Raw genomic sequence first — 72,089 nt, forward strand, 5'->3', positions numbered from 1 at the left:
AGCGTGATTTCAACAGACGGACGGATGGACGGACATGCTCAGATCGACTCAGAATTTCACCACGACCCAGAATATATAAATTAAATTAGTTTATTTTAAAAATTTTAAAAAAATATTTTTTTGTTGATCCAAACTTAAAGTTTGAAACAACCTTCTTTATTAATTGCCAGTTGGAAACTAACTAACTCTACATACTTAAAATTACCTAATCTTATAGCTACACATTATGCTGAGTTGGATATCGTATATCCGCGCGTGTAGCGGTCATTTCCTCGCATTGCCCAATCTGTGGGAACTGTCCACTCAGCATTGTCCCACTTTACCTGTTGTCTGTTGATGTTGTCTGTTGATGTTGTTGTTGCTATATCGTGTGTCTGATGTGCATATGGCTGGTGTTAACTCCTCCCCTCTTAAATACAATTGCCCTCAATTGTCTGTTTTTTCTTCAAAAATATGGGATATCATTCAATCGTAAATTGGATGGAGTTCTATTGGCTAAAATGACTGTGGGTGCATTGGGGAATTGAATTTCTTGTTTGTTCGCAATGGTCCTGTTCATATTGGGTGAGGTCTTGGATGCCCTTAAAATGATGAATCCAATGATAGAAGCCAGGAGTATCAATATAATAGTTGAAGATCCATTTATAACTGTTCCGAGCTTGATCGTCTGTAATTCATGTGTGTTGTTTAGGTGGAGCTCATTCAAGCTTTCTATTGTTAGCAGGTTTTCAAGGTTTTCTTCTTCAGGTGTGGGTTGAAGCATAGCAGAAATGATTTTTACTTTTGGGGCTTCTAGATTACGGTACATTTTCCCTTGTGCGGTGATTGTAGAATTCATGAATTTGATTAAGATCGTGCCAGCCAGATTGCGTTTCGCTTCATTTATTAGAATAGAATCATTGTAATCGTTTAATAAAATTACTCCTTGGTTTAAATTTTCTATTTGTGGGATGTGTTTACTATTGGTGTAGGTGCATGAGGATTTTTGACTATTGATGATGCGAGGGATGCAGGGATCGTTGCTTATATCAATTATATCAATAGTGTTACATATTTTAACTACATTATAATCTAAACATTTATTTTTTATTCCGTACATTTCATTATTGTTTTTAATTATTTCTTTGAAGGGTAATTTTATAATTTTATTATTTTTCTTAACTGGTCGTATTATAAAGTTTTCATATATTTTTTTATTTGTTAAGGGAATTTTAATAAGATACAAAATAGTTGAGTTGTTATACATAATTTTCACTTCGGCGTATTCCACCGCCTCTTCTACTGTTCTGAATGGCATATTTTCTTCCTTTAGTTTTTCCATAGCTAATTTAATTTCAATTTTATTCAAGATTAATGAGTTTATTATTCCACTTTTTGCCCATTGTATGGCGTAATTAATATTAACTAATTCTTCTTTTATCATTCTTACGCGATTCTGTAAATTTATCGTTATTTCATTTATTAAATATTTGTCCTTGCCTATGGCATTCGACATTCTATTAATTACTTCGCTTACATTGTTTAGTCTCTCAATAACATTTTGATTTATTATTATTTGCCTATTATTATTTTCGTTCAAATCATTTATATTAAATTTTAGATCTTCAAAATCATCAAAATCTGGGGTACCAGCTATATATTTCCACGCTGTTCCGATTAAATTTATTGATCTTTTTTTTCTTATACTATTACTATTATTATAATTATTTTTACTACTGGGTAAGGGTATAATATTTTGAATTAGGTCAAAGGTTTGGGATATTTCTTGAGTTAAAACAGGATAAAAAGGATTGGATTTCGGGATACTTTTCTCAACATAGGTTTGGGTTTGGTGTAAGAAACTGTCATAGGAGTCAAGGTCTATTGTGTGGATTATTCGAAATGTTCCGTCTCGTATTTTAGTTTGTCCGTTATTGATCAGTATTAGGTGTGTTGACGGTCATATTTGTTTTCTCTACATATTGCGCAATTTTTTATTAGTTTCACAATTTTACGATTCATCGATGGAAAGTAATATTTTTCGATAATCTGTATTTTGTTTTCTCGAGCATTTCTGTGTGCTCGATTGTGTGTTCTCGAGATTATGTCCTGCTGTTTTTGGTCGTTGGTGACGTCTTCAACCTGTACTTGGGAAAATCTTATCTTATAGCTGCTAAAGTGGAGTGGGTAAATTTCCTGTATTTTTCCCATCGTATTTTCGGTGGTCTTAATACAGTTTATTACGGATGGATTTAAATAACGTTTTAGAATTTTTACCAAATTGTCCGAATTGAAATTTTGTTCTGTAATTATGTGTCTATGGTAAGTTGGAAAAATAATTTTGAACTGATACGAAGATTCAGAATCATTTGTTTCCAGAAGGATTTGATTCTTGAATGCATTAATGGGTACATTGACAGAGTAAATAAGATTTTGTGACGAGCTTTCATCACTATGTACACTAGACGTTAAAGTATTCACAGGAACATTGGGAATACGTGACATAGCATCTGCTACCACATTTGCCTTTCCTGGTTTATAGTGCAACTCGTAGTTGTACTCTTCCAAGATGGCTTTCCATCTTTTCATCTTACTGTTGTTGTTTTTATTGCTCAACGCATAGGTAAGGGGCTGGTGGTCGGTAAAAATATTCACCTTAGCTGTACCGTATAGGTAGTTCCTAAGTGAATTTAAAGCCCATATAATTGCCAGCATTTCTTTTTCATTTGTGGCATAATTCTCTTCTGTTTTGCTTAATGTTCTTGAAATGAACATTATTGGCTTGTCCTCTTGTGAAAGAACTGCACCAATAGCAAAATTCGATGCGTCGGTGGTCAAGTCAAAGTCTTTAGTAAAATCTGGGTATGTCAATATTATGTCTCTTGATACAAGGGTAGATTTTATTTTTTGAAAGGCGGCCAAAGCTTCTGAATCAAGATTTATTCTTATGGATTTTGATTGATTTTTGGACACACGTCCTTCCTCCCCTCTTAAAAGAGATGTCAGGGGTTTCGCAAGTTTCGCATAGTCCTGAATAAATCTTCGATAGTAACCCGACAGACCTAGGAAAGATCTTAATTCTTTCAAAGTTGTGGGTGGCGGAAATTTAGAAATAGCCTCTGTTTTTGCAGGATTCGTGGTGATTCCTTCAGAGGAAATAATGAAGCCTAAGAATTCTACAGATTTTTTGAAAAAATGACATTTGTCCAATTGAACTTTCATATTGGCATCCTCAAGTGTCTGAAAGACTTCTTCCAGATGCTGAATGTGTTCATTTTCAGATTTACTAAATACAATAATATCGTCAATGTAAACGTAACAGAATACACCAATGCATTCGCGTAGAATGTCGTCTAATGCCCTTTGGAAGATTGACGGGGCATTTTTCAAGCCAAAGGCCAATCTAGTGTATTCGTACTTTCCATTATTGATGGAAAAGGCTGTCTTTTCTATATCGGATTCTTTTAGCGGGATCTGATGGAAGCCGCTTTTCAAATCAAGCACCGAAAAAAAAGTGTTACTTCCTAACTGCGCAAGGACTTCAGTGATGTCCGGAATTGGGTATCTGTCCGCTATAGTAACTGAGTTAAGTTTCCTATAATCTGTTACTAGCCTGTACTGTTTGTTACCCTGTGAGTCAGGTTTTTTTGGCACAATCCAGACAGGTGAATTATACGGAGACCGTGATGGTCTAATAATTCCATCCTTAAGCAGTTCTTGGACCTGCTTTTCCACTTCTGATTTTAGGGACATTGGGTATGGGTAATATCGTGTATAAACTGGAGTATCATTCTTTGTACGAATTTCGCCTATTACCTTTGTCGTGAACGTTAACTTCCTATCAGGTTCAGCGAAAAGATTCGGTACTTTCGATATTAACCTACCTAATTTTTCCTTTTGGTCTTTAGTCATATGGTCGTCTTTTACGTCTATCGCGTTTACTGCTTGTGTCGTCTTTTGAAATAATTTTATCCTCGTACCATTACTAATTGTCATATAGTTTTCTTTCAAATGCATAACTGCTCCTAGTTCTTTAAGGCTGTCGTGTCCTAATATCCCATGAAAGGACGTCAACGTGGGTAAAATGTAAAATTTCAGATTAATGTCTCGAACGTTGAATAAATTAATAAAAGTATGGTGGGTTATTTCTATTTGGCCTGCGACTGATTTTGCAAAAAATGATTCCTCATTCGGGATTATTTTAGAAGGTAGTGTTGCCTGAATATAATTTTTTGTCGACCCGGTGTCTATAAGGATGTTAAGAATTTCTCCACTCCTCGATTTGCATTTAACGTAGGGCAACGAGGAGTCGGTTAACCTAAAAAATGTAAATCGCTAAAGTCATCCGGTTGATCCTGTTGATTTGCTAATGTGACGGATTCCTGTGGAATCTGCTGGAAATATTCTTGTACCTCGTATGAATTATTATACACGGGTTGGTAACTAGGTTCAACATTACTCGGCGGATGGCTGTAGTAGCTCATCTCTTCAGGCGTGTTATTGGTTTCCAAATGGAAGTTCCGCTGTACTTTGCTAGTAGGATTTTGGAAACCTAGCGAAGCTGATCTTTTTCCTTGGAAATCATTTGGATTTGGTCTATTCATATAATTTATCCTATTTGAGCGCAAGCTGGGGTCTACTTCCATTGGCTCCGGTCTTGCTTGAGGTTTAGGCGCGAATGGACGCGGGGGTACAAATTGAGGTTGTTGAGGTATATTTTGATATCCATTATAAAAATTTTGAACAGGTCTATGAGAAAAATTAGTGTTTCGGAAAGCAGTTGTTTGGGGTACTGGATTATAAAGCGAAAAATTATTATTTCTATAAACACTCGTTTGTGGCTGCGGAATGTGAGCCAGCTGAGGGAAAAAGGTTCGGTGACCAGGATGGTCCTTGTGCTGAACATTTTTCCTCGGCACGTATCGCGTTTCTTGTGGGATTTTACTCGCATAGTTGGAGCGGAAATCCTGATTCTCCAATTTTAGACATAAATGAAGGGCTTGTGGCAAGTCCGTCGGCTCTTTCATACCTAGAAGACGTGCTAAATCTCCTTTGAGGCCTCTTACAAATGTATCGAGCGCCTTGTCTCGGTAAGTCTGAGTCAAAAGTTGTAATGGTTCATCGGCTAAATCCATTGAACCAATTTTATTCAGAATCAAGGATAAATGAGTGTAGACTTTTTGATAAAAGTCTTGTACAGTTTGATTGCCTTGAACCAAGGAAATCATTTGGTATTCCAATGTTCGAATATCCCGTTTATCCGCGAAATGAAGGGTGAGGCACTTTGAAATTGCCTTCCAATTCAACGGAGTGTTATAAGACTCCAGAGCAGTATCCGCACTGCCTGTAATCTTATTTCGAATCGTGTTTAAAATGCCATAGTATTTAGAGGTGCCCCTAATAGGCTCGTAGATCTGGAGAACCCGATCCACACTTTTCCTCCAGGAATTGAATTCTTCTGGATTTCCAGAGAATTCTCGCAAACAGCGAACCACATCAGGGATTTTGTCTAGTCCAGTGAAATCGTTCACATGCGCGGGATCAATGGCTTGATCCGAAAATTTTGAAAAGTCAGTATTCGCAGTAGTTTGGAATACATTTTGGAACCGAGTTTCCAAAACGTTCTGGACAATTTCCGTAATTGTCGATGTCAACTGTTGAGGAGATAAGGTAGATGGTTGTGAAGGAATCGAAGGAGGTTGGGGAATTGAGGAGCTCAAGACGGGGGGTCTAATAAGGCTACTACTTGGGTTTGACATTTTTATATTTTATTATTTTTTTTTTTCTGAATATAACGCGAGTGAAATAATATATTTTTTAATTGCTCAATATATATATTTTTTTTTAACTATAACTCAATTGTAATTTTCTTTAGTTTACAGATTTTTTTTTTTTTACTTTTCCGATTATAACATAAATAAGACTTTACGTAAATTTTCTTGGATTTTCAAACAATTAGAATAATAATAATAATAAAAAATAAGGCTTACAATAAAAAAATCATGTTCCAGTGTTTGCTGCTTCCTGCTGCTGCTGTTGTTTGATCCAGATTTTGTTGCTTCGTGCTGCTGCTGTTGACCTTTAAGGATTTTATTACTGTAGTCTTGTTGTTTATTATTTTATTTTCTTTAGTTTTTTAAGTTTGATTGTTAATTATTTTCACTATTTCTTAATTAATTTTCACAATTTCAATATTTATGTTCTTGACTGTTAAAGATTTTGATATATATATTTTTTTCACTTAAACGCTTATGTTTGATTTCTTGGTATTTTTTCTTAGTTAATTTTACACTTTTTGTTCTTAGCTCAATTTAAATATTAGAATTTGGTTCTTTACAATTATTATATTTTTTTTATTTATCTTTCACTTAACTTTATTTGTATTTTCCTGTTCTCACTTAATTAATTTTTTTTAGTTTTATATTTAACACTTAGTCTACCGTGAAGCGGCTGGCGTATTATAACAACCGTCCCGTTTACAATGAAGTTACTAGGGGGCCTCTTTCTTCACATAAATTTTTTTTTTTTTTTTTGTGTTTTTTTTTTCGGGTTTGCAGGGCAGTAGGTATTTTTTTTTCACGGACGACCGTTATTTCCTTTTTTTGTCCACTTACATGGGGCTATAGGAGGCCCATTGGGAAACGTCACTTAGAAGATTTATAACTTCGTCGAGTCCTTATTTTTCGAAGGACTTTTTCCGCGAACCTACCGGTCCCTACCCGCTCGGGCGCCAATTAAATTAGTTTATTTTAAAAATTTTAAAAAAATATTTTTTTGTTGATCCAAACTTAAAGTTTGAAACAACCTTCTTTATTAATTGCCAGTTGGAAACTAACTAACTCTACATACTTAAAATTACCTAATCTTATAGCTACACATTATGCTGAGTTGGATATCGTATATCCGCGCGTGTAGCGGTCATTTCCTCGCATTGCCCAATCTGTGGGAACTGTCCACTCAGCATTGTCCCACTTTACCTGTTGTCTGTTGATGTTGTCTGTTGATGTTGTTGTTGCTATATCGTGTGTCTGATGTGCATATGGCTGGTGTTAACTTATATACTTTATGGGGTCTTAGAGCAATATTTCGATGTGTTACAAACGGAATGAAAAAGGTATAAAAATGTTCTTACAGTTGGAAAAATTAATCTAAAGTCAACAAATTTTCATGAACGAAAATAAAGTTTAATCGGATATGTGTAACTGATTTCGTTGATTTTGTTCTAAGTGTACATCTAAGTGTACCGGTACCGGCTGACGACAAAATGTCATAGCTATAATCTTTAATTTAATGAATTTATATAAGAGCATTACCAATTAATGTAATTTTGTTTCCATAAATTAGTAACATGTATGCAAATTCATGTAATAATGAGCAAAAACAAATGAATTAAATAAAAGATACTACTACTACTACTACTACTACATCGGTAAAAATTTAGAGACCTAATTTACCCCCATTTTCATAAAGCTCCGTTAGTGCTACGTTAACTAACGAACTTTTAAACCGCTGCCTATATATTCCATATTCCAGTTAGGAACTTAACTGTTGACAATTGTTCAGTTAAAGTTAACTGGAAAGAAGATATTTGCAATTTACTAAAGCCTAACGGAGCTACATGAAAATAGCCGTTAATATGAATAGATCCGAAAAATGATAAAATCTAAATGGGATTATATCTGATCAGATCTCAATATTGGGCTAGATCTAATATCTTAGATATAATTATATCTATTCTTATATATAGTTCGATGTACGCCGAAAAAACAGTGAACCCACCAGGAAGAAAAATTTTGGTTAATTTTAGAAAATTTAGATTATTTTTAGAAAACTTTAGCTAAAGAGTGTTACAAATGCAGATGTCACGAAGACTTCACAAAAATAAGTAAATATTTTCAAGAAAATTTATTAAATATAATAATTTTTTTCACTTCCCTATGGGAAATTGGTGCAAATTGCCACTGACGGACCTATCACAGAACTGGTACCTGTGCTCCAGTTGGTTGCAATTTTTAAATAGTCGTAATTTATTTATTCCCGTAATTTATTTATCAAGCATTTTCACATTTAGTGAAATAAAATTATCAAAATAATCTATTGTTCGACATAATTCAAAAGTTTTTTTTTCATTTCGGGTTCGATTGGAATGCCCAAATTGAAACAGATTTCTAAAAGTTTGTCCGAGACTGATTCCTGAGGACCAGTCTACACCAAAAAAAAAAAATTTACTATTTTTTATAAAAAAATGAACTAAACCATAGTAAGAATGACCATGATTTGGTGCCAAAGATTTTTTTCATCTAGATAAGTTCATGATTTTCGTATAAATTAGTTCATGTATTGCATCGTATTTTAGTTCATTATTACTATACATATGAAACATATATGTGGCATAAGTTGCTATGCGATTTTGGCTAACTTTTGTGCGGATTGGTCTTATAAGCATCTGAAATTGCAAAGTTATACAAAATATAAGAAAAATATTATCAAATTCTATCGTTCATATTGATTTTTAACTTACGGTTTTCAAGATTATTTCCTAGAGCCAATAAGGATATCAGCTTAGTTAGCATTAAACAGTAAAAATATTCAAAACAAGTATATACGGCCGGAAGTTCGGCCAGGCCGAAGCTTATGTACCCTCCATCATGGATTGCGTAGAAACTTCATCTAAACACTGCCATCCACAATCTAATTACTTAAGTTGCGGTAACGCTTGCCGATGGCAAGGTATCTTAAAACCTCCTAACACCATCTTCTAAATTGTATGTAAGTCCATACGTGGTATATCTTTAATCAAAAAAGGTCGATCCAATACGTATATAATTCAGTTTGACAAAGTAGACATAAAATTTTGACAAAATTATCTACAGAAATAAAATTTTAACAAAATTTTCTATAGAAATAAAATTTTCACAAAATTTTTTATAGAAATACAAATTTTGACAAAATTTTCTATACAAAGAATTTTTTGACAAAAATTTCCACAGAAATAAAATTTTAACAAAATTTTCTATAGAAATAAAATCTTGGTAGATTATTTTTGGCTCGAGTGGCAACCATGATTATGAACCGAATAAAATTTAAACAAAATTTTCTATAGAAATAAAATTTTGACAAAATTTTTTATAGAAATAAAATTTAGACAATGATGAAAATTTTATTATGAACCGAATAAAATTTTAACAAAATTTTCTCTAGAAATAAAATTTTGACAAAATTTTCTCTAGAAATAAAATTTTGACAAAATTGTCTATAGAAATAAAATTTTGACAATTTGAACCGGATCGGATGAATTTTGCTCCCCCAAGAGGCTCCGGAGGTCAAATCTGGAGAATGTTTTATATGGGGGCTATATATAATTATAGACCGATATGGACCAATTCTGGGGCCAAATCACCGCATTCGCCATCGAGTTCTGTTTCGTATAGAGAAACATTTCGATCGCATTAAATTTTTCGATCACCGCATTCGATCGTAATTTATTTTGTCTACTACTTTTTTTTACATTGCTGTAAACATATGGTAATAAGAAATTGAAAGAGAGTAGAATTTCAAAATAATGTTTTGTTATCAAATTATGTTATTTCTGAGATATTTATATTGTTTTTGTGTGTTAAAATATATGTGTAAAAATATATTATGAATCCAAGTGTTTTTTTCCTCGTTTTCGGATTCAGACGATGAGTACAAAGTGGCAATTATAAGGAAAAATATTCGTGACAAAAGCAGTCCTTTAGCATTGCCTGAAGTAGAGTAATAGTAAATTGTGTTTTTAACATCCATAGATTTAAAAGACGTTTTCATATGTCAAAAGAAGCTTTTAAATATGTTCTTCAAAAAATAGGTTTTTTTTGAAGCGGCTACTGAGCATTCCTTTCTTTGATCCGATTCCCTAAATGCAAGTAATATTATATTTTCTTAAATGTATTTTGCCAAAATGGAATAACAATTACATTTTCACCAACTTTTTTCTTTTTGTTTACATTTTTTCTGCTCAAAAATCACTACATACTTCGTTTTCGATAGCATGCTACCTATCGTGCTCAACTTCGAGTAGAAACAATTCGATAACGACTGCGGTGATCCGCGTAAACTACATTACGAAGACGAAGTACTCGATTTCGACTGCGGTGATTTGGCCCCTGGCACGGTTGGTAAAGATCATATACTAACACCAATTACAATTTACAACCGGATTGGATGAAGTTTGCTTCTCTTGGAGACTTCGCAAGCCAAATCTGGGGATCGGTTTATATGGGGGCTATATATAATTATGAACCGATGTGGACCAATTTTTGCACGGTTGTTAGAGACCATATACCAATACCATGTACCAAATTTCAGGCGGATCGGATGCAATTTGCTCCTCTTTGAGGCTTCGCAAGCCAAATCTGGAGATCGGTTCATATGGGGTCTATATATAATTATGGACCGATGTGGACCGCTTTTTGCATGATTGTAAGAGACCATATACCAACACCATATACCAAATTTCAGCCGGATCGGATGAAATAGGCTTCTCTTAGGGGCTCCACAAGCCAAATCTGGGGATCGGGTTATATGGGGGCTATATATAATTAAGGACCGATATGGACCAATTTTTGTATGGTTGTTAGAGACCATATACCAACATCATGTACCAAATTTCAGCCGGATCGGATGAAATTTTCTTCTCTTTGAGGCTCCGCAAACCAAATCTGGGGATCGGTTTATATGGAGGCTATATATAATTATGGACCGATGTGAACCAATTTTTGCATGGTTGTTAGAGACCATATACCAACATCATGTACCAAATTTCAGCCGGATCGGATGAAATTTGCTTCTCTTTTAGGCTCCGCAAGCCAAATCTTGGGATCGGTTTGAAAGGGGGCTATATATAATTATGGACCGATGTGGACCAATTTTTGCACGGTTGTTAGAGACCATATACCAACACCATATACAAAATTTCAGCCCGATCGGATGAAATATGCTTCTGTTAGAGGCTCCACAAGCCAAATCTGAGGGACCCTTTATATGGGGGCTATACGTAAAAGTGGACCGATATGGCCCATTTTCAATACCATCCGACCTACATCGATAACAACTACTTGTGCCAAGTTTCAAGTCGATAGCTTGTTTCGTTCGGAAGTTAGCGTGATTTCAACAAACGGACGGACGGACATGCTTAGATCGACTCAGAATTTCACCACGACCCAGAATATATATACTTTATGGGGTCTTAGAGCAATATTTCGATGTGTTACAAACGGAATGACAAAGTTAATATACCCCCATCCTATGATGGAAGGTATAAAAATACCTGTCTACCTGCAAGTGAAAATAATTATTTTTAATAAATTGAAATTAAATTGAAAATAATTATTTTTAATAAATTGAAATTTTGGTTTTATTAAAAGCGGACAAAATACCGTTTATAGAAAAACTTACCACATTGAAAAATCCATCCAGTAGGTACATTATTGGAATCATATCCATGGACTAATGGGGCGTTTTTGAAATTAGTCTCAGATATATTTGAAATAAAAAATATTACAAAATTAGACATAATTTCCACTTTTTTTAGTATTTAAGGTGGATATTAAGTTCGAGTTTAGCGGCTAAAATCGCAGTTTTCATGATAAGTTTTTTATTTAATAATCCATTATAAAAAATAATCTTAAAAAAAAACTTGGTTTGGGCTATTCTCCATCAAGTTATATTTAAATTTATATCGAAGACGTATAATTTTATAATTTTCTTAGTGATTTATTTTTAATTTTAGCGGCTTAACTCGAACTTAGTACTCACCTGTAGGAATTGCTGTAACATAAAAAAGATAGATTCAAAAAAATGGTTGCATCTCCAACCTGTGATCCAGATGTAGAATAAATATAGATCATCCTATTACCACTCATGTTGTATATCTCTTATGTAAATCAATCGCACTAATTTTAAACTATTAACAGAAATATACAGTTCCTTTATCTGTTATTCGTTTTTTTTATCAATAAAAAGCGTTTTTGATTTCTCTAACATCACATCATTCACTTCTCAGTTTCTAAAATGTTTCGAAATAAATGTATTTTCATTAATAAATACCAATACCGCATGTACAATTTTGCAAAATTAAAAACACGTGTGCACTTCATAAATACATCAACAGAACTGAATACATCAATAAAAGTCGAAGACACAAATAGTCATAAAGTACACATACCTGTCGTAAAGAAAAACCACTCCACACACACACGATCCCTTTCTGATCTCGCTATTGCAAGAAAACAACTCTCACCACAAAAAATACCGCCAACACACAAGGAGCATTCCATTGTCTCTAGAATCAAAACAACCCACAACAGCATAAATGACCCAATAACAAACCCAAATAATCATACGAGATATACACAAAATGTCTCTAAAAACTCCCTCACATGATGCAATGATTTCATTACTCTCTTCTCACTTTATTTTGATTAGTTGGAATTCTATCAATAAGTTAAGGTAAAATATATACCAAATTTATGAGGAAGCTATAAAAAATTATATACACCCGTCAAGGATTATATTAACTACTTTTTATTCTACTTTATCATAAATTTTCAATGTGAGGAAAAACACTCCAACATATAATAAAAAGGGAAATAATCTGCAGGTAGCCATTATACGAATCGGTAATGTCATTAAGTTAATTTTTACTACAATTATTTTTTCCATACAAAATTTTTTCTTAGTAAATTGTCCACATTTCGTAGTAAGATTTTTATATTGCTCATGTATTTTTATAATAGAATCAACGATGCATTAACTACTGTGTTGGAAATTTATTTAAGGAAAAATCCTTCCCATTTCGTAGTTAGTGAACTAAAAAACATATACTGAATTTTTATAAGTTTTCCTTTAGCTAAGTTAATTTTCGTTGTGGTTACAAAAAATGAACTATATTACAGTAAATTTGTTGAACTATGTGAAAGTTAAAATTGTCCTTAAATTTACAAGACACTTTGTTTTCTTTGTAGGGGGTGCTCCTGCTAAATTGTCCCAGGACGTGTCCTTTGGGATGAGTCCAAGAAGCGTCCTAAAATGTAAATTTACCCCATCAATGACAAACCCATGTTAAAGTGAACGGTCCCTTCCATACGTTTTGACCAGAACTGGGACTGGTTAAAACGTTTGAAAAAATTAAATGAAAATTAAATATTAAAACCAACAGTTCCATTTTTTTTTATAATTTATAATTTATATTTAAGGTGTATATTTTTTTAGAAATTATTTTAAATGTCTTCTTAAAATATATTCACATTAGAAAACAAAAGTTAAACATATTAGATTAAATCTAGTGTAAATACTAATCCTCCTGTTGTCTTTTTATATATCGCGGTATCCTCTGCATCGAGGCATTCTGCTCTTGGTGATTATTTAAATTAAGACTTCTTCGATACCTGTGTCGTGGATCGTTTCCACATGGTCATCTATCAAATGTTCTGTGGATTCGGATAATACTGGATTATTGGGCTTATAACGATAGGCCACCCACATGAATACAATCATATCGGCAAACATAAGACCAGCGAATAGGAAAAATCTCTGGCTTGCGATTTGAAAAATTTCGCTTCGGCCACTATGACAACAATGACATTACCAAAGGCGACAGTTAGAAGCCAACAGGCCTGCAGCACTGATTTCATAGTAAGTGGAGCTTGGGAATAGGAAAATTCCAAACCTGTTACGGAGAACATAACCTCACCCAAAGTCATGACCACATACTGTGGCACAAGCCATAGAATATTCATGGAATTTGGTTGTATTACTTCTTCTAGTTTTGTTAGAGTGGAAGCATTATTGGCCATGCCAACAAGTAACACGTAGACACCACCATGCTTCATTGAACTTCTTGCTGCTTCACATCATTAACCAGTATATCATATGTGGTGGCTCTTAGTTCTATGATTTTTCTATCGTCAGCTTTCTTAGTGGATTCTGCTTCCCCGGTTTTATGGGATTTCCATGTGATTTCCGTATCTGCATTCATATTCACCAAATTCCTTACCAATGGATTTGCTTTACTAGATTTTTCCATTTGTTCTTCATAGACATAGGGCACTTGAGTCTTGATTTTATCTTTGAGAAATATACTATAGGATTTCTTTTCATAGAATGTATAAATACCACCTCCAAGTTTCGGACAATCTGAAAGATAGGGGATTATAAGAGATTACAGTAACGTTTTTTTCTTTGGGATTTTTACTTTTTTTCTTCTTGGATGGTATAGAATAATGTTAAAGATTTATTTTCTATGCGCATAAAATGTTGAAAACCTCTTCCAAAGCCCATTGACCGTGACTTCCTCGTATCCGGTTAGGTTACTTTCAATGGTGTACGAACAATTGGGTATACCACTAAAGATCCGCAATTGTATATATCCTGCTGATGGTGTTATTGGATATGTTTTCTATAAAATACAAAGAAAAATAAATTTAAATTAATGACAAAATCGATTCTTTATCGAAGAAGTTTCTGCAAATTTCTCCCACGGCCCGCTTCACTGCGCTGTCCTGATTTTTTTTAACTGAGAGACTGCACATTTTCTGTCAACCATATCCAGAATATTTCGAAGGATAAAGAAAATCCTTTTAAAATAATTCCAAAGGATTTGAAGTTATTTTCTAAATTCATGTGTTTAGGTTAATCCTCTAATGCCCAATCCCGCCTTTAGGTGGGCTTCAATAAATAAGGAAGCTTTTAGTAAAACACACCTTAAGACAACAAAAATGGGTAAAATAAAAAGGAAACTTAGTTGAAACTGTTCAAGAGACTTTGCAGCATATACTGAATTTTACCGTATAGAATCTCCTTGTTTAGTTTTCTTTCTTTTGTGTCGTTAACAGGTTAGGTTAGGTGGCAGCCCGATGTATCAGGCTCAGTTAGACTATTCAGTCCATTGTGATACCACATTGGTGAACTTCTCTCTTATCACTGAGTGCTGCCCGATTCTATGTTAAGCTCAATGACAAGGGACCTCCTTTTTATAGCCGAGTCCGAACGGCGTTTCACATTAACAGGTTGGCTGATAAGTCTGACACATAGATGGCGTCGCTAGTATTAAATGCATATTATTTTTATATAGTACCAACTAGAGGTCTGTACAATTCCATTTGTAAATGAAGAGTACACGTGTACTTGCTACATGAGTACATCTATTTGAGAGAGTCGCAAAACAGTTGGTACGCATTTTGATGAACACCAAAAGCCACGAGTAACTTCTTGTTGCTACTCTGATGTCTTCACTACCAACAAACACATATTCCTCTTTCTCTCTTATTGAAGTGTACTCAGAGTGATCACGTCGAGTATGTTGCGAGAACAAAACTTCATAGAGTACTCCATGTACCACGTGCAGTTTCAGAAATACAAAAAACAGTTACTCTCCATAATATATGTTTTCGGTTTGTTATAAAGAACGGCAAACGTTAAGGTAAGTGTGTGACATACATAAATATATGAAATATGTGACATACATACATATCTATGATAGGTTAGGTTAGGTTATGTGGCAGCCCGATGTATCAGGTTCACTTAGACTATTCAGTCCATTGTGATACCACATTGGTGAACTTCTCTCTTATCACTGAGTGCTGCCCGATTCCATGTTAAGCTCAATGACAAGGGACCTACTTTTTATAGCCGAGTCCGAACGGCGTTCCACATTGCAGTGAAACCACTTAGAGAAGTTTTGAAACACTCAGAAATGTCACCAGCATTACTGAGGAGGGATAATCCACCACTGAAAAACTTTTTGGTGTTCGGTCGAAGCAGGAATCGAACCCACGACCTTGTGTATGCAAGGCGGGCAAACAACACCTCACCTTTTGACTCAATCCGCGTTTCGACCCAATTTTTGGCTTCCTTGTATGAACGGAAATGCTAATCAGCCGAGACATGCCTAATCGATCAAAATAAAAAGTTCGCGCTCTGGTAATATTTTACTCACGCCCACTCACGGGATGCAATTCGAATCCCAATTCATGAATTTTTGCGATCGTTCTCAATGACTTGTGGCACGGTGCGTTGTCTTGGTGGAACAACACTTTTTTCTTCTTCTTATGGGGCCGTTTTGCCGCGATTTCGACCTTCAAACGCTCCAATAACGCCATATAATAGTCACTGTTGATGGTTTTTCCCTTCTCAAGATAATCGATAAAAATTATTCCACGCGCATCCCAAAAAACAGAGGCCATTACTTTGCCAGCTGACTTTTGAGTCTTTCCACTCTTCGGAGACGGTTCACCGGTCGCTGTCCACTCAGCCGACTGTCGATTGGACTCAGGAGTGTAGAGATGGAGCCATATTTCATCCATTGTCACATATCGACGGAAAAACTCGGGTGTATAACGAGTTAACAGCTGCAAAGACCAGGGCTGTGGAGTCGAGCCAATTTTGCTCGACTCCGACTCCGACTCCGACTCCAGCATTTTTCGTCAGCTCGACTCCGACTCCGACTCCGGAGTCGACTCCGGGTAATATAACTAAATCTCATTTTAATACCACTAATTTGTAGTTCTATTGTGGGTGTACCGTAAGTGGATCGATATAAAGTATCGTATATATTTATGTGTGCAAAAAAAGGTGTTAATTTCACATTAGATGCCAATTGAACTCTATATTTCAAATTTAGGGCAATGTTTAATAAATAAAATAATGATATAAATACCCATCATAATATGAGAAGATACCAACAGTATATGTATTTGTGGACCAAAATTATTGATACTATCTCAAATCCTTTAAATTTGTTGCGAGCTATATAAAGGTTTATATTCCCATTTGCATGAATTTGAATCTGAATCGATTTAGACAAAATTGTATATACTTCTACAAAATCTATGTACTTAAAATTTAAATCTAACGTTATGGGACGTAACACAATTTTAACAAAAAATAAAAATGCAAGGAAAGTCTAAAGTCGGGTGGGCCGATTATAATATACTCTGCACAACTTTGTATTTAGATGTACATTTTGATAAAATCTCAAATCAGACTTCTCGGGCAATTTTGGGAAATATGTATAATTGTTTAGACAATTTCGCAAAAATGCATTTATGATTCATTCATTGAAAAGATTTAAAATTTGAGTAATTTCTACAAGTTTTCGACTTAGCAGTGAGTATCAGTGAGCAAACAATTTTGGAAAAATGTTTGTGTAGTACATAAAATTTTGCAAAATTTTTTATAGAAATAAAAGTTTGAAAAATTTATCAATAAAAATACAATTAAAAAAAATTGTGTAGCAAACAAAATTTTGCAAAATTTTATATAGAAATAAAATTTTGCAAAATATTCTATAGAAACAAAATTTTGACTAAATTTTCTATAGAAATAAAATTTTGACTAAATTTTATATAGAAAAAAATATTTCTATAGTAATAAAATTTTGAATACATTTTTTATAGCAGTGAGTATCAGTAAGAAAAAAATTGAGAAAATTTGCTATAGAAATAAAATTTTACAATTTTTTCTTATAGAAATAAAATTTTGAAAAAAATATCAATAAAAATACAATTTCAGAAAATTTATTGTGTAGTAAATAAAATTCTGCAAAATATTCTACAGAAACAAAATGTTGACTAAATTTTCTACAGAAATAAAATTTTGACCAAATTTTCTAATAAAAAAATCTATTACTATAAAATTTTGGCAAAATTTTCTGGAGAAATAAAATTTTGACTTAAATAAAAATAAAATTATGAATAGAAATAAAATTTTGAAAAATTTTTTGTGTAACAAACAAAATATTGCAAAATTTTCTATAGAAATAAAATTTTGCAAAGTATTCTATAGAAACAAAATTTTGACTCAATTTTCTATAGAAAAAAATATTTCTATAGTAAAAAAATTTTGAATAAATGTTTTATAGAAATAAAATTTTGACAAAATTTGCTATAGAAATAAAATTTTGACAAAATTTTCTATAAAAAACAACGTTGAAACCATTTTCTGTCAATATTCCACATATGCATATGGCCTTAAAATAAAATTAAAAAAATACTTTCGATTGTTCGAAATATTTCATATAAATTGATATGGGCATTAAAATGGATCGATCCAGCCCATCTGCTAGTCTAACATTCTAGGAAACATAAAAAGATAGCCGTAATTGGAAGTTGATTTTGTTTTACAATCATGCTGTACATGCGTAAAAACTTGCTTAGTTACAAAAATGTGAAGTGTTTTAAAAAATTAGGTTTAGCCGGAGTCGGAGTCGAGCAAAATTTTTACGACTCCGACTCCGACTCCGACTCCAGCAAAATCTTCAGACTCCGACTCCAAGACTCCGACTCCGACTCCGGCTCCACAGCCCTGGCAAAGACCGCTCAGAATCATCAACACGTTGTTGTTTTTGGTCAAATGTGAGCTCGCGCGGCACCCATTTTGCACAGAGTTTCCGCATATCCAAATATTGATGAATGATATGACCAACACGTTCCTTTGATATCTTTAAGGCCTCTGCTATCTCGATCAACTTCATTTTACGGTCATTCACAATCATTTTGTGGATTTTTTTTTATGTTTTCGTTGGTAACCACCTCTATCGGGCGTCCACTGCGTTCACCGTCCCCCGTGCTCATTTCACCACGCTTGAATTTTGCATACCAATCAATTATTGTTGATTTCCCTGGGGCAGAGTCCGGAAACTCATTATCAAGCCAAGTTTTTACTTCCACCGTATTTTTCCCCTTCAGAAAACAGTATTTTATCAAAACACGAAATTCCTTTTTTTCCACTTTTTTCGCAATAACAAAAGTTGCTTCACAAAAGACGCTCTATCTCACAAATTAATTGACTTACAGACGTCAAATTTTGACACGAATCATATGAAGGTTGATACTATATAAAAATAACATGCATTTAATACTAGCGACATCATTTATGTGTCAGCCAGGGGACTTATCCGCCAACCTGTTATTCAACTGATTTTGCTCAATAAAATATGCAAAATATATAAAAAACACAATAAAATTTCAAAATCTGTTATTTATGTGTTTTAAAAATCTTCTAACTTTGCATGCGATAGCTGTGCACTTGGCCCACACAGAAAAAAATGTCCGTGTACATTTTTCAGGTATGTCACGGTGTAAAGTGTAGTCCAGAATACCTCTTAAGTGTGACACCTCACGAAAGCGATACATATGTGTACCAGAACAGGCACTATTGTCTAAATGAGTGAGGGGGCTACATTTAGGCCTGAGTACTTACGAAATTATTTTATAATTATAGAAAAAAAATATTAGCCATGCTGATTGAATTTGTAAATTAATGCTTTGGCCCCAAAATATAAATCAAAAATGTCGTCCCCAACCACGTGAAAATATCCCTGACGAGGGAAAATTTCCCAATACTGGCAACACAGCCGTGGGTAACCATATAATTTTCCACCATAGGATGGTTGTTAATGTCCGTACATGGTGCTAGTATATGGCCTTTAACAACCATGCAAGAATTGGTCCATATCGGTCCATAATTATATATAGCCCCCATATACACCGATTCCCAAATTTGACCTCCAAAGCCTCTTGAGGGAGCAAAATTCATCCGATCCGTTTGAACAACCATGCAAGAATTGGTCCATATCGGTCTGTAATTATATATATAGCCCCCATATACACCGATTCCCAAATTTGACCTTCGGAACCTCTTGGAGGAGCAAATTTAATCAGATTCCGTTGAAATTCGGTACGTGGTGTTAGTATATGGTCTCTAACAACCATGCAGGAATTGGTCCATATCGGTCCTTAATTATATTTAGCACCCATATAAACCGATCCCCAGATTTGACCTCCATAGCCTCTTGAAGGGGCAAATTTCATCCGATCCGGTTGAAATTCGGTACGTGGTGTTTATATATGGCCTCTAACATCCATTCAAGAATTGGTCCATATCGGTCTATTATATATAAGCCCCATATAAACCGATCCCCAGATTTGATTTTCAGAGCCTCTTGGAGGAGCAAATTTCATCAGATCCGGTTGAAATTCGGTACGTGATGTTAGTATATAGTCCCTAACAACCATGCAATAATTGGTCTATATCGGTCTATAATTATATATAGCCCCCATATAAACCGATCCCCAGATTTGACTTTCGGAGCCTCTTGGAGGAGCAAATTTCATCAGATCCAGTTGAAATTCGGTACGTGGTGTTTGAATATGACCTATAACATTCATGCGAAAATTTGTCCAAATCCGTCCATAATTATATATAGCCCCCATATAAACCGATCCCCAGATTAATCTCCGAAGCCTCTATCGTAAGAGGAGCAACATTTATCCGAATTGGTTGACATTTTGTGTTTGTGCTAGTATATGGTCGTTAACAACTATATTCAACTGGGTTCATACCGGTCTATAGTTATATATAGCCCCCTATAAACCCTAATCCCTAATAACACAAAAATTGGTTCATATAATAATTGTATATACCCGCCCTTATAAGATGACCCCCATATTTCAATTCTGGCTCTCTAATTTCCGCGCAAAAGTTCATATCGGTTCGTAATTATTTGTAGACTTCCCAATATATGTATACCGGTCAAGAACTGAATTATATATGTATTTAATCTGCATTTTTTTGGACTAGTATATACCGCGGATGGACTAACTTACAATCCCAGCAAAAAAAGCGTCGCCAAAAAAGTAGTGAAAATGTTCTTTTTGGATCCGGAAGTGGTGTAAAATAGGCTCAGAAGCGCTGAATTTAACACGGTTTTGTCATAGGTCAACCATTTCAACAGCCATTGCATTCAATTTGAATCACTTTTTAGGGTGTGATCTGAATTCAGTGTTTTGGATGTTAATTAGAAAATTTTGTGATATTTTGCCGAATAAATAATTTTTTTTAATTTTTTATGATTTTTAAAGAATTGTACCGCTTATCTGAAACGTTTGAACTCAAATATTTTCAAAAATTCGCAGTTTTTAATAATTGTTTTTAATAAAATTTAATAATTTGTCAAAAATTATTAAAATAGAAAATTTTAATAATTTGTCAAATTTTATTAATTCTTACTCTGTTTTTAATCTATTTGAAACAAAAAAAGTTAAAAATACCCATTAAAAATATCAAAAAAGCGAGTTATAAAAAATTGAATTAAAAGACATTCCTGTATGGTTAAAATAAAGAACATCTATAAAGTTGTGCCTTTAGAAGAACTTCCAAATTTTTTTGCTGGGATGTAGAAGACGATGTTTTAAGAAATCTTAGCATCGGTAAGTATTACCACAACCCAAGTATGTAATTCGGTTGTGGTTGAAGTCTTAGGAGAAGTTTCTACGCAATCCATGGTGGAGGGTACATAAGATTCGGCCTGGACGAACTTATAGCCGTATATACTTGTAGTGGATCCACATGTCATCACCATTAATGACCCCTTAAACCCTTTCCTTTGTTGCCTTAGAACAACTGTCAGCGGACCACATGCGTAAAGTCAATAGATAATTATTTGACCACCACAGTAATGTATAAACGCTAACCAAATTGGAATTCAATGTTGATAAATAAAACAAATCGGTTTATTTAGTGCCATGTGGTAATGTTGTCAACCACATTCTACAACGTTGCCAAACATTTTTCTTTAGGATTAAATTAGTTTTTTAAATGATTCAATTAATTTTGTTGAACTCTGTTCAACAACATTTTATTCTGTTTTTCTTGGTTTCATTAGATTTAAGTATTTACTTCATTTATTCTGAATTGAATTGAATTAAATTGCATTGAATTAACATGAATTGTCAATATAACGCTTAACTTAATATTCGAAATCAATTCTCATTAAGCGGCAACTCTGATCATTTTCACTCAATAATTCTATTAATATTTGTCCCTTTCACTTTGAATTAAAATATTTGTTGTATGTACTAAATAGAAATGTCTGACTGATGCTTTGTCTTGTAACATCACTTGTGCATCAACAACCAAAAGGGTAAGCCGCATCTATATACCAATAAACTGTCTATTGTCAACTGAATACTGAAATACTGTCTTTTCTTCCATTTTTTTCTTTCACTTCTCCGGGAGCATTCAATGATATATACAGTCCATTGCAGTTACTGATCTCGGATATGTTCAAATTTATGGATTGAATTTTGTTGTGATTAAAAAATTAACTAAATCAAATATTTTTTTATTCGAATATTTCTTCGACTTCAATAAACACTATCTGCCCAGAAAGTTACTTACCCAAACTATAGCTAACAAAGCCTTTGAAATAAGAAACAGTCTTTTCGTACTATTAAATAATTGATTCATCCCATATGGATGTATGTTTCTGTCATGTTATTGCACTAGGTTTTTGTTATATTAAATAGCTTTTATTTATCATACAAAAAAAATCGACGAGAGAGGATGTAGGAAGTTCCTTAATTTGTCTTAAAATTTCTTTATGGGCGGGGCGGAATTTTCGTCCCAACTAAAAATTGGAGCTAATTTAGAGTTCTTAAATTCTAGCTAATTTCTATTCTTTGGTTTCAGCTGCCTTATTCTCGATTCCCTCCAGAGCGGGTTTTTCTTCTGCAGTCAGTGGTTGAGCTTCTGCCACCGCATTAGGATCGTTAGGTACATAACGATAGGCCATGAACATGAAGAGGATCATATCGACAAACATAAGACCAGCAAACAAGAAGAATTCACTTGCCTGTGAATCGAACAAAGCCAACTCGGCGATAATGACAACAATGACATTACCCACGGCCACAGTGAGTAGCCAACAGGCCTGCAATACAGATTTCATGGCAACAGGAGCCTGTGAGTAGGAGAACTCCAAACCGGTGACAGAGAACATAACTTCACCCAATGTCATTACCACATACTGGGGAATAAGCCATAAAATACTCATGGAGTTAGGATCGGTTACAATGAATGGTTGGGACCAATATTGTCCATTACCCAATTCCTCAATCATAATGGTATAAACGCCACCAGTATGCAAAGATGTCTGCAAAGCCTCCTGACCATCAACTAAAATGGTGTACGCTCCAGTGGACAATTCTGTCAAATTTTGAACATATGCCGTTTCCTCATATTCCAAAGAATCTTTTTTCGTTAGTCTCCATTCGACGGTACGTCCTGGTTGGACGTTTGCCAAAATTCTACCCAAAGGACTGCCACGCGATGGTTTGTTCACATAATCTTCATACCAAATCAACGGACTAGTCTCGTTCCTTGATGCCATGAACAAAGTATGAGCTTCATTAGCCTTAATATCATAGGCTCCAGCAGGGAAAGTAGGACAATTGTTTCCCGTTGATGTAAAAGAGTACTCTAGATGGAGGGAACCTGTGACTGGTACCTTCTTGTTCACATAGTAACCATGGGGATCAATGGTTATCGTGGGAAATCCTGGTAAATTTGATCTCATGGTATAGGGACAATTTTCACCATTGAAAATACGCAATTGCGACACATATTCTCTGGGAAGGGTGGGATAGGTTTTCTAAAGTGGAATAAGTAGAAAAATAGTAGATAGTAGAAGATATATTGGATAAGGAAATGAAGGAAATAGATTGGATGAAGGTAAAGTGTGTATAACAAGGACTTTGAAGTGTGTGTGTGAATTTAATGAAATTTTAAAATTAAAAATGTGTACAAAAATGGAAACGATTACGGAGAGGATGTGGACGTGAACGTAGACTTAGTATACTGAAACCAACTATTACAGTGAGTCCAAAGATTTTTAAAATACGAATGCGTGGTTTGGCATAGAATTAGACCGACACCGTTAAATCGGATCCGTTGAAAACAGATCTTTAAAAACTTGGCATTTTCGATCAACACGAAAACCGGCTTTATGAACATCGAAAGAAATTTTTAACAACATTTTTTATAGAAATAAAAATTTGAGAATATTTTCTATAGAAATAAAATTTTGACAAAATTTTCTAAATAAATAAAATTTTGACACAATTTTGTATAGAAATAAAATTTTGAGAAAATTTTCTATAAAAATAAAATTTTGATAAAAATTTATTTTGAAATAAAATTTTGAGAAAATTTTCTATAGATATAAAATTTTGACACAATTTTCTATAGATATAAAATTTTGACACAATTTTCTATAGAAATAAAATGTTGAGAACATTTTCTATAGAAATAAAATCTTGACAACATTTTCTATAGAAATAAAATTTTGACAAAATTTTCTATAGAAATAAAAATTTGACAAAATTTTCTATAGAAATAAAATTTTGAGAAAAATTTCTACAGAAATAATATTTTGGCAAAATTTTCTATAGAAATAAAATTTTGTCAAAATTTTCTATAGAAATAAAATTATGTCAAAATTTTCTATAGAAATTAAATTTTGACAAAATTTTCTATAGAAATAAAATTTTGATAAAAATTTGTATAGAAATAAAATTTTGCTAAAAATTTATATAGAAATAAAATTTTCACAGAAAATTCTGTAGAAATAAAATTTTCAGAAAATTTTCTATAAAAATAAAGTTTTGAGGAAATTTTCTATAGAAATAAAATTTTGACAAAATTTTCTATAGAAATAAAATTTTGACAAAATTTTCTATAGAAATAACATTTTTGTTTGTTATTGTTGGCTTCTCTTCAATCGTTATTGTTGTTTTTGATCTCAGCTTAAAGCCATGCATTGACTAAACTACAAGTGTAGCTTAACCAACAGAGGAAAAGTATGCTTGTCAAATTTATTTGGGCAAAGCCCTATATACTGCAAGATAGTTGGATGTACAGCTGTTTCGGAATTACCACATTCCTCATCAGCATCTTCTACTTGCAGCAAAACTATCAACCAATTATCAGAATAAATTCGGGTAATTCACTCAACCCAAAGTGAAATACACTTGAACCTTCCGAAAAAGGGTTTAATAGTCGGCTACTGCCTAAACATCCAACCATCTTGCAGTCTATAGGGCTTTGCCCAAATAAATTTGACAAGCATACTTTTCCTCTGTTGGTTAAGCTACACTTGTAGTTTAGTCAATGCATGGCTTTAAGCTGAGATCAAAAACAACAATAACGAAATAAAATTTTGAGAAAAAATTCTATAGAAATAAAATTTTGACAAAATTTTCTATAGAAATAAAATTTTGTCAAATAAAATTTTGACAAAATTTTCTATAGAAATAAAATTTTGAGAAAATTTTCTATAGAAATAAAATTTTGAGAAAATTTTCTATAGAAATAAAATTTTGAGAAAATTTGCTATAGAAATGAAATTTTGAGAAAATTTTCTATAGAAATAAAATTTTGACCAAATTTTCTATAGAAATAAAATTTTGAGGAAATTTTCTAAAGAAATAAAATTTTGACAAAATTTTCTATAGAAATAAAAGTTTGACAAAATTTTCTATAGAAATTAAATTTTGACAAAATTTTTTATAGAAATAAAATTTTGACAAAAATTTTCTATAGAAATTAAATTTTGACAAAATTTTCTATAGAAATAAAATTTTGACAACATTTTCTATAGAAATAAAATTTTGACAAAATTTCTATAGAAATAAAATTTTGAGAAAAATTTCTATAGAAATAAAATTTTGACAAAATTTTTTATAGAAATAATATTTTGACAAACATTTCTATAGAAATAAAATTTTGACAAAAATTTTCTATAGAAATAAAATTTTGATAAAAATTTATATAGAAATAAAATTTTCAGAGAAAATTCTGTAGAAATAAAATTTTCAGAAAATTTTCTATGGAAATAAAATTTTGAACAAATTGTCTATAGAAATAAAATTTTGAGGAAATTTTCTATAGAAATAAAATTTTGACAAAATTTTCTATAGAAATATAATTTTGAGAAAAATTTCTATAGAAATAAAATTTTGACAAAATTTTCTATAGAAATAAAATTTTGAGAAAATTTTCTATAGAAATAAAATTTTGATAAAAAATTATATAGAAATAAAAGTTTCACAGAAAATTCTGTAAAAATAAAACAAATAACAGAAACTTATCGATAGAAATAAAATTTTGAGAAAATTTTCTATAGAAATAAAATTTTGAGGAAATTTTCTATAGGAATAAAAATTTGACAAAATTTTCTATAGAAATAAAACTTTGAGAAAATTTTCAATAAAAATAAAATTTGGACAATATTTTGTATAGAAATAAAATTTTGACAAAATTTTCTATAAAAATAAAATTTTGGCAACATTTTTTATAAAATAAAATTTTGACAAAATTATCTATAGAAATAAAATTTTGACAAAATTTGCTATTACAATGCGTTCGATAAAAATAAAAAGCAGACCGATGTTTTTTAGTTCGTAAAAAATAAACAAAAATTTTTTAAGGGGGAACACCTCAAGTGCATTCAATGTTCACGAAATTATTACAAAAAATTATAATATAAAAAAAAATCACATTGAAACGTACATCCGATCCGAAAAGTGAAGTCCAGACGTGATCGAAATCCACGCCTCAGTAGTATAAAACGTGAGCTGAATATATCGCGAGATCGGATGCAACACCTATTGAAAAATTAGCGTGAGTAAAGTCATTGAAGTTCCGAAAAGTGCAAAAGCTCATTAATGCACAAACAATTTTAGACTGGAAAGAGTCAGGGAGCTGCTTCTCTTCGCCTGTAAACGAATGTGGTTTTCTCCAATGTGAAGTAATTTCAAATTAAGCAATTTGTCAATAAAGTGAGAAACATTTTGGCCGCAGACCATGGACAATCCGACTGGTCTGAGCACGATCGCAATCAGCACGTGTAATTCTAGAATGACGTAAAAAGGAAGTGCATAGCTTCATTTCTCCAGCAATGGCTACTAAAATCTCTGGATCTCACTTTGTTGGACATTTGCTCCTGGCGTTTTTATGGGAAATCCGTTGGTGGTGCAATGTGCTAAGGGGACTGCTAGCCACATTTGCCACAGTTGGTAGAATTCTACCAAAAATGGTAGATTTTTTAATGTTTGGTAGATTGGTAGAATTCTTGATGTTTTGGTAGATTTTGCAAAATATTACTCTCCAATTAAGAGGAACTTCTCAAATTTTCTATAGAAATAAAATTTTGACAAAAATTTCGATAGACATATTTTTTTTAAATTTCCTATAAAAATAAAATGTTCATAAAATTTTCTATAGAAATGAAATTTCAGCTTAAAACCATGCGTTGACTAAACTACAAGAGTAGCTTAACCAAATCGATAGTTTGACTTTGGCAAAGGAAATGTGCTATTCCTATGACTATCAAAAACATTTTTTCGTAAGGTTCAAGTGTAATTCACTTTGCGTTCAATGAATGTTGCCAATTTATGATAAATATAACAAACATACTCTCTCTGTTGGTTAAACCCATTTTGTAGCTTAAAATAAAATGTTGACAAAATTGTCTATAGAAATAAAATTCTGGCAAATTTTTCTACAGAAATACAATTTTGATCAAATTTTCTATAGAAATTTGACAATATTTCTATAGAAATAAAATTTTGGCAAAATGTTTTTTAAAAATTACATTTTTTGTTTGGTAGAATTTTCTCTAAATTTTGGTAGATTATTTTTGGCTCAAGTGGCAACCATGCTGCTAGCGCGTATGGATCAGACAATCCAGGTTCGAGTCACGGTAGTGGGATTTTTTTTATAAATTCGTAACCATTACGTTTTTAGATCACGACACTCCTGTTCTCCGTTTGACACCACATGTGTACAGATTCACTTTCATTTCATGAACGGATAGTTTTGAAACGTGCACGCCGTTCATGATTTTTTCTTTTTACATCTACAGAATACCACTAAAATTTAGTACAATATTAAAAAAGCGCTTAATTAGTGTGGACAATTTAGCCGAACGTATGCAAATCGGGCAATATATAAATTTGTAAAGGAGCTATTCCTACACCCCAAGAAAAAATACTTTCCTAAGGAACGAAGTTTTAGACAAACGAAATTTCTCTTTGACATAAAGTATTTTCATTCAGAGCAAATAAACCCGAATTCGTGACAAACGTTGTAACAATGGTCTCTAATCTGTTTTATTTGCTTCTAAAGAAAATTGTTTAGCGTCAAAAGAAATTTGCGTTTGTCTAAAATTTCGTTCCTCAGAAAAGAAAAGTCTTCGTTCAGTGTAAAACTGAGATAAATCGGTTAATACATTTGAGTTGGTATTTTGAGTATTATCAGGATATTATGGCCTAATTTTGACAAATGAGAGCTATATCTAAATTTGAACCGATTTACATGATATTTTTTTGGATTAGGTTATTCTATAGAAGGTTACATTGTGTCAAATTTAAGTAATATCATGTAATAAATAACATTATTAAAGCCTTATTTTGACAAATCGGACGACGCATATATATATGAGAGCTATGTACATCTATCTAGTATGTCAAATTTTAACCGATTTCGATGATATTTTGCAAACTTTAAAAGACAACGATCGGTTAGTAAATAAACAAATATGAAACCATTTGTCGAAACCGAGCGATTTATATATGGGAGCTATATCTAAATTTGTTTCGATTTTTTCTAAATTCAAAAGTTTTCATTCTTGTGCCAAAAGAACATCCTGCACCAAATTTCATAAAAAATAAACAATTTAGAATGCAATATTGCGAACAACAAATACAAGGACGGACGGACGGACGGACGAACACAAAGGGCTGGATCGACTCAGGAGGTGTTTCTGAGTCGATCGGTATATATTTTATGGGGTCTAAAACCAATATTTAAAGGGTGATACGGTCAAAATTTGGTCAATATAAACTTGACGTATTTCTTTCAATTTTGCATTTAAAAAACCTGAACACCCCTCATTTTGAAGGTGTGTGTGTGTAGAATGTTGCTCCTATTTTGATTTTGGAATTCACTCTTCAGTTGTCAAAATGCCGTCCAAGCAAGAAGAGCAGCGTATCAAAATTTTGCTCGCGCATCGCGAAAATCCGAGCTACTCGCACGCAAAGCTGGCAAAATCGCTAAAAGTTGCCAAATCAACCGTTACAAATGTAATTAAAGTGTTTGGGGAACGTTTGTCGACAGCCAGGAAGTCTGAATGAGGGGGAAATCGAAAACCGGAAGCCGCTGAGACGACAAAGAGAGTTGCCGGTAGTTTCAAGCGAAACCCTAACATCTCTCTCCGAGATGCCGCAAATAAGCTGGGTGTATCGTCTACAACCGTGCATCGAGCCATAAAACGATCCGGACTATCGACTTACAAGAAGGTAGTGACTCCAAATCGCGATGATAAACAAAATACGACGGCCAAATCGCGATCCCGGAGGCTGTACACGACGATGCTGACGAAGTTTGACTGCGTGGTAATGGACGACGAAACCTACGTCAAAGCCGACTACAAGCAGCTTCCGGGACAGGAGTTTTATACGGCAAAAGGAAGGGGAAAGGTAGCAGATATTTTAAAGCACATAAAACTGTCAAAGTTCGCAAAGAAATATCTGGTTTGGCAAGCCATCTGTACCTGTGACTTGAAAAGCAGCATTTTCATAGCTTCCGGGACTGTCAACCAAGAAATTTACGTGAAAAAGTGTTTGAATAAACGTCTGCTGCCTTTCCTGGAGAAACACGGTTGTTCCGTACTGTTTTGGCCGGATTTGGCATCTTGCCATTACGGTAAAAAAGCCATGGAGTGGTACGCCGCCAACAACGTGCAGGTGGTTCCCATGGACAAGAACCCTCCCAACACGCCAGAGCTCCGCCCAATTGAGAAATACTGGGCTATTGGCAAGCGGAACCTAAAGAAGACCAAAAAAAAAAACTGCTAAGGACGAGCAGCAGTTCAAGGCAAACTGGCTTTCTGCGGCGAAGAAGGTGGACAAGGTGGCTGTACAAAATCTGATGGCAGGTGTCAAGCGTGAGGCCCGGCAATTCGGATTTGGAAAAGCGAAAGCCTAACTGAATATTTTTCCTGAATTTTATACTAATTGAACTTGAAAAAGAAATTTAATTTGATTTTTTAAATAAATGATTTCACCGATTTACACGCGTTTTCCCTTGACCAAATTTTTATCGTATCACCCTTTATTGTAGGCACATATTCTTGCAGAACAAACTTATAACACAATTTACAAAAAAAAAAAAAAAAAACAAAAAGGAAAAGGAAAAACGATCTCCAATGTGATTTTAATAGCACACATCGATTTTGAGAATATTTAACAAAAATGTATACTTTTTCCATCATAGCTCTCATTCTCTACAATGCCGAACGGATATACACGAGGCGAAAATATGAAAGATGTTAAATATTTTGAAAATAATTTCGCAATGTTAATACACATAAAACTTTGACAAATAAACTGAAAGACCCATTTCCACTATGCACTTACCTCTAATTTGAGTTCTACAACACCGGATATGATGAAAGCAAGACCAGCCAAAATACCACCCATAGTCAATTTTTGTAAAGGACGACGAATACCAATTAAGCTCAAAGCCGGATAGAAAGCCACATCATACAAGGGAATAAAGACCAAAATCAACAATGGATTCAAAACTTGCAATTGATCGGGTTTGATATCCCATGAGCCCATATCACCATCCATACGAGTAGCCTGGAAGGTCCAACGAGAACCTTGCTGATCGAACAAAGCCCAGAAAATTGGCAGAGGTAAATACAAAATCAAGACACGCATCAACACTTTAACATCTTCAATCAATTGACGATCATATTTCTTATCGGCATAGTCCAACCAATGTTCACGAGGATTGGTTTTCTTCTCCTTCCATTTAGTGGAGATGGCATTCTATAGGAAATAATAATAATAAAAAAAAAAAAACAAATATAAATATAAATAAGATAATATATGATAAGAGATTGAAATACGCAAAAAATATGAAACAATAGATTCTGAATAAGGTTTTATTTTATAATAATGCTCAAATCAGCTTAAGTTAACTAATGTATTACGACACGAAGTGTTTATAATCTGCCAAACTAGAAATGACAACTAGATGATATTCGTTTCATTACCAGCTAATTATTTTCCTTAAAAACCATCCAAAGCATTTAGTCTGAATTTGTTATAAAACAAGTAAGAAAAGTCTAAAGTAGGGCGGGGCCGACTATATTATACCCTGCACCACTTTGTAGATCTAAATTTTCGATACCATATCACATCCGTCAAATTGTATTTGTCCCAAATACATACATTTAAATATCACTCGATTTGGACAGAATTTAATAGACTTTTACAAAATCTATAGACTCAAAATTTAAGTTGGCTAATGCACTAGGGTGGAACACAATTTTAGTAAAAAACAAACTTATTATACCCTGTACCACAGTAGTGGTGAAGGGTATAAATATGGGAAACATTTAAATCTGAAGCAATTTTAAGGAAACTTCGCAAAAGTTTATTTATGATTTATCGCTCGATATATATGTATTAGAAGTTTAGGAAAATTAGAGTCATTTTTACAACTTTTCAACTTTTTGGCGATTTTACAAGGAAAATGTTGGTATTTTGACCATTTTTGTCGAAATCAGAAAAACATATATATGGGAGCTATATATAAATCTGAACCATTTTCAACCAAATTTGGCAAGCATAGCTAATATGCTAATTCTACTCCCTGTGCAAAATTTCAATTAAATCGGAGTAAAAGATTGGCCACTGTGGTCATATGAGTGTAAATCGGGCGAACGATATATATGGGAGCTATATCTAAATCTGAACCGATTTCAATAAAATTTGGCACACTTGACTACACTACTAATTGTACTCCTAGAGCAAAATTTCAACCAAATTGGGGTAAAACTTTGGCTTCTGGGACCGTATTAGTTCATATCGGGCGAAAGATATATGGGAGCTATATCTAAATCTGAACCGATTTCAATAAAATTTGGCACACTTGACTATAGTACTAATTGTTCTTCTTGTGCAAAATTTTAAGCAAATTAGGGTAAAACTCTGGCTTCTGGGGCCATATAAGTCCATATCGGGCGAAATATATATATGGGAGCTATATCTAAATCTGAACCAATTTCTTCCAAAATCAATAGGGTTCTATTCAGAGCCAAAACACATACTTGTGCCAAATTTGAAGTCGATTGGACTAAAACTGCGACCTAGACTGTGATTACAAAAATGTGTTCACGGACAGACGGACATGACTATATCGACTCAGGAGCCCACCCTGAGCATTTTGGCAAAGACACCATGTGTCTATCTCGTCTCCTTCTGGGTGTTGCAAACATATGCACTAACTTATAATACTCTGTTCCACAGTGTGGCGCAGGGTATAAAAATGGGGTCATTTTCAATTGGTAAAATTTGGTGTAAGTGGCCTTGCAGTCAGCTTTGACCGACTTTAGCTTTTTATACCCTAAACCAGGGATCCGGAGCGGTCCATTTTTTTCGCTCCGCTCCCGCTCCGGAGAAAAAAAACCCGCTCCGCTCCTCGCTCCGCTCCGAGAAAAAAAAAATCGCTCCGCTCCACGCTCCGCTCCGCTCCTCTTCGAGAAAATTATAGTACAAACATTGTATTATTTGTTCAATTGAGTTTTATTTTATTTAGAAAAATCGGGCGGTACATATGGGAGCTATAGCTAAATTTGAACCGATTTCGATGATTCTTTGCACATATAGTTAGTGCTATAGAAGATTACATTTCGCCAACTTTGAGTAAGATCAGTTGATAAATAAGGGTTTTATGACCTAATTTGACAAAATCGGGCGATACATATATATGGGACCTATATCTAAATCTGAACCGATTTCGATGAAATTTTCAGACTTAAAGGGTGATACAGAAGTTTATTTTGTGCTAAATTTGACGACGATCGGTTAGTAAAAAAAGTGCAACGTGACCCCATTTGTCGAAATCGGGCAATACATATATATGGGAGCTATATCTAAATTTGATCCGATTTCTTCCAAATTCAATAACGTTCGTCCTTGTGCCCAAAAAAACTCCCTGTACCAAATTTCATCAAACTCGGTTAATAATTGCGACCGAAATCCTGTGAACAACAAATACATGGACAGACGGACGAATGGACGGACGGACAGCAAGCGCTAAATCGACTCAGGAGGTGATTCTGAGTCGATCGGTATATATTTTATGGGGTCTAAAATCAATATTTCTTGTAGGCACATTTTTTGGCAGATCAAACTTATTATACCCTAACCACTATGTGGTTTAGGGTATAATGACTTTAAAACAATGTGTTGAAATATTTTATTAATTTTGAAGATTTTTTCAGAAATAATAAATCCATTTTGACTTCATTAAAACGAAATTTGCATTCATGTTAGGATACACATTTTTATGTCGAATCACTTAGCTATAAGGACAAACAGACTTCATTGAAAAGTTTAGAGACTTTTAGACAAGGGAAAACTTTTTTTCAGAGAAATACGTCTTCTATTCTAAGCAAAATTCGTATTCGTATTTTAAGCATGTGAAATATTTGGCCTCCCGACAATATTCTTTGCGGTGCACCATCTACTATTTAATATGTGATAGAAACCAAATTTATGAAAATGGACAAAAATGGACCAAATTCTGTTTGGTCTGACCATCGGACCAAATTTAAAAATTAGAAATCTTTTGGACCAATTTTGGTCCGATCGGACCAAAACGGCAACGCTGATTGGAATTGAAAGTCTATACACAGAGTAGAAGTAACTACTCTCCGAAAGTTTTTTTTTGTTTTGCAACAGACGTAGAGAAGAGGTTTTGTTATATTTGTAATGTGTGTGTGTATGTTTATGTTTGCAACAACCTCCATCGACATCAGTCCGTGGTATACCTGCGAATATTCTTACTCAGATCTAGTGTTACCTAATTTCGCTTTTTTCCCCTTTATTGTATAATAAATGTATATGCGCACATTTTTCAACCAAAATTGAAACTATCCATAATTTTAATTAAATTTTCGAGAACTAATATCAGAAATAAGAGAATGCTAGGATATAGTACAATAGTAAAGCAAATATGAATGTCCTTACATTGAAAAAAAGCATGCCCGGTTCCAAAGATTTTTTCTTTACTTTAACAGTTTGGGTATTAATTCCGAGCCAAAGAAGCGGAGAATACAAGTAAGGATACTTTAACCCTGGACAGTCATCCTTCGTCAAAATGACGACGCGTAATTTCATTTTCGATTTAAAATGCATTTTAGTCGATTAGGAAATGATAAATTTAAGTAATACTAATTCAACAATTTTATGAGTTTTTGTTTTATACTAATTAAAAACAAATTGAATAAGAAAATAAACTCAATTTTGGTTGTCATTTTTGCTTACGATGTAAATTATAGCGTCTTGAAATAAGCCGTAGTCAAAATGACGAAGGATGACGTTTGTGTACAAAAAATAAGGATGACTTTCCAGGGTTAAAGACGTAATTCTCTTTTAAATTTGGGGGTTATGTAATTGCTTCTAGGAAGCAAATGTTAATTTTTCATTTTTTTAGATTTTTTTCGTCAGTTGTTATCAAAATCCTTTAAAAACGTGTTAACGAGTTATTTTTTTTCCATATTAATACTCGACTTCCAGTAGAAATTATAACATAGCATAATTTCTACTGGAAGTCGAGTATTAATATGGAAAAAAATAACTCGTTAACTCGTTTTTAAAGGATTTTGATAACAACTGACGAAAAAACAAGTAAAAAGCGTCTTTAAAATAAAGTGTTGAAAAACATGTCTTATTTTTTAACGATTTTTTGCTTTGTAGGCAAGATGCAAAAAGGAAACAAATTTAAAGACAATTTTATTAATTTTAAAGAATTTTTCTTAATTATTAAAGTCACGTTGACCTTACCTCAAAAATTTTATCTTTCATGTTATGATACACATTTTTAAGTAAAATCACTTAATTATAAGGATATTACAACTTCATTCAAAAGTTTATTGCCTTTTGGACAAGAAAAAAACTTTATTTTAGAGAAATGCGTCTTCCATGTTAAGCAAATTTGCATTCTTATTCTAAGGACATGGAATCTTTAACTTCACGACAATATTTTTTTCGGTGTAGAAAACTAAAAAATTAAATATAAATAAGATCGTTTAATATTTTGACATTTGCCGTTTTTGAAAACAATTACTAAAAAAACACGTTGTGTTTTCCCCAATGTACGTACGTACAAAAATACATATCGTACATTTTAAACGTTTACTCACACTACGCTAAGTACTAGCTAAATTTGAAATTACCTACACAGTTTAATTTCAAAGTTACACATTTCATTCAAGTAATATTTTATTCGGAGCGGAGCGGTTTTTCATTTGGAAACGGCTCCGCTCCCGCTCCGCTCCGGATTTTAGAAATACCGCTCCCGCTCCGGCAAAAAAAGGGCTTGCTCCGCTCCGCTCCTACCAGAAATATTGATTTCAGACCCCATAAAATATATACCGATCGACTCAGAATCACCTCCTGAGTCGATCTAGCGCTTGGTGTCCGTCCGTCCGTCTGTCCATGTATTTGTTGTTCACAGGATTCCGGTCGCAATTATTAACCGATTTTGATGAAATTTGGTACAGGGAGTTTTTTGGGAACAAGGACGAACGCTATTGAATTTGGAAGAAATCGGATCAAATTTAGATATAGCTCCCATATATATGTATCGCCCGATTTCGACAAATGGGGTCACGTTGCGTTTGTTTTCAAACGGATCGTCACCAAATTTGGCAAAAGATAATCTTTCTCATCGTTCTTTAAGTCTGCAAAATTTCATATAAATCGGTTCAGATTTAGATATAGCTCCCATATATATGTATCGCCCGATTTTCCCAAATTTGTCCATAAAACCCTTATTTATTAAGCGATCTTACTAAAACTTGGCTTACTCTAATCTTTTATGGTACTGAAAATATGTTCCAAAAATAATCGAAATCGGTTCAGATTTAGATATAGCTCCCATATATATGTATCGCCCGATTTGGTCCAATTTGGCCGTAAAACCCTTATTTATCAACCGATCGTACTCAAAGTTGGCTAAATGTAATCTTCTATAGCTCTAACTGTATGTGCGAAATTTCATCGAAATCGGTTTAGATTTAGATATAGCTCCCATATATATGTATCGCCCGATTTTGCCAAATTTGGCCGTAAAACCCTTATTTATCAAACCGATCGTAACCAAGGTTGGCTAAATGTAATCTTCTATAGCACCAACTGTATGTGCAAAATTTCATCGAAATCGGTTCAAATTTAGATATAGCTCCCATACATATTTATCGTCCGATTTTGAAAAATTTGCCCCTAATAACCTTATTTTTGACCATAGGGGCCTCATTTATTAACTGATCGTACTCAAATTTTACACAATGTGACCTTCTGTGGTATCAATCATACCTGCAAAATATTATACAAATTGGTTCAGATTTAGATATAGGTCCCATATATATGCATCGCTCGATTTTGTCATATTTGGTCATAATACTCTTATTTATTAAACTATGTTATTCAAATTTCAAATTTTGATGTACTAGCTGATCGTATTTAGACTTTCATGTAGCTCTTACATAAATCGATTGCCCTATTTGCAGAAATTTGGATTTATTACCCACAACTAATTGACCGATTTCCTCTTTTTTAATAATGTACTCAATATTAGAGGCATACTAACTCTTTTCGTGCAAAATAAACCATAGCTCGTAATATTAGACATTTCTGCTCAGATTGTGACAAGACACCCATAAACATGTACCCCCCTTTATGTTCTCCAAAACCTATACCAATGATACCCCACAAATGCTTAAGTTTACTAATTCAGTAGGGATGGTTTAGGGTATGATATAGTCGGCCCCGTCCGACTTTCTACTTTACTCACTTGTTGTTGTTGAATTCAAAAAATCATCATAAAAAATAATTGCTTATCAAACTTTAAGATCTTTACAACATACAATTTTTTTTTCTGATTCAATCACGAAATTAATTGATCCAATTAATTTTTTGATTGAAATGTCTTCAATCACAGAAATGATAGTATCAATTAAAAAATTAATTGACAGCCAATTAAAAAATGTATTGCTACTATTAATTTGTGTGATTGATTTTTGTTTCAATTAAAAAATTAGTTGAATCAATTAAATTTTTAATTGAATATTTTTTAAAAACTCAATTAAGATTTTAAGTGGAAAATTTTTTGTGAATTTTTTTTCTGTGAATATTTTGTTCACAATTTTGGACAATACTTACACCAATGGTTTTGCTGACCAATACAACCATATTGCCTGCTGGAGGTTTGCTCTTATACAAAGGACGACCCAGGACAAAGATAACTAAAAACAAAAACAAACAAAAATATATTAGGTAATCTTGCAGGTAGGCATAAACAACAACAACAACTTACCGATGGAGACAGCCATCAAAACCGCTGGAACACCAAAGGCCAAAGAATAACATTCCTTTTCACCAAAACATGCGACATCTTCACGTAAAATCGGTGTTACCGTTGTCGAAATCAATGAACCAGCATTGATGGAGAAATAGAACAACGAAAAGAATGTGGTCATCTGTTTGATTTGTTCGGGCATCTTAAATTGATCACCACCGAAAGCCGAAACACAAGGTTTTATACCGCCTGAGCCCAGAGCTATAAGCGCTAGACCCAGCATTGTAAACGTTGTCGCTGGCAAATTCAATGGAGGCATGGCACCCAATGTAACCAAAACAGAACCGCAAACATAGACCAACGACAGATATAGAATTGTCTTGAATTTACCCAACCAACTGTCAGATATGATGGCACCCAAAATACACAGGAAATATACAAACATGGTAAAGATGTGGAAAATCACAGTGGCTGTATCATCGCTATAGTTCAATTGACGACTTAGATATAAAACCAAAATTGCTGGAAAATATGAGAAAATTTGTGTGAGATTAAAAGTGGTTGGGAAATTTTCCTTCTTTGAGCTGATACTTACTTCTCATGCCATAATAATTGAAACGTTCACAGAATTCATTACTGATAATGAAGAATACTGATTTGGGATAGGGCATTTTCTATTCGAGTGAAGAAATAAGCTTTAGAATATTTTGGCTTATGTATTAAGTCCATCACTTTTTAGTTACCTTTACTTGTCCTTCGGCTTCGGAAACATTTGTCGCTTCAATTGCTTCATTACTGGCAGGTTCTTCAACTTGCTTAGCTGGTACAATTGCAGGTACAAATTCGGTTTCATTACTCTTTTTAAGATCCGTTTCCACCGCACTTTCTACAGCAGCGGATGGGGTCTCAATGGCATCGGTTGTCGGTTTTTCGGAAACATCGCCCTTTAAAGGCTTGCCTCCTGGAAAATTAATACAAAAATGTTTTATTTGAATTTAATATTAAAATGATTTATTAAAATTTAACTTAATTTATTATACATTTATTGTAAAGTCAATTTATTGTAAATTGACTTTAATTGAGTTCGATTAGGTATCCCCAAAAAAATAAATATGTTACTTTCCTCCGGAACGAAATTTTAATCAAAGAAAATTCTTAAAGAACAAACAGACGCGAATTTATTCACATTATTTTGCTCTTCGTGACAAGCATGTTTCTTTACTGCATGTAGATGTAACTAACAATAAATAGACTGAATTTGACTAATGGATTCGCGCTAACATTAAATTAAACGGTCATATTATTACTATTTCTCCTCATTCTAATTTTGAGTTTATGTGGCACACGACCCTTTGATACGAATGAATTATTCTAAAATGAGGAAATAATATCAACATTTGCTAGTGACAACTTTGATCAGTAGCCTATGGCAAAAAGTCTAAGGTCGGGCGGGGCCGACTATATTATCCCCCCCCCCCACTTTGTAGATCCACATTTTCGATAGCATATCAAATCCTTCGAATGTGTTGGGTGCTATATATAAAGGTTTATGTTCCCATATACATATATTCAAATCTGACCCGATTTGGACAAAATTTGTTAGACTTCTATAGACTTAAAATTTAAGTCGGCTAATGCCCTGGGATGGAACTAAATGTTAGTAAAAAATATGGGAAACATTTCAATCTGAAGCAATTCAATTGGCAATAATTTATCGCTCGATAGAAATAAAATTTTGACAAAAATTTCTATAGAAATAAAATTTTGACAAATTTTTCTATAGAAATAAAATGTTGACAAAATTTCTTAGAAGTAACATTTTGACAAAAATTTCTATAGAGAAAAATTTTTGACAATATGTTCAAATTTTAACAACATTTTCTATAGAAATAAAATTTTGACAAAATTTTCTATAGAAATAAAATGATAATTAATTTTTTTTTATGAAAACAAAACTAGTTATGACAAAAATTTATATAGAAATTCAGTTTCGAAAATAAAATTTTGACTAAATTTTCTATAGAAATAAAATTTTGACAAAATTGTCTACAGAAAAAAATTGACAACATTTTTTATAGAAATAAAATTTTCTGTAGAAATAAAATATTGACAAAATCTTCTATAGAAAAAAAATTTAAACAAAATGTTCTGTAAAAATAAAATTTTGATAAAAATTTTTTATAGAAATAAAATTTTGACAAAGTTCTCTATAGAAATAAAATTTTGATAAAATTTTCTATAGGAATAAAATTTTGACAAAATTTTCTATAGAAATAAAATTTTGACAAAATTTTCTATAGAAATAAAATTTTAACAAAATTTTCTACAGAAATAAAATGTTGATAAAATTTTCTATAGAAATAAAATTTTGACAAAATTTTCTATAGAAATAAAATTTTGACAAAATTTTCTATAGAAATAAAATTCTGACAAAATTTTCTATAGAAATAAAATCTTAACAAAATTTTCTATAGAAATAAAATGTTGACAATTTTTTTATAGAAATAAAATTTTGACAATTTTTTTATAGAAATAAAATTTTGACTAAATTTTTTTTATGGAAATAAAATTGTGACAAATATGTTTTTAATAGCCACTTTAGGAACAAGCTTCACTTGTAACTTGATTTGTTCTTACTATTTACCGGAGCCACCGTGGTGCAATGGTTAGCATGCCCGCCTTGCATACACAAGGTCGTGGGTTCGATTCCTGCTACGACCGAACACCAAAAAGTTTTTCAGCGGTGGATTATCCCACCTCAGTAATGCTGGTGACATTTCTGAGGGTTTCAAAGCTTCTCTAAGTGGTTTCACTGGAATGTGGAACGCCGTTCGGACTCGGCTATAAAAAGGAGGTCCCTTGTCATTGAGCTTAACATGGAATCGGGCAGCACTCAGTGATAAGAGAGAAGTTCACCACTGTGGTATCACAATGGACTGAATAGTCTAAGTGAGCCTGATACATCGGGCTGCCACATAACCTAACCTAACCTAACCTACTATTTACTTCACAAAGATAACAAGGTTATTTGAGATTTAAAGAAAAACATGACTTTAATTACGGTAGCAATGCAATCGAAGAATTGCAGCCCTATGTTTATAGATATTCAATTTCAATCAATGTTTCTATTTATATTATCAGTACAAATACACTAGGCATTTCTACTTAAAACGATAGAAGTTGTTCAGTAATTGACACAATTTCTTAAGAATCATTATTCGACTTTGTTGTAAGAGAATAGAGTCAATAGAATAATACAATTTCCCATTGATAAATGATAATTAATGTTGAAATATTTTATCTATCATTTACTACAGGAGTCGAGCTTTCTTGGTCGAGATAAGCGATGAAGGAATTTCAACACTATCGAAAGTGCATTTCAATTGTCTTTAGTGTAGAATTTTTACTTTTTTACAATGAACCGTGCATTTAATTTTAATCTTTTGTTACAAATAATTTCAACATACGAAGTATTCGTGTTTGCAATGCATATCAAGTTTAAATAAGTTTAATTAATAAAATCATATAATAACAATACATAACAATCTTCCTTACTGAGACAATATTTTCCACACGTAATTTCTAAATGTAAGAAACAACTTTATTTGACTAAAAACTTAATTTTTGAAATTTATATTGTAGAATTGTTTTCAATAAATTAATGAAAGTTGTTCAGGGGAGAAATAATTGATACTTACATTAGAAAATTACTATGCGTTTTATATAGGCTTTTATTGTCTGAAAATAACCATTTTTAGTATATGAGCATCCTACAGAGATGATCTAGTGGCAATTTTCTGAGGTTTCTACACTCAAAAAAAGTGAACCCTATATTTCACTAAAGCCGATTTAATTCTATTTTAGTTCATGGTATTATTACGTTTTAAGAAAGTTTCCAAGACTTTATTAATTTTTTGCGTACGATAGTTAAATTAACTAAAACAGAGGAAAAAATTATACACAAATGAAGTATAAAGACTAACTAAATAAAATGTTGACAAACTTTTCTATAGAAATAAAATTTTAACAAAATTTTCTATAGAAATAAAATTTTGACAAAATGTTCTAAAGAAATAACATTTTGACAAAATTTCCTATAGAAATAAAATTTTGACAAAATTTCCTATAGAAATAAAATTTTGACAAAATTTTCTATAGAAATAAAATTTTGACATTTTCTATAGAAATAAAATTTTGATAAAATTTTCGCAGAAAAATAAAATTTTGACAAAATTTTCGCAGAAAAATAAAATTTTGACAAAATTTTCGCAGAAAAATAAAATTTTGACAGATTTTTCTATAGAAATAAAATAATAGTCTTTAAATTTGATATTATGTAATTTTTAGCATCTTTTGGCTTCGAAAAGTATATTTTTAATGCATTTTTAGTAGTTTTCCGCAAACATCATTTGATTTTAGAAAATGAAAATATCACAAAAATAAGTAAATAATTTTCGATAAATTCAAGAAAGTTTATTAGACATAATTTATGTTTTTCACTTGTTAAAGAAAATTTTGTAGTTAAAAAATTGGAGTTAAAAAATATTAGAATAAAGAAACTTTCTTCAAGCATAATAATTCCATGAACTAAATTAAAGTTAAATTGGCTTTAGTGAAATAGAGGGCTCACTTTTTATACCCTGCGTGGCACAGGGAACAGGGTATTATAAGTTAGGGCATATGTTTGCAACACCCATGTCCGTCTGTCCGTCTGTCCGTCCAACCGTCCGTCCGTCCGTCTGTCTATGAACACATTTTTGTGATGAAAGTCTAGGTCGCAGTTTTAGTCCTATCGACTTCAAATTTTCCACAAGTTTCTGTTTTGGGTCAAAATATAACCCTATTGAAATCTGTTCAGATTTAGATATAGCACCCATATATATCTTTCGCCCGATTTTCCGTCATATGACCACAGAGGTCAAAGATGTAGTCCGATTTACGTGAAATTTTGCACAGGGAGAAGAATTAAGATAGTAACTACGCATATCAAATTTGGTTGAATTCGGTACAGATTTCGATATAGCTCCCATATATAGCTTTCGCCCGATTTACACACTGAAAAAACAGTGAACCCACCAGGAAGAAAACTTTTGATTGATTTTAGAAAATTTTGAATATTTTTAGAATTTTTTAACTAAACAGTATTACAAGCGCTGGCATCGCGCCGATATCACAAAAATAAGTAAAAAATTTTCGACAAATTCAAGAAAATTTATTGGACATAAATAATTTTTTTCACTTTTTAAAGAAAATTTTGTAGTTTGAAGGAAAAAATTGGAGTTCAAAATTGCAAGAATGTCTTTAGTGACATACGAAGTTCATGATGGACGCTTTTGTAGTAAAATTTACAAATTTGAAGAAATAATGAACTATTTTATGACAAATACGAATTTAGTAAATCTCTATCCTTAACTTGTGTATAATTTTGTCCCATCTTTTAGTTCATTTAACTAACGTACGCAAATAATTATTAGAGTAAATGAAACTTTCACCAAATATAATAAGTTCATGAACTAAAATATAGTTAAATTGGCTTTAGTGATATAGTGAGTTCACTTTTTTTTGAGTGCACTCATATGACCATAGAGACCAATATTCTACTCCGATTTAGTTAAAATTTTGCACAGGGAATAGAATTAGCTTTGTTGCTATGCGTGCCAAATTTAGTTAAAATCGGTTAAGATTTAGATATAGCTCCCATATATAAAATCGCCACTGCACGCATAGAAGGAATATGATCACCTCAAACATGTTTCAAGAGCAAAATGTTATTTTTGTATGGTGACCATGTAACATGTTTGTCACTAAAATGTTATTTTCTCGTCAAATATAATCTGCTTGCCGAAATCACATACATGATTTCCGAGAAAATAACATGGTTGCGAAAACCATGTTACATGGTCACCACCCAAATATTCCTTCTCTGGGTGTGCTTAGTCGAAAACTTGTAAAAATGATACTAATTTTCCTAAACTTCCAATACATGTATATCGAGCGATAAGTCATAAATAAACTTTTGCAAAGTTTCTAAAATTACTTCAGATTTAAATGTTTCCCATATTTTGTTACTACCATCGTGTTCCACCCTAGTGCATTAGCCGACTTAAATTTTGAGTCTATAGATTTTGTAGAAGTCTATCAAATTCTGTCCAGATCGAGTGATATTAAAATGGAAGTATTTGGGACAAACCTTTATATATAGCCCCCAATACATTTGACGGATGTGATATGGTATCGAAAATTTAGATCTACAAAGTGGTGCAGGGTATAATATAGTCGGCCCCGCCTGACTTTAGACTTTCCTTACTTGTTTTTACTAACATTGTGTTCCACCACAGGGCATTAAGTCAATAGATTTTCTAAGAAGTCTTAAATATATTGTCCACTAAGAATCCTTAAATATATTCACCCTTATTCCTGAAGTCGCCCTCGCTCTCGTCGTCGCTTTTTGTCGTCTGTCGCTTTCAAGTCGGCTCGTCATTCATTTGGTATTCCTGCGAAGTGGTGACGCCGACGACGACAATTACTTTTTGTACCAATTACAATACTCGGTAATAAAAGGCCGATAACACTAGAAAACAATCAGCTGATGTGCAAAAAAAGAATTTTAATTTTTTCGGTTTAACGCCAGATACAAATCTATACACGCCTGGACTGTACATGTTTCGGTTCGGGCGAATGAACCTTTCCACAGCCTTTAGTATAGATCTGGCTGGGAGAGATAACTTAATTTTGGGCCCTTTATGCTAACTCCTTATGGAGAAAACATTTGGGAATTTACCTCTTACAAATTGAATCATCTTTTCTCCCACTGTACATCATCTTTTCATATAACTTACAAGTCACTTAATCTTATTTTTATTTCGTTTTGTTACAAAGTAATGCAACAACACGAAATTTATTTTTAGAAAGCTAAAGGTTTAAAATATTTTTATTTCTGACGCAATTCTAGCTCGGAAAATCAAGAAAAAATATTTAATTTGACGCGGAAAAATGTGGATATATATTCGAGGACAGTTAAAGTTTCCAAAACTACAAAAATGGCGACGACGCTGAGATCAATGGCACAAGGATCATCGTGAAAGAAAACAATCAGCTGATGTGCAAAACTGAATTTTAATTATTTGCGTTCAAAATGCTGTTTGTTTGTAATCCAATGTTGACTTGGAAAATCAAAATAAATGATAAATTTGACTCGGCAAATTATTTAGATATCTACATTAGGACAACAACAACATCCGACATATACAATTGGAACGACGTTGATATTATGTGTCCAAGGATCATTCAAAGTTCGACACAATTGTTACCTAAGTTTGGTGCTAAATAAAATACATTGGTCTTGAAGGATTTCTATTAAAAATAAATGGAATTGAAAATCAACACGTTTATTTTAATTGTACAGTGTTCTTTTCTATGATTTAAATGTGATGATCATAACTGCTATATATACTGATTTTCCCCCTTTTTTGTAATTGTTGAAGATTAGTCACTTTACCTCTTACCAATTTCCATTTTTACATTTATTTTTCACTTGTTCGATTAATAAAGTCTAAAAACCTTCTTCAAAAATTAAACACTAAACTCGTCGCCGGTAAATTTAAAGGCGACAAAAAGCGACGATGTTGGCGACAAAAAGCGACACCAGGAATACCGATTTTCTTCGACAGCAGAATATATCGACGAACGGAATACCAATTAGTGGCGATTGACGAAAAGCGACAAAAAGCGACGGCGAGGGCTACTGCAGGAATAAGGGCGATTGTCGGTTCAGATTTAAATGTATGTATATGGGAACATAAACCTTTATATATAGCACCCAACAAACTTGAAGGATTTCAGATGGTATCGAAAATGTAGATCACAAAGTGGTGTAGGGTATGATATAGTCGGCCCTCACGACTTACTTGTTCTTTTACTAACACTGAGTTCCACCCCAGGGCATTAGCCAACCTAAATTTAAACTCTATAAATTTTGTAGAACTTTGACAAATTTTGCCCAGATCTGGTCAGATTTAAATATATGTGTATGGGAACATAAACTTTTATATATAGCACCCAACACATTGGATATGCTAAAGTCGGCCTCGCCCGAAAAATATTGATTATAATTCACTTTTCACACTCCGAAAAAGTCTATAATTGGTTAGGTTAGGTTAGGTTAGGTTAGGTTATGTGGCAGCCCGATGTATCAAGCTCACTTAGACTATTCAGTCCATTGTGATACCACAGTGGTGAACTTCTCTCTTATCACTGAGTGCTGCCCGATTCCATGTTAAGCTCAATGACAAGGGACCTCCTTTTTATAGCCGAGTCCGAACGGCGTTCCACATTCCAGTGAAACCACTTAGAGAAGCTTTGAAACCCTCAGAAATGTCACCAGCATTACTGAGGTGGGATAATCCACCGCTGAAAAACTTTTTGGTGTTCGGTCGTAGCAGGAATCGAACCCACGACCTTGTGTATGCAAGGCGGGCATGCTAACCATTGCACCACGGTGGCTCTATAATTGGTATGTGTGCATCCTTCAACCAAATTGTATATATTATTACATATTGTTAATGTTTACAGAAATTTGTACTTAAACAATATTTCTACTTTTTTACATAAAATTTTCTAAAATATCATGAAAATTAAATAATAATTTAAATATAAAAAAATAAATAATATATAAAATAAATAATTTAATCCCTATTTACCAGAGGTTCCATTTCATATCTTTATATTATTGCAGTCATTTAAAGTACTTCAAAAACATGAATGTTTTGCGCGATTAGACAATGCTAAATTATTATCATTGTATGAATGATAAACATCCATACCTACTAACTTAGTGTCACAAATAACCAAAGCAATCAATGTTGTTGACGCTTTCGTTGGTTTTTGTTTTTTTTTTCTCTCAAGTTATCATCACTGACGATGATAAAAATAATATAACCATTTTAGTATCAAGTACCAAATACTTGCATTTTCATAGATAACAGAGCAAACTACACAATTACCCATAGTGATTGAAGAAAATGTTAGGCAGGGACAATGTTCCGAATTTATTATCATTCATGTAATTAATAAAACAATAAATGGGCCAGGTGCCAAAGATACCGTTGACGAGCTATAAATTTGACAAATTTTCAATAAATTTACTTCCAACGGCATTTATATAAAATACGTTCTGGTTCTGGTTATTGATATGTATATATTTATGACGATGAGCTTTTTATGAATATATATTCAATGAAATAATTCCAATAAATTGTAAAGATTAAAATATATGTACACTGAAAAAAATATTTACGTGATATTAAACCTAAATTTTAGGATGCGAAATTTACAAAATATTAAGGACAAATTTCTTTAAAATAATGAAATTTTAATTAAAATAAAGTTTATAATCTTTTTCATTAAATTTAGGACACAAATTTTGTAAATTTGCGTCCCTCCGTTAAAGTCGTATGTCTTTGAACTATGGCTAATTTTCCTTAAAGTAAAGAAACACATTTTTTATTTAACGAAATTGTCCTTAAATTAACTGAAATATTGAAACTTTAGATTTAAGATAAAAACGCTTCAAATATAGACTAAGACTTATTTTGAGGATTTAGCGTCTTTGGTTTAAAGTTTTTTTGGAATTAAGAAAACATTTTTTACTTTGAAGTATCCGTTATATTTTGGATTTTTAAACTGGCATTTGTTTGTACTTGAATAGCTTTATTAATATACCGGAAAAATAGTATGAAAATTCGATAAATGAGATCTGTATCCTTATTTTAATTTTAGAGATCCTAGATTTAAAGCCAGATAGGTCGCAAAAAAATTTCCTTATTTTAAAGAACCCGCATCTTTTGCTCGGAATCAATACCAATATCCTTAAAGGAAGGTCAAAATCTTTGGATCCAAGTAACCTTTTTTTTTTTTTTGAGTGTAGATTCTTGGTCACGGCAAAAAATTATAAGAGGAGGCTGTTTTTTATATCTATGTCGAATAACAAAGTTATCGTTCAACATAAATTCGGTTGTAATTCAGAGTACTATTGCAACCTTTTGGATCAATTAAATGTACAAAATGGCTTAAACACAAAAAAAATATTTTTCATCAAGACAACAATGGCTAAAATCAACGAATTAACGTGCGAGTTGCTTGACCACCCACCTTATTCTCCCGATTTAGCTCCCAGTGACTTTTACTTGTTCCCATATCTAAAAAAAAAATCCTTGGCAAGCGTTTTACCTCAAATGAAGATGCAATTACAGTTGTAAACCACTATTTTGAAGACCTTGAGGAAAACTATTTTAAAAAACGTTGGACTAAGTGTATTGAAGTTTCAGGAGATTATATTGACAAATAAAAATATTTTTGAAAACCTAACTATTCTCTTTCATTTATAGGCTAAGAAGTTTCCGAACCGCCCTCGTATACAGTCTTTATACCCTGCGCCACACTGTGGAACAAGGTATTATAAGTTAGTGCATATGTTTGCAATACCCAGAAGGAGATGAGATAGACACATGGTGTCTTTCGCAATAATGCTCAGGGTGCGTCCCTGAGTCGATCTAGCCATGTCCGTCTGTCCGCAGTTTATGTCCAATCGCCTTCAAATTTGGCACAAGTTCCTGTTTTGGGTCAGAATAGAACCCCAGATGTAGCTCCCATATATATCTTTCGCCCGATATGGACTTATATGGCCCCAGAAGCCAGAGTTTTACCTTGATTTGCTTGAAATTTTGCACCAAGAGAACAATAAGTACTATAGTCAGGTGTGCCAAATTTGGTTGAAATCGGTTCAGATTGAAATATAACTCTCATATATATTTTCGCCCGATATGGACTTAAATGGCCCTAGAAGCCAGAGTTTTAGCCCAATTTGGTTGAAATTTTACACTAGGAGTACAATTAGTAGTGTATTCAAGTGTGCTAAATTTTATTGAAATCGGTTAAGATTTAGATATAGCTCCCATATATATCTTTCGCCCGATTTTCCGTCATATAACCACAGAGTTCAAAGTTGTAGTCCGATTTACGTGAAATTTTGCACAGGGAGTAGAATTAAAATACTATGTATGCATGTCAAATTTGGTTGAAATCGGTTCAGATTTCTATATAGCTTCCATATATATGCTTTTCCGATTTGGGCAAAAATGACCAAAATACCCACATTTTCCTTATAAAATCGCCACTGCTAAGTCAAAAACTTGTAAAAGTGACTCAAATTTTCCCTTATTTCTAATACTATTTCCTTATTTTTAACCCTCAAAGAGAAGCATTTTAATCCGATTCGGTTGACATTTGGTATATGGTCTCTAACAACCATGCAAAACTTGGTCCACATCGGTCCATAATTATATATAGCCCCCATATAAACAAATCCCCAGATTTGGCTTGCGCAGCCTCAAAAAGAAGCAAATTTCATCCGATCCGGTTGAAACTTAGTACATGGTGTTAGTATATGGTCTCTAACAACCATGCAAAAATCGGTCCATATCGGTTCTTAATTATATATAGCCCCCTTCCCGATCCGGTTGAAATTTGGTACATTTCGCTAGTGTATGGCCGATAACAACAATGCGAAAATTGGTCCGTATAGATCTATATTATTTATAGCCTCCAAATAAACCGATCCCCAATCACAGAAAAATCACGATTGCCATTCGAGCCAAAAATAATCTACCAAAATTTTATTGTCATAGAAAATTTTGTCAAAATTTTCTATAGAAAATTTTCTCAAAATTTTATTTCTATAGAAAATTTTGTCAACATTTTATGTGTTTAGGAAGTTTTGTCAAAACATAATTTCTATTTATACAAAATTTTGTCAAAAATTAATTTCTCGAGAAAATTTTGTCAAAATTTTATTTCTGTAGAAAATTTATGAAGCATTTCATAGTTGGAGAGGAATATTTTGCAAAATCTTCCAAAACATCAAGAATTCTACAAGTCTACCAAACAGTAAAAAATGCAAAAATTGGTCCACATCGGTCCCCCATAGCCCTCATATAAAGCGACCCCAATATTGCAATTCTGGCTCTATAATGACCGCAAGAAGATATTCAAGAACTGAATATATACGTATTTAATCGACCTTTCTTTTGTCTACTATATATCCCTCATGGACTAACTTACACTTTAGAAGATGATGTTAAGAAGTTTTAAGATGTCTTGCCATCGGCCGCAACCCAAGTAATTTAATTGTGGATGACAGTCTTTAGTACAAGTTTCTACGTAATCCATGGTGGAGATTCGGCCTGGCCGAACTTAATACTTGTTTTGTATTATTATACCATCCACCATAGAATGGGGGGTATATTAACTTTGTCATTCCGTTTGTAACACATCGAAATATTGCTCTAAGACCCCATAAAGTATATATATTCTGGGTCGTGGTGAAATTCTGAGTCGATCTGAGCATGTCCGTCCGTTGAAATCACGCTAACTTCCGAACGAAACAAGCTATCGCCTTGAAACTTGGCACAAGTAGTTGTTATTGATGTAGGTCGGATGGTATTGCATATATTGGGCCATATCGATCCACTTTTACGTATAGCCCCCATATAAACGGACCCCCAAATTTGGCTTGCGAGGCCTCTAAGAGAAGCAAATTTCATCCGATCCGGCTGAAATTTGGTACATGGTGTTAGTATATGGTCTCTAACAACCATGCAAAAATTGGTCCACATCGGTCCATAATTATATATAGCCCCCATATAAACCGATCCCCAGATTTGACTTGCGAGGCCTCTAAGAGAAGCAAATTTTATCCGATCCGGCTGAAATTTGGTACATGGTGTCAGTATACGGTCTCTAACAACCATGCAGAAATTGGTCCACATCGGTCCATAATTATATATAGCCCCCATATAAACCGATCCCCCGATTTGGCTTGCGAGGCCTCTAAGAGAAGCAAATTTCATCCGATCCGGCTGAAATTTGGTACATAGTGTTAGTATATGGTCTCTAACAACCATGCAAAAATTGGTCCACATCGGTCCATAATTATATATAGCCCCCATATAAACCGATCACCACATTTGACCTCCGGAGCCTCTTGGAAGACCAAAATTCATCTGATTCAGTTGAAATTTGGTACGTGGTGTTAATATATGGCCTCAAACTCCCATGCAAAAATTGGTCGAAATCGGTCCATAATTATATATAGGCCCCATATAAACCGATCACCAGATTTGACCTCCAGAGCCCCTTGGAAGAGCAAAATTCTTTCCATTCGGTTGAAATTTGTACGTGATGTTAGTATATGGTATCCAGCAACCATGCAGGAATTGGTTCCTATCAGCCCATAATTATATATAGCTCCCATATAAATCGATCCCCAGATTTGACCTCCCCAGATTTGACCTCATGGTTGAAATTTGGTACGTGGTGGTAGTATATGATATTTAACAGCCATGACAAAAGTGGTCCATATCAGTCCATAATCATATATAGCCCCCATATAAACCGATCCGAGGTTTGGTTTTGGAGCCTCTTGGAGGAGCAAATTTCATCCGAGTCCGTTGAAATTTGGTACATTGTGCTATTATATGACCGTTAACAACCATGCCTAACTAGGTCCATATCGGTCTATAGTTATATATAGCCCTCAGATACATCGGTCCCAATCACACAAAAATTCGTCCATATCAAGTTCAAATTGTATATAGTCCCATATAAGCGACCCCCATATTTCAATTCTGGCTCTCTACGTACCGTGCAAAAGTCCATAGCGATTCGTAATTATTTGTGGACGTACCTATATATACTTTTTTGTCTAATATATACCACGTATGGACTAACTCACAATTTAGAAAACGATGTTAAAGAAGTTTTAAGATACCACAACCCATTTAATTCGATTGTGGATGACAGTCTTTCGTCGAAGTTTCTACGCAATCCATGGTGGAGGGTACATAAGATTCGGCCTGGTCGAACTTACGGCCGTATATACTTGTTTCAAAGTTGAAATTATCGACAGTGGCAAAGGTCAACGCACGGGTTTCATTAGGTCGTGGTTGATTTATTTATTCTCATCAGAAATCGAAGCAACAAATGGCAAACATTCTATAAACCTCAGGCTATGGTATATGCTGAGAATTTGAAATAAGAAGTCCAGATCTGAATGATACTTAATCCAATTGTTGATTAACCAAAATAATTTCCTCATTTCATTAGTAGTTTTTGTTTTACAATTTCTCACAGCACAGTTTTGTTTTGGTTTTCTTGTGAATATGTATATGCAAGTTAAAACACATTTTCTTACGGTCGAAAACAGATTCACATATATCACTGTTTCTAATCTTAAGTTTATTTTTTTTTTTTATAAATTGATTAAAAATTGATTTTTTATTTAATATTCCAAATATGTTTTGTAAATTAAAAATTTCTTTTTTTTTAAATATTAAATACCGTTATCATCCGCCATAGTGTTGGTCGATTAACGAAAACGCAATTTTATTTTATATCCTTTTTGTAATGGGGTATATCCTTATTCACAAGTAATCCACATTCGTTGGCCCAATTGTCCGTTGGGGACAGGATATGTATTTTGTTATGGAAGCCGTTAAACCGTTTTTACGTTCTAAAGAAACGCGTCCACGTCTGTTAACGGCACTCAACAGACTAATCAAACTTTAGCCAATAATCAAGGCAAGAGAAGAAAGTTTCAAATACGTTTACACGAACATACAAGCAGACACGCACACACACACGAATACACTTAGTAAAAGGGTGTTGCAAGTGTATTTCACCTGATCGTAGATGCCAATGGTGGGGACACTCAAAGGGGCTGCAATCATTTCTCGGTGTATTGTCATAAAACAAATCGAAATCTAGAGCAATTCAAGTAGAAATCGCATATGCTCTCTTCAACCCACTCCCCCGCTTATCAGATCATACTCTAGCTATCTTCATAAATACCTTGCTCCCTTCTGGCCTTGTCAAAATCACCTGGCATACTTCCTCGGGGTATAATCGACATACTTGTGGCGATACAATTGAAGAGTTAAGATGCGATAACACACAAATGGCTTATCAAAGTTTTAAGAATTTATGAGGCGTGTTTTTCTTTATGCTAAAAACAAACGCCAAACCCTTAACGTAGTTTAGAACCCACTTGGAGATGAAAAATACTAGGAAATGTCCGAAGCTAATGCCAATTCAATGCGATTTTTGAGTAGATTTGTTTCTCTATGGTTTTTATGTATATGCATTTTTGTAATTTGTTAACTACACTGAAAAAACAGCGATCCCACCACGAAGGAAAATTATGGTTAATTTTAGAAGATTTTTTTTTTAATAAAATTTTAACTAAATAGTATTACAACCGCAGACATCACGCCGATATCACAAAAACAAGTAAATATTTTCCGACAATTTCAAGAAAATTTTTTAGACATAGTTAGGGAGCCACCGTAGTGCAATGGTTAGCATGCCCGCCTTGCATACACACACTCAAAAAAAAGTGAACTCTCTATTTCACTAAAGCCAATTTAACTTTATATTAGTTCATAGAATCATTATGTTTGGAAAAAGTTTACTTTACTCAAATAATTTTTTGCGTACGTTAGTTAAATGAACTAAAACACAGGAAAAAATTATACAAAAATAAAGCATAAAGGTTTCCTAATTTCGTATTTCTCACAAAATAGTTCATTATTTCTTTAAATTTGTAAATTTTACCAAAAATGTGTCCATCATGAACTTCGTATGGCACTAAAGACATTCTTGCAATTTTGAACTCCAAGATTTCTCTTAAAACTACAAAATTTTCTTTAACAAGTGCAAAAACTTAGTTATGTCTAATAAATTTTCTTGAATTTGTCGAAAAATATTTACTTATTTTTACCATATCGGAGTGATGCCAGCGCTTGTAATACTGTTTAGTTAAAATTTTCTAAAAAAATTCAAAATTTTCTAAAATTAATCGAAAGTTATCTTTCCTGGTGGGTTCACTGTTTTTTCAGTGCAAGGTCGTGGGTTCGATTCCTGCTTCGACCGAACACCAAAAAGTTTTTCAGCGATGGATTATCCCACCTCAGTAATGCTGGTGACATTTCTGAGGGTGAAACGCCGTTCGGACTCGGCTATAAAAAGGAGGTCCCTTGTCATTGAGCTTAACATGGAATCGGGCAGCACTCAGTGATAAGAGAGAAGTTCACCAATGTGGTATCACAATGGACTGAATAGTCTAAGTGAGACTGATACATCGGGCTCCCACCTAACCTAACCTAATCTATGTTGGTGAGCAGGAATATTTCGTGAGTGTAATTCGTTACTCACGCACACTCACGAAGATATTATTTTCGTGACTCACGCTCACGCACGACATTTTGGTTTGTTTAATCGCGCTCACGCACATTCACGCTGTTGTCATGAGCGTGACTCACGACTCACGCACGAATCACGAATATTTTCGTGAGTCACGACAATTTCGTGTCACGTGCACACCTCTACTGAATAGTCTAAGTGAGCCTGATACATCGGGCTGCCGCCTAACCTAACCTACCCTAACCTAGACATAATTAATTATTTTCACTTGATGTCGTTTGAAGGAAAACAAGTATATACTGAAGACTGTCATACACAATCGAATTACTTGGGTTGCGGTAACACTTGCCGATGGCAAGGTATCTTAAAACTTCCTAACACCGTAATATATACCACATAGTCCATACGTGGTATATATTAAACTAAAAAAGGCAGATTAAATACGTATATAATTAAGTTTAAAGTTTCTATAGAAATAAAATTTTGACAAAATAGAATTTTGACAAAATTTTCTATAGAAATAAAATTTTGACAAAATTTTCTATAGAAATAAAATTTTGACAAAATTTTCTATAGAAATAAAATTTTGGCAAAATTTTCTATAGAAATAAAATTTTAAAAAAAATTTCTATAGAAATAAAATTTAAAAAAAAATTTCAATAGAAATAAAATTTTGGTAGATTATTTTTGGCTCGAGTGGCAACCATGATTATGAAACGAATACAATTTTAACAAAATTTTCTATAGAAATAAAATTTTGACAAAATTTTCTATAGAAATAAAATTTTGAAAAAATTTTCTATAGAAATAAAATTTTAGTAGATTATTTTTGGCTCGAGTGGCAACCATGATTATGAACCGATATGGACCAATTTTTGTGTGATTTGGGATCGGCTATATATAACTCCTCCAAGAGGCTCCGGAGGACAAATCTGGGGATCGATTTATATGGGGACTATATATAATTATGGACAGATATGGACCAATTCTTGCATGGTTGTTAGAGTCCATAAACTAACACCACGTACCAAATATCAACCGGATCGGATGAATATTGCTCCTCTAAGAGGCTCCGGAGGTCAAATCTGGGGATCGGCTTATATGGGGCTAAATATAATTATGGACCGATATGGACCAATTTTGGCATGGTTGTTAGAGACAATATACTGACACCACGTACCAAATTTCAATCGGATCGGATAACTTTTGCTCATCTAAGAGGCTCCGGAAGTCAAATCTGGGGATCGGTTTATATGGGGGCTATATATAATTATGGGCCGATGTGGACCAATTTTTGCATGGTCATTAGAAAACATATACCAACACCATGTACGAAATTTCAGCCGGATCGGATGAAATTTGCTTCTCTTAGAGGCTCCGCAAGCCAAATCGGGGTATCGGTTTATATGGGGGCTATATATAATTATGGACCGATGTAGACCAATTTTTGCATGGTTGTTTGAGACCATATACTAACACCATGTACCAAATTTCAGCCGGATCGGATGAAATTTGGTTCTCTTAGAGGCTCCGCAAGCCAAATCGGGGGATCGGTTTATATGGGGGCTATATGTAATTATGGACCGATATGGACCAATTTTTGCATGGTTGTTAGAGACCATATACTAACACCATGTACCAAATTTCAGCCGGATCGGATGAAATTTGCTTCTCTTAGAAAAATCCCAAGCCAAATTTGGGGGTCCGTTTATATGGGGGATATACGTAAAAGTGGTCCGATAGGCACCAATTTTTGCATGGTTGTTAGAGACTATATACTAACATCATGTACCAAATTTCAGCCGGATCGGATGAAATTTGCTTCTATTAGTGTAATCGCAAGCCTAATTTGGGGGTCCGTTTATATGGGGGCTATACGTAAAAGTGGACCGATGTGGCCCTTTTGCAATACCATCCGACCTACATCAATAACAACTACTTGTGCCAAGTTTCAAGTCGATAGCTTGTTTCGTTCGGAAGTTAGCGTGATTTCAACAGACGGACGGACGGAAGGACGGACATGCTCACATCGACTCAGAATTTCACCACGACCCAGAATATTTATGGGGTCTTAGAGCAATATTTCGATGTGTTACAAACGGAATGACAAAGTTAATATACCCCCATCCTATGGTGGAGGGTATAAAAATGGAATTAAAAATTGCAAGAATACACTGAAAAAACAGTGAACCCTTTTCCATTGCAAAATGAACTAAACTGTAGTAATATTGACCATGATTTAGCCCTTAAGATTTTTTTCAACTTGTCTAGTTTATAATTCTCTTAAATTTTAGTTAGTCTATAACATTGTATTTTAGTTCATTTTTACAACACCATAAGATTTATATACCCCTACCAAGTTAAAAAGTCAGTATTATTTTGGTTTACTTGTTTATTTTTTGGGAAACCCGATAATAAAAATTGGTCTCTTTAAAATGTCGACGCCTAAACTATTTTTAAATCAATCGTTCCACAGTACAGAGGAACAACAAACCGTTTTACTATTATGAAAATTTTCATACAATAAAATTAAACTTTCTTTAAGCAAAATTACTTTATTATAAAAACTTATTATGAAAGTTCTTAATACAATGTTTTTGTGAATAAAAATTATGACCACGTGGAACAAGAAAGTAGTTTATTTTAACTTGCTTTTTGGACATTTTGACTTTTCCTTAGTTTTTTATTCATCGTAAGTATATTTTTCACATATCTTGCTGAAAAAAATGAAAGGAATAATGAAAATTTTTAAAAATTAACATGTAATAAAAAATAATTTTTTAGCTCTTTAAATTAGCTTGTAACTTACCATATTTAGGGGCATTTTATTAAATGGTGTAAGGAATTCAACTTTTCTAAGATAAACGTACCTCATACACACTGAAAAAAATATTGTCGTGAGGTCAAAGATTTCATGTCTTTAAAATACGAATACAAATTTTGCTTAGCATAGAAGACGCATTTCTCTAAAATAAAGTTATTTTCCTTATCCAAAAGTCGATAAACTTTTCAATGAAGTCGTATTGTCCTTATAATTAAGTGATTTGATTTAAAAATGGATATCTTAACATGAAAGAAAAAATTTATAGGCTAAGGTCAACTTGACTTTAATAATTTAGAAAAATTCATTAAATTTAATGAAATTGTCTTTAAATTTGTTGTATTTTTGCATCTTGACTACAAAGCAAAAAATCGTTCAAATATAGGACATGTTTTTCAAAACTTTATTTTAAAGAAGTTTTTTACTTCAAACATAGCATAATTTCTACTGGAAGTCGAGTCCTAATTTGGAAAATAAAGTTGCCGTTAACTCGTTTTTAAAGGACTTTGAGAGCATATGAAGAAAAAAAGCTGAGAAAGCGAAAAATTAAAATTTGCTTCCTAGAAGCAAGTACACAAAACCTAAATTTAAAAGAGAATTGTGTCTTAAAAGTATCCTTACTTGTATTCTCCGCTTCTTTGGCTCGGAATCAATACCAATTTTTTTAAAGTAAAGACAAAATCTTTGGAACCGAGTATGCTTTTTTTTCAGTGCAGTTTGTACCTGAAACAATTAGAGAAATAATGAATAAAGTAATATATTAACTCATAAAATTGTATTGTTATCCATGTGAAGGACATAATACAATAAATATTCTTGTTAAAAGAAAGCCAAAGTTTTAGTATAAAACTTACCAATTCTCTATTAAATTGTACGCTGAGGTTAAAAAGTTATCGAAATTCATTTTGGGTTACTCTGAAAGTAAATATTTATTTTTTACATTAAATAAAAAACATTAAATTGGTTTCCAAAAGATCTAATTAAAGAAATAATATGCATAAAAAAGTAAATATTCTGGTTAAAAGAATGTTAAAGAAAGCTTACCAATTCATAAAAATGTTTCCAAATTGTTATTCTTAAATTAAATATTTTTTTTTTAACATTAAAAATATTAAATTGGTTTCCAAAAATATTTGATTAAAGTAATACTAAAATAAGGTATTAAAAACCTGTAATTTTGATAATAAAAAGGTCATAAAAACGTAAATATTCTAGTGAAAAGAAAGCCAATTTTTAAAAGAAAACTTACAACTTCTCTATTAAATTATACGCTGAGGAGAAATATAAAAATTTGCCCGAATCCATCTGGGGTTGCTCTTAAATTAAATATTTTTTACAACAAAGAAAAAAATGAAACTAAAAATAAAAAAATAATAATAATTAGCAAATAATAATATACATAAAGAATATTATTTTTTAAAAGAAAACCACATTGAAAAAAAGAACACTTACCTATTTATAATTAAACTATACGCTGAGGTGTAACAAACAATTTTTCAAATTCATCTGGAGTTACTCTGAAATTGAATATTTATTTTTTACATTGAATAATAAAAATTAAACTAGATAAAACAATTTCAATATACTTTCCATTTCAGCATTTTTCCTAAATATTGAACATTCTTAATAACTTTTTTCTAAGCTGCCGATCATCACTTCGCCATTGTACACCTCATCGCTAAAATATTAATAACTTTCATTTAAAAGTTTTAATAAACAAACACCAATATATGTCTCAAAAAAAACCAAAAATATTTCATACCTTTATATTCTCTTGTTACATACTTGCTAAAAAGGTGCAACAGCCCACGCCAACGCCAACTATACAACTGAAGATTGCCAAACAAAACCAAGCAAAACCAAAACATTTCTACAACAACAAAAACACATGTGCCTTCATTGAAAACAACACCTCACCCAGACAAATAATCCATTCGCTAATAATAAACACACACACACAAACCACTGAAAGAACAAACACAACATCCCCATCACTCCCTACCATTTCTCATTATTGCATTGCACGCTCTCACTCACAAAAAAATTTCAAGTAACATCATCTTTACATTAAACATATTCCACTTTGACGAGAAAGATCTCTGTACTATGCATTAGTTCATCGCATCTGTCCACAATTTACTCTAAAAACAATACTCTTATATGCATATCAGTATAAGAACGATGAAACGTTTAACTTAAAATTAGCAAAAACTTCATGAAATGATATCTACCCATTTTTGACGAAAATGTCTATAAATTTAATTACGTGTGAACTAAAAATATTTCATTGAGAAATGTTGTACCAACTATTATTAACTATAGGAATTGCCAGTAAGAAATTGCTATCCGCTTTCAAGTTCAATTTTCGTCAAAAAATATTTTCTCATACAAAAACTCTTTATAGTAAATTACACTTATTACTTAGAAATTATTTTACATTTCATAAGTAGCTTTATAGTATGACGAAAGAATTATTAACTACCAGTTAAGAAAATTTTTAAGGAAATTTCCATCGTATTTTGTAGGGTATGAACTAAACGATTGCTACTTAGAATTTGTAAAATTTCCTTTCGAGTAGTTAATTTTCGTTAAAGATACGAAAAATGAACTAAAATTCTGGAAAATTCTTGTAATAAATTATTGTAAAAATCTTCTTAAATTTACGAGACACTTTTTTTTCTGTGTATCTTTAGTGTTATAAGAAGTTCAAGACGGGCGCATTTGTAGTAAAATTTACAAATTTAAAGAAATAATTAAATATTTTGTGAGAAGTACGAATTTACGATAGTAACTATTTATGCCTGATTTGTGTATAATTTTTTCCCGTCTTATAGTTCATTTGATTAACGTACGCAAAAAATTATTAGAGTAATGGAAACTTTCTCGAAACATAATAGTTTCATGAACTAAAATAAATTAAATTGACATTTTTTGAGTACACTTGAAAATATTGTAGCAAAATTAAAACTTCCCAGCAAAAAAATAAAATTGGAAGTTCTTCGACGAACATTTCTTTAATTGCGCATCCCAGATTCCCCTATAGATTTTTTTCAACTTCTGATGCAGTCCTTTTGGACAAGTCCATAAACATTTCTTCTAAAGCACATCGTGGGATCCCCCAATGATTTTTTTCTACTTCCGATGCAGTCTTTTTGGACAAGTATTAGAAAGTACTCAATTAGACTATTTTAAGTGCAAATCTAAATGTTGAACAATCAAGTTTTAAAAATAGAAAATTAGTAAAAAATAAAAATTTCATCCCGGTTAGACTTTTTCGCTTCCATGGGATGACTTTTGAGAAGGTTTTGCAAATTACGAAATTTTTTTATTTTGATTTTTAAAGGGGGAAAAATATATCTTTATACGAAAATATATACCGAAAATAAAAAAATAAAAACGATGTATAACATAAATTTTTTTTTTTTAAATATTTGATTAAAAAATTTCCGCTAGTGAGATTTGAACCTGCGTTTCTTAATTTTTCGTTCATACTAATAAAGAACATCTCGAGAAGCAGTATGAATGTTATTCCTTGGTGTTGTATTACGATCATATCACAAGCATTCGAATTGACGTTTTGACGCTTTGTGTTCAATGACGTTTGTGGCTGAATGTGTTAACCCTTTGACGAATGGTACATACGAGTATATGTCCCATTTCGTATTTCTGTTGTAAAATCTACATTTATCAACCAATTTCCAAAAAAAATATATTCTATAGAAGAAGAACACATGTAGCTATGAAGTTGTAAATTTAAATTAAGGTTGAATTACACACTATGCGTCAATCCGTGCGTTGATGGAAGGGTTGATTTTTTTCTGTTTGAGAAAGAGAAATGTCAACTCTTCAATCATCGGACGCATTGAACGCATGGTAAGTAATTCTACCTTTAGGGTTTTTGTGCGTACTTTGTGTGTGGGAATGTTATAAACATGAAAAATCTGGATTTTTTTCACTAAATAATTTATTTCATATTTCAAGTATTGGTTGTCTGAGGTGCCTGTATTTTTGGTATAATGTGTATTAACTCATCATCTATCGATAGCGGTTTAAATGGACTAATTCGGCTACATAGTTTTTCTATAAAGGTACACTGAAAAAAAAAGCATGCCCGGTTCCAAAGATTTCGTCTTTACTTTAAAAATTTTGGTATTGATTCCGAGCCAAAGAATCAGAGAATACAAGTACGGATACTTTTAAGACACAATTCTCTTTTAAATTAGGGTTTTGTGTTCTTGCTTCTAGGAAGCAAATTTTATTTTTTTCGCATTTTCAGCTTTTTTTCTTCATATGCTATCAAAGTCCTTTAAAAACGAGTTAACGACAACTTTATTTCCCAAATTAAGACTCGACTTCCAGTAGAAATTATGCTATGTTTCAAGTAAAAAACGTCTTTAAAATAAAGTTTTGAAAAACATGTCCTATATTTGAACGATTTTTTGCATTGTAGTCAAGATACAAAAAGACAACAAATTTAAATACAATTTCATTAAATTTAAAGAACTTTTCTGAATTATTAAAGTCAAGTTGACCTTAGCCCAAACATTTTTTCTTTCATGTTACGATACCCATTTTTAAGTCAAATCGCTTAATTAAAAGGACAATACGACTTCATTGAAAAGTTTATCGATTTTTGGACAAGGAAAAAAACTTTATATTAGAGAAATGCGTCTACTATGGTAAGCAAAATTTGCATTTGTATTTTAAAGACATGAAATATTTGACCTCACGACAATATTTTTTTCAGTGTGATTACTATTATTACCCCAAAAAAACCTTAAACTCTTCTTGGATATAGGAAAACAAGTATATACGGCCGTAAGTTCAGCCAGGCTCCTCCAAGAGGCTCCAAAGCCAAATCTCGGGATCGGTTTATATGGGGGCTATAAATAATTATGGACTGATATGCATCACTTTTGGCATGGTTGTTAAATATCATATACACCACCACGTACCAAATTTCAACCAGATCGGATGAATTTTGCTTCTCCAAAAGGCACCGGAGGTCAAATCTGGCGATCGGTTTATATGGGAGCTATATATAATTATGGACTGATAGGAACCAATTCCTGCATGGTTGTTGGATACCATATGCTAACATCACGTACCAAATTTCAAACGAATGGGAAGAATTTTGCTCTTCCAAGGTACTCCGGAGGTCAAATCTGGGGATCGGATTATATGGGGCCTATATATAATTATGGACCGATATCGACAAACTTTTGCATGGCTGTTTGAGGCCACATATTAACATCACGTACCAAATTTTAACTGAATCAGATGAATTTTGGTCTTCCAAGAGGTGATCGGTTTATATGGGAGCTATATATAATTATGGACCGATATGGACCAATTTGCATGGTCATTAGAGACCATATACTAACATCATGTACCAAATTTCAGCCGGATCGGATTAAATTTGCTTCTCTTAGAGGCTCCGAAAGCCAAATCGGGGGATCGGTTTATATGGGGGCTATATATTATTGAAAGCCAAATCGGGGGATCGGTTTATATGGGGGCTATATATTATTATGGACCGATGTGAACCAATTTTTGCATGGTTGTTAGAGACCATATACTAACACCATATACCAAATTTCAGCCGGATCGGATGAAATTTGTTTCTCTTAGAGGCTCTGCAAGCCAAATCGGGGGATCGGTTTATATGGGTGCTATATATTATTATGGACCGATGTGAACCAATTTTTGCATGGTTGTTAGAGACCATATACTAACACCATATACCAAATTTCTGCCGGATCGGATGAAATTTGCTTCTCTTAGAGGCCTCGCAAGCAAAATTTGGGGGTCCGTTTATATGGGGGCTATACGTAAAAGTGGACCGATATGGCCCATTTGCAATACCATCCGACCTACATCAATAACAACTACTTGTGCCAAGTTTCAAGTCGATTGCTTGTTTCGTTCGGAAGTTAGCGCGATTTCAACAGACGGACGGACGGACGGACATGCTCAGATCGACTCAGAATTTCACCACGACCCAGAATATATATACTTTATGGGGTCTTAGATCAATATTTCAATGTGTTACAAACGGTGGAGGGTATAAAAAAACTTTTCACAATAAATTTTGGTTTGAGAGCAAGCTTACACTAAGTGCTCAAAACAAAGCACGCATGGTCATGAATACTAGGTAAGTTGCGTATTTTTTGGGCTGGTTTTATTTTACAAATGCTAACAAAGCTAATAGTGTATTTTGTAGTGAATTATATAAAGTACTAGCGTAACCCGGTTCTTTCAAACAAATCGGACTCTTTGCTCTCTCGTTTATAGGTACAAATACGGCGGATATGCATATGTAAAATGGTTCGTCTTAAAAAATGTTCTGTATTCAAGTAGTTGGACAAACTTCTACATTTCTTGTGAATTTTAAGTGTGGTTTGTCAAGGAAAGGTATCCTTCTCCTCAACATATCTGAAAATTAAGCACTATATTATAAAAACATACAAAGAATTACTGTTTCCCATCCAATAAATCGGAAAAAGCAAAAGTAGTAAAAAATGTTACCACATTAACATTTGCTAAAATGTTGGAAAATGATGCACCCTCTACGTTGGCTGCCAATTTCATGTAAATTTAAGTTCTTTACTAAAAAGAAGTCTGGCAGAAGCCTGTGCAAAAAATCATAAAATTATATACCGAGTTCCCATTTACGGACAACCCTCTACTTTCAATTTAAGAAAAAAAAAACGGACAAAAGGGAACCCTCTCCCTACCGTCGATCCACTCCGACCTGATATCGGACTACCACGTACCCAATATTAATTTCGCAACTACTCAATGGTCCCTATAAATTCTATCGAAGTAAATGGACAAAGTTTATTTCAATTTTCCCCTTCCCCAACCAGATATCGAAAAATCATATACTAATTTAAAAATCATGTATAAATTTAATCACCTCCTCCCACGCCCCTGTAAATTTCAAGTAGATCGGCGATGTTTAAATTTTGCTCTATTGTTTTAAAGGGACGTCACTTTCCCCAATACAATATCGACAAACACCGTAGTGAATAGCACCCCTAACCTTCCCTGAAAATTCTTGAAACTTTCCTTCAAGTGTGGGGCAAGGAAGGTTGCCTCTTCGTTCATAACCTTCCCCCACTGCCTATGTAAATTTCAAGAAAACTTAAGCATTGTTGTTTTTTTTGCAGTTTTAGAGGAGGACCTCCTCCCCGACTAAATATCGAAAAGTGATGTAGCGTATCTTTTGTAAACGTCCCAGAAAATGTCAAGCAAATTATAAGCCTAAAGGGGCGGCCTCTCTTCCGTCCAAATATCACAAAATCGGGTATCAACTATTAATATCGTAGCCTCTCCCCAGTCCTCTGTAAATTTCAAGTAACTCGGTAAAGTTTAATTGTTTCTCTGTATGTACTTAAGAGAAGCGGATGTCTCCCTATGCCCTTTTATTTTTGTTAAAAAAATCAGGAACCTGATATAAATTTCATAACCTCACACATTTGTTCCGTAAAATTTCAGTCGGGGGAATTTAGTTTTGTTTTCACTGTACTTAAAAAAACGTCGGGCAAAGGGGTGGCGCCCCTCCCCGACCAAATATCGAAAAATAATGTAGCGGATTTTTTTCTAGATGCCAACCCCAACATTCTGTGAAAATTTCAAGTAAATCGCATAATTTTGTTCCAAGTTTCAAAAAGTAGGGCAAGGGGGTGGGACCTCCCCCGTCCACATATGAAATCATCAGGTACCCCGTATTAATTCCATAACCGCACCGCATGTTCTCTGTAAATCTCAGATAATTTAGAGAATTTTAGTTTTTTCACTGTACTTTAAAAAAAAGTGGAACAAAGGGGAGGTCCACCTCCGCCACCAAATATCGAAATATAAAGCAGCGGATCTTTGTCTAGATGCCAACCCCAACCTTCAATGAAAATTTTAAGCAAATCGGTCAACTTTGGTCCAATTTTCAAAAAGTCCGACAAAGGGGAGGTCCCCCTCCGCGACCAGGTGTCAACAAATTAGGTACCCTATTTTCACCACATAAACGCCCCCTACGATCTCTGAAAGTTTCAAGTAAATCGGTTCAGCCGTTTCGGAGCCAACTCGGAACATACAAACAAACAATCAAACAAACAAATAAACAAACATAGATTGAATTTTATAGATATAGATTTCAAAAAATTTTCTGACTACTATCTATTTACCTTTGAAGACGAAAGCCCCATAAAATTTCTCGTAGAAGGAAATATTTTTTTTAAACATTTTAACACGACACTTTACTTAACAGGTTGGCTGATAAGTCCCCGGTCTGACAGCTAGTATTAAATGCATATTATTTTTATATAGTACCAACCTTCAAATCATTCGTGTTAAAATTTGATGTCTGTAAGTCAATTAGTTTGTGAGATAGAGCGTCTTTTGTGAAGCAACTTTTGTTATTATGAAAAAATGGGAAAAAAAGAATTTCGTGTTTTGATAAAATACTGTTTTCTGAAGGGAAAAAATACGGTGGAAGCAAAAATTTGGCTTGATAATGAGTTGTTTGAAATAAATTTTTATTTAAAAGCTAAAAAAATCCATCGCTTTTTATACCCACCACCATAGAATGGCGACGGGGGTATAATAAGTTTGTCATTCCGTTTGTAACACATCGAAATATCGATTTCCGACTATATAAAGTATATATATTCTTGATCAGGGAGAAATTCTAAGACGATATAACGATGTCCGTCTGTCCGTCTGTCTGTCTGTTGTAATCACGCTACAGTCTTCAATAATGAAGCAATCGTGCTGAAATTTTGCACAAACTCGTCTTTTGTCTGCAGGCAGGTCAAGTTCGGAGATGGGCTATATCGGTCCATGTTTTGATATCGTCCCCATATAAACCGACCTCCCGATTTGGGGTCTTGGGCTTATAGAAATGGTAGTTTTTATCCAATTTGCCTGAAATTTGAAATCTAGAGGTATTTTATGACCATAAAGAGGTGTGCCAAAAATGGTGAGTATCGGTCCATGTTTTGGTATAGCCCCCATATAGACCGATCTCCCTATTTTACTTCTTGGGCTTATAGAAATCGCAGTTTTTATTCAATTTACCTGAAATTGGAAATCTAGAGGCATTGTATAACCACAAATACGTGCGCAAATAATTGTGAGTATCGGTCCATGTTTTGGTATGGTCCCCATATAAAACGACCTCCCGATTTGGGGTCTTGGGCTTATAGAAACCGTAGTTTTTATCCAATTTGTCTGAAATTAGAAACCTAGAGGTATTTAAGGACCATAAAGAGGTGTGCTGAAAATTGTAAGTATCGGTCCATATTTTGGTATAGCCCCATATAGCTTCTAGAATCCGAAGTTTTTATCCTATTTGCCTGAAATTGGAAATCTAGAGGTATTTTCGGGTCATAAAGAGGTGTGCCGAAAACGGTGAGTATCGGTCCATATTTTAGTATAGCCCCCATAAGAACGATCTCCCGATTTTACTTCTTGGGCTTCTATAATCCGAAGTTTTTATCCTATTTGTCTGAAATTGGAAATCTAGAGGTATTGTAGGACCACAAATACGTGTGCCAAAATTTGTGAGTATCGGTCCATATTTTGGTATAGCCCCATACAGACCGATTTCCCGATTTTACTTCTTGGGCTTCTAGAATCCGAAGTTTTTATCCTATGTGCCTGAAATTGGAAATCTAGATGTATTTTCGGGTCATAAAGAGGTGTGCCGAAAACGGTGAGTATCGGTCCATATTTTAGTATAACCCCTATAAGAACGATCTCCCGATTTTACTTCTTGGGCTTCTAGAAACCGTAGTTTTTATCTTAATTGCCTGAAATTGTAAATATTCTTGTATTTTAGGCTCACAAAAACGTGTATCGGATTAAGTTTTTATCGGTCCATTTGGTAATGCCTCCATATAGACCTACTTCACTTCTTGAGGGTGTAGAAGGCGCACTGATCATGAAAATTGCTTGAAACTCAATGTAAAATTTCCAGATTTTACTTCTACAGATTTAAGATTTCAAATCAAGACGTTATTTTATAATTTTCTTGCACACTTACAAGAGATGTTAATGATTCCTCTAAAACTCAAACAAAAATGGTTCTTATAAATCCAGAATCTGATATAGTCCTCAGAGGTGAAATCTTTAAATTTATCTTCGGGAAGTGTCCTCAAATCCTCCTGAAATTTCAAAGGAAACCCTAATATTTGGTTCATGGTGGTGGGTATTTAAGATTCGGCCCGGCCGAACTTAGTTCTGTATATACTTGTTTTAACTGACGTAGTCTTCCAAGTTTGTTTAAAAAGTTAATTGTATCAATTATTTTTTTAATTAAGCTTAAAAGTTTTCAATCATTGACTTAATTATCGTAATGCTTCTATCTTGGTTAGAAAGTTAATTGTATCAATTAATTTATTAATTGAAAATTTATTTCAACTTCAATCAACTTTTTAAATGGAATTATGTTGGTGTTATTTTTTCTGTATATGCACTAACTTATAATACTCTGTTCCACAGGGTATAAAGAGAATTTCGTCTTAAATGTTTCCTTGGTGCAGTTCTCCGTTTCTTTAGCTAAGACTAAATCTTTGGAACGGGGCAATCTTTTTTCTGTAGTATGGACGTGGAATAACGTCCAACTTATTTTGGAATTTTATTAACATTATTTTTCCGAAATTGGCATAAAGAAAAGAAAAAATCTATAGGACAATGAATCGAAGTGGTACTAATTCAAATGAACTTGTGAAAATACTTTTTTATTGATAGGAATGACCGCCATAAAGTGAACGTTATATTGTCGATTTGCTCATATTCAAGATTCATTAAATTTGTTGATTTGCAAAATTTACTAAAAATAATTGATTTTATTGCCCTCCGATAGGAATCAGAATCAATATAAATATATATACATGCAATATTATTTATGCAATCATACTTTGAAGTTAGGCGTTGAAATTACTCCTAAAGTGTGACATTGTTCCATCTTGTCAGAAACATCACACCTAGTTTTTATTTTATTCATTCATTCAATAATAATAATAATGTACATAACATATGTTATGCCATATTCCAAGGGTGGTGATACAGGCTTATAACCACAAAGTTCCATGTTATACAATATCATTGAATTGGTGTTATAAATTTTCTTTGGTACCTTAATATACGATCTCGTCGCTTTAATCATACACGAGCGATTAATCCCCTCGTTACCTTAATGCCCATGGCAAAACGAAAATTCTATCATATGTGGCAAAAAAAAAAAAAACAAAAACCACAAGGCTGAAGAAGTATATCCGCCAAAAACGATCGAACAATGATTGGCTTATCGACGGCGTTTATCTCTCTCTGCCACAAAAACGGTGTGAATAAAAAACTTATTCCTTATCAATTGTGTGTTTGGTAGACCTGGTAGTTGAACTTGGTGTACTATTATCGCGTCCATCGTCTTGTGTTGGTAATTTTGGAAAAAGCCAAACCATTTGATAACACCTCAGATATCTTTTGTCTATAATATGGTATGGTCATAGTATAATCTCTTTTTTTTTGGTTTTGTGGCGATAAGATGCATATTTTCTCATTTCTTCGTAGGGAAAACGAAATAAGAGTTACAGCTACCATAAAAACGCTTTCACGGTCAAAATACCACACAGACTCATTTGTCATGTACCCACACTACAAGACCTTGTCGTATGTAAATCTAAGATTTACAAAATTTTCGTCGAAATTATAAAAAAATATGACATAAAATGTAGCTGCTTTAGCATCCTGGAAAAACTAATAAAGAGATGATCATTATGTTAATCACAATATCACTATGACTGCGGTAGGATTTACCAACCTAATTAGCTAATTATACCCTGCGCCATACTGTGGAACAGGGTATTATAAGTTAGTGCATATGTTTGCAACACCCAGAAGGAGACGAGATAGACACATGGTGTCTTTGGCAAAAATGCTCAGGACGGGCTCCTGAGTCGATATAGCCATGTCCGTCTGTCCGTGAACACATTTTTGTAATCAAAGTCTAGGTCGCAGTTTTAGTCCAATCGACTTCAAATTTGCCACAAGTATGTGTTTTGGCTCAGAATAGAACCCTAATGATTTTGGAAGAAATCGGTTCAGATTTAGATATAGCTCCCATATATATATTTCGCCCGATATGGACTTATATGGCCCCAGAAGCCAGAGTTTTACCCTAATTTGCTTAAAATTTTGCACAAGAAGAACAATTAGTACTATAGTAAAGTGTGTTAAATTTTATTGAAATCGGTTCAGATTTAGATATAGCTCCCATATATATCTTTCGCCCGATATGGACTAATACGGTCCCAGAAGCCAGAGTTTTACCCCAATTTGGTTGAAATTTTGTACTAGGAGTACGATTAGTAGTGTAGTCAAGTGTGCCAAATTTTATTGAAATCGGTTCAGATTTAGATATAGCTCCAATATATATCGTTCGCCCTATTTACACTCATATGACCACAGTGGCCAATCTTTTACTCCGATTTAATTGAAATTTTGCACAGGGAGTAAAATTAGCATTGTAGCTATGCGTGCCAAATTTGATTGAAATCGGTCGAGATTTAGATATAGCTCCCATATATAGCTTTCGCCCGATTTACACTCATATGACCACAGAGGCCAAATTTTTAAATGCGATTTAGTTGAAATTTTGCACAGGGAGTAGAATTAGCATTGTAGCTATACGTGCCAAATTTGGTTGAAATCGGTTCAGATTTAGATATAGCTCCCATATATATGTTTTTCTGATTTCGACAAAAATGGTCAAAATACCAACATTTTCCTTGTAAAATCGCCACTGCTTAGTCGAAAAGTTGTAAAAATTACTCTAAGTTTCCTAAACTTCTAATACATATATATCGAGCCATAAATCATAAATAAACTTTTGCGAAGTTTCCTTAAAGTTGCTTCAGATTTAAATGTTTCCCATATTTTTTTACTAACATTGTGTTCCACCCTAGTGCATTATCCGACTTAAATTTTGAGTCTATAGATTTTGTAGAAGTCTATCAAATTCTGTCCAGATCGAGTGATATTTAAATGTATGCATTTGGAACAAACCTTTATATATAGCCCCCAACACATTTGAGGGATGTGATATGGTATCGAAAATTTAGATATACAAAGTGGTGCAGGGTATAATATAGTCGGCCCCGCCCGACTTTAGACTTTCCTTACTTGTTTTTTACTAACATTGTGTTCTACCCTAGTGCACTAGCCGACTTAAATTTTGAGTCTATAGATTGTAGAAGTCCATCAAATTCTGTCCAGATCGAGTGATATTTAAATGTATGTATTTGGGACAAACCTTTATATATAGCACCCAACACATTTGAGGGATGTGATATGGTATCGAAAATTTAGATATACAAAGTGGTGCAGGGTATAATATAGTCGGCCCCGCCCGACTTTAGACTTTCCTTACTTGTTTTTTATGATTTATGATACCAAGCTTCGAATACAACAATAAAATTCTGCTATATTAGACTAGAACTATTTTTAAAAAATATTTGCATTTTGAGATTTTTTGGGTCGATGGGGTTAAGTTACGCGGATAGTGTAAAAGAATGAGTGTTCCGATTTTAATCAATTTAAAGATTTTGTATAGGTATTGGTGGTCGTTTTTGAAGTAAAACAAAAAAAAAAAAAAACAAGTATATACAGCAGTAAGTTCGGCCGGGCTGAATCTTAACTATCCACCAGCATGAATCAAATATTATAGTTTCCTTTGAAACTTGCAGGTAGAGGTGTGCGCGTGACTGAAATTTCACTCACACTCACGCACATTCACGAAGCAAAATATTTATTCACGCACGCTTACGCACGATACGTGTGGTAGCCAATCCCACTCACGCACATTCACGAAATGAAAACCAGTACTCACGCACGCTCACGCACAAATTACTTTTAAAGACCCACGTTCACGCACGATTCACGACAATTCACGTGATTCACGATAAATTCACGAGACTCACGATATTTTCCAAAGGAAATCAGCAAAGGTAACAAAGTTCGTGAGCCAAATTAATTTTAGATAACATACGAGTGTGAATTAAATCTTGATTATTTTCGTGAGCGTGATTTTGCAGAAATTTTATTCACGCACATTCACGAACCGATTTTATTTCTCACGCACGCTCACGCACGAAATATTTATTTTAGTCCCATTCACGCACATTCACGAGAGTTCCTTTGGATTTGTTCACGACTCACGTGATTCACGTGTGAATAACGCGTGTCACGAGAATTTCGTGTCACGCGCACACCTCTACTTGCAGGGGGGTTTGACGACAGATATTTTCCCAAGCAGATCAGTTCAACCACTACCCGTCCCGAAGATAAATGTAAAGATTTTACCTATGAAGACTAGATCAGATTCTGAATTTATAAGAACCATTTTTTGTTTGAGTTTTAGAGGAATCATAAACATCTCTTGTAAGTGTGCAAAAAAATTATAAAATAACGCCTTGATTTGAAATCTAAAATCTGTAGATTTTTGCCCCAATTATTTAAATGTTTGCGAGAAGTAAAATCAGGAAATTTTACATTCAGTTTGAAGCAATTTTCATGATCAATAAGAAGTAAAATCTGGAAATTTTACATTCAGTTTGAAGCAATTTTCATGATCAGTTCACCTTCTGTACCCTCAAGATCTGAAATCGGTTTATATGGACACCTTACCACATGGACCGATAAAAACTAAATCATATACACTTTTTTGTGGGTCTAAAATGCTAGTATAATTTCAATTTGTGGCAAATCTGATAAAAACTACAATTTCTAGTTAAATCGGATAAAAACTACCTGGGAGTTAAATGGGGAGATCGATCTAAAGGGGGTTATGCCAAAAACATGGAGGTATACACACAACATTCAGCGCATCTAATTGTAGGTCTAGAATCTAGACCCCAAATCGGAGGGCCGGTTTATAAGGGGGCTATATCAAAAACTGTACTGATACACAATATATTCGGCATACCTCTTTATGGTCCTAGAATACCTCTAGATTTCCAATTTCAGGCAAATTAGATAAAAACTACAGATTCTAGCAGCCCAAGAAATAAATTCGGGAGGTAGGTCTATATGGGGGCTATACCAAAACATGGGCCAATTCTCACCATTTCCGACACACCTCTTAAAGGTCCTCAAATACCTCTAGAATTCAAATTTCAGATTCAATTCTACAAGCCCAAGAAGTAAAATCGGGAGATCGGTCTATATGGGCGCTATACCAAAACATGGACCGATACATCCCATTTTCGACACACCAATTTGTGGTCTTAAAATACCTCTAGATTTCCAATTTCAGGCAAATACACTTTCTAGACGCCCAAGAAAGAAATCGGAAAATCGGTCCAATGGGGGCTATACCAAAACATGGAACATTTTCGGTACACGTTTTGATGGTCATGATGGTCAAATACCTCCAGAATTCCAATTTCAGGAAAATTGGATAAAAACTACGGTTTTTATAAGCCCAAGACCCCAAATCGGGAGGTCGGTTTATATGGGGACTAGAGCTCGACCGAAGCGTGTTTTTTGCAAGAAGCCGAAGCCGATGTTCGGCAAAAAAAGCAATAATCGGCCGAGACCGATTATTTTCCTGAAATTTGTACTTGAAGAAATTTGGTGTGTTTTAGCAGGTTGGCTGGTAAATCTGACACATAAATGGCGTCGCTAGTATTAAATGCATATTATTTTTATATTTATATTACCAACCTTCAAATGATTCGTGTCAAAATTTGACGTCTGTAAGCCAATTAGTTTGTGAGATAGA

General features: G+C 33.4%; 3 protein-coding genes across 4 annotated transcripts; all 3 read right to left on the reverse strand.

The window, feature by feature from the left end:
- Positions 1-445: 445 nt before the first annotated feature.
- On the reverse strand, positions 446-5,738 carry LOC142231180 (uncharacterized). The gene is made up of 5 exons (XM_075301798.1): positions 4,298-5,738; positions 1,995-4,226; positions 1,687-1,860; positions 1,224-1,323; positions 446-1,022 (listed from the first exon to the last, which is right to left on the reverse strand). Exons 1-5 carry the CDS (start codon positions 5,736-5,738, stop codon positions 446-448), a joined length of 4,524 nt encoding a protein of 1,507 aa, XP_075157913.1.
- A 7,470-nt stretch (positions 5,739-13,208) lies between these two features.
- LOC142228857 (peptide transporter family 1-like) lies at positions 13,209-14,416 on the reverse strand. 2 transcript variants are annotated; one of them, XM_075299382.1, is made up of 2 exons: positions 14,213-14,416; positions 13,209-14,154 (listed from the first exon to the last, which is right to left on the reverse strand). In XM_075299382.1, the coding sequence occupies exon 2, from the start codon at positions 13,848-13,850 to the stop codon at positions 13,512-13,514; it is 339 nt and encodes a 112-aa protein (XP_075155497.1). In that variant the 5' UTR covers positions 13,851-14,154; positions 14,213-14,416; the 3' UTR covers positions 13,209-13,511. Both variants share the same exon structure in this region, with proteins under 2 accessions (XP_075155497.1, XP_075155498.1).
- Positions 14,417-22,238: 7,822 nt separating this feature from the next.
- Positions 22,239-51,850, reverse strand: LOC142228509 (peptide transporter family 1). Its single transcript, XM_075298952.1, has 7 exons — positions 51,628-51,850; positions 37,977-38,194; positions 37,829-37,907; positions 37,252-37,755; positions 37,098-37,180; positions 30,276-30,692; positions 22,239-23,449 (listed from the first exon to the last, which is right to left on the reverse strand). The coding sequence occupies exons 1-7, from the start codon at positions 51,641-51,643 to the stop codon at positions 22,472-22,474; spliced, it is 2,295 nt and encodes a 764-aa protein (XP_075155067.1). The 5' UTR covers positions 51,644-51,850; the 3' UTR covers positions 22,239-22,471.
- Positions 51,851-72,089: the final 20,239 nt, after the last annotated feature.

The sequence above is a fragment of the Haematobia irritans genome, chromosome 3 (genome assembly GCF_050003625.1).
Source record: "Haematobia irritans isolate KBUSLIRL chromosome 3, ASM5000362v1, whole genome shotgun sequence".
In the NCBI taxonomy this organism is placed as follows: Eukaryota; Metazoa; Arthropoda; class Insecta; order Diptera; family Muscidae; genus Haematobia; species Haematobia irritans.

What these genes read in the sequence shown, in the direction of transcription:
- LOC142231180 (XM_075301798.1), bottom strand. Translation starts at nt 5,738, where the DNA reads ATGTCAAACCCAAGTAGTAGCCTTATTAGACCCCCCGTCTTGAGCTCC. An exon ending in TAGCGATTTACATTTTTTAG is followed by an intron (nt 4,227 to 4,297) that starts GTTAACCGACTC and finishes ACATCCTTATAG; the next exon opens with ACACCGGGTCGACAAAAAAT. An exon ending in TATAACAACTCAACTATTTT is followed by an intron (nt 1,023 to 1,223) that starts GTATCTTATTAA and finishes AATTGATATAAG; the next exon opens with CAACGATCCCTGCATCCCTC.
- LOC142228857 (XM_075299382.1), bottom strand. Translation starts at nt 13,850, where the DNA reads ATGAAGCATGGTGGTGTCTACGTGTTACTTGTTGGCATGGCCAATAAT.
- LOC142228509 (XM_075298952.1), bottom strand. An exon ending in CAATTATTATGGCATGAGAA is followed by an intron (nt 37,756 to 37,828) that starts GTAAGTATCAGC and finishes CATATTTTCCAG; the next exon opens with CAATTTTGGTTTTATATCTA. An exon ending in TGGTCAGCAAAACCATTGGT is followed by an intron (nt 30,693 to 37,097) that starts GTAAGTATTGTC and finishes TATTTCCTATAG; the next exon opens with AATGCCATCTCCACTAAATG.